The following is a 72,089-nucleotide window of genomic DNA, read 5'->3' as shown; positions in this document are numbered from 1 at the left end:
CATGAGGACAAAATGGAGGATTTGAAGAAGTCAGGTTAGGAGGACAAAATGGAGGATTGTCACAATATAAGGTTAAAATGGAGTTAGTACAATAATTCAGTACAAGTACAATGATAATTTTTAATAATTCCACATCACTATACCATTGGGTTTATTTTCTTCTTTTTATATATGATGACCTCTATCTATTTGAGAGCCAAGCACTGCTGATATCCACAAAGAAATCCATAGACGGGGATTATTCCGTCCAGGCTCAATAATTAGAGCTTATATAGCTCTACAAAGTGTGAGTGTTTCTTTGGCACTATAGAAATATCTGCACTATTGTTATTGTATGTTGCACTATTATTGTGTCCTTTATATTTTAGAATACACTTTTAATATACACGTATTGACGAAAGTATTTTTTTAAATTTTAATAAATGGTAATTGTCATAGATCTTTTGTTTATAAGATATATGCATTTTTATTGCTTTCTACACCCTCTTTTGACAGAAACTATTTTAAAAAAAAATGAGTGTGCCGATGTCGGTGTCCCTTGTCTGATGTGTGTATCAGGCTGATGTCAGCTTTGCAAACGTTAGACAGACTAACTGCTGTCAGTAGAATTCTCAGTGAAAACAGACATCTATAAATATGCTACAACATATCCAAAATTAACATTTAAGATAGCTCCCTTTAATATAATTGCACATCGTGAATTCAAATTTTAGATTAAAATAGCAATGCTTTTTCAGCCTAAAATTTTTAATTAATTCTGAATTCACTTTGAATTACCAACAACTAGGGTGAAGGACTCTGGAAAACCATGGCACATTGACAACTGAATTGGAAATTCCAAGCCTAGTAGCCTAGTTAGAAAAAAGTGTCCTAAACTATGCTATTTTACTATTTACTGATAACTTAGGCCTTTAATATTTTTCGATACGCATTTCAAATGATTTAATGCAATTTTAAATGTGGTTTTTTTTTAATTCTTTATTTTCATTGTGCTTAGAGAAAACAACACCATCGATAAGCAAATAGTAATCTTACATGTGAATACAGTATCATGGCATATGAGTGAGGTGCACCTTTCATTTGTTTTTGTAAAGAGCAAAAAGCATGATAAACAGGCTGAACATTAGCTCTAAACTTAAGATTTACAGGTGGTGTCTAGTAAAGGTGTGTAAGGTTTATAACCGCTACGTTAGGCTTGTATGCTAATATTACTGTAACAATATCTGATTATTCACACTGCTAAATGTTGGCATCTATGTCAGTAGTATGACTACTGGCTAGAGAACATAAAGGTGAAAAGACAACGTGTCAAAATCAAAATAAAACAATAGCTCTGGAGCTTAGTGGTAGCCAATCCCCTGCAGATCACGGCTATTTCTAGAGCCGGAAACAGTGGTTGACTAGCCAATTATCTCGTTGGGGTGAGTTGGTGGCGATATACAAACCTTTGCTAGGTTTGGGGATTGGAAAGAGTCCATCAAGGGTGATAGCTTTAACCTGCCTAGATGGTAGCAAGGCCAACATCATACGTCTTATGAATTGTGGTCATTCTGCCTCTGGGACGTTATCCGAGACCCCTCTGACCTTGAGGTTGTTTCTCAACAAGTGGCGTTCGTGCAACAAGTTCTGCTGCTGCAGGTCACTTACAGCTTGTTGAAGTGTGGCAATATGCTGGGTGATTGTTGGGAAGCTCACTCCTGTCAGCCCCTGCAGGTCACCTCAGATCGCCATTACATCTGCCAAGATGTTCTTTTGAAGGTCAACTAACAGTGCTTTTAGGACCGATGTGGTCACTAGAGAGGAGTCTACACCTGGTTTGTTTTGTTTTGCCATCTGCACTGGAGCAGGCATGGGTAAATAGTCTTACTCAGCGTCGCCAGAGAACTCGTCCAAGAAATCTGAGCAGTCGCCTGAGAGAGCGGCCATCTTAGGCCCACTGGCGCCATGCTCTTGCTTCCACATGTCTCTGATAGTAAGCCCCAGTGTGGGCTTATCTGGCGTTGTTCTTTTGGATCTGCAGCCCTATGTTGTTTGGGTCGACCAGGTCTGCTCTCTCAGCCTAGTGTCACGTCCTGCTCTGTTCTGTGGAGATGTCTGGCCTTGGCTTCTATTTCCAGTACTCTTGTTACAATTCTTGTTTAGTTTTTCTTGGTTTTTGGTTTTCTAGTTTGTGTCTGGTTTTCTTTATGTTTGGATTTCTGGGTTATTCCTATAGTTCGTCCCTGGATTTCCCAGTCTCCAGGTTTCCTTTAAATGTTTGTTTTATTTGCCACACCCGTTTGTTTCCATCTTTCATTATGTTTCAGTGTTCCTGCAGGCAGCTGCTCACTGCTTCTGTCCTTTCTTGCAGGTAAGTGCTATATATGTCTTTTGGTTGTTTTAGCATCATTAGGCAGTGTAGGACCTGCCAGATATGGGGTACATTGGCGTTGTTGGCAGGCTTATGCAATGTATGATCTTATAGTGTGACTAAATCCCCATGATTTTCATATGTAGTACTTAGTTATTTCTCCTCTTGTTTTGCCTATGTTATCTTGTCTTGTTTTAGTTTGTATACCCAGTCCATGTACAGTCCTGTCCAGTCTTGCCCAAGTTATGTTCATGTTTTCCTCATGTCTTGTGTATATGTTCTGGGTTTAGCTTACTATCTTTCTCTGGTTCTGGGTTCTCCTAGTTTTGTCTTGTTTCCTTGTTTGGTGCCTATCTCTAGTCTTGCCTTGTTTCTAGAACTGGATACAATCTTGCTGCAGAGCCTCCCTATTAAGCTCCTGGGAAGTCTGCTAATTTCCTTGCTCCTAGTTCCTGTTATCCGCATAAGCTGAATCAGGGTCTTGGTATGTGGCTGCACAAACGCTGGTGCTCAACACCAGGGGACGTGCGGTTACCCTGCACCAGACCCTGCTAATCCACCTCCACGCTGTGACTCCTACTCTGAACATCAGGCATACTGGGTCCCGGTCCTGCACCGCCGCCCAGACAGTGTCTGGGTCCCGGGCATCGGACCGCCACCCTGACACCTAGTTGGGAAATTAAGGGCTCTAAATATATGTCGTTTTTGCCATTGTGAGCTCGGAGTTCGAAGCTTGTGCAGCCGCTCGCCTCTGTGGTCAGGCTCCGCCCCCTTAAAATTATTTTTTAAACTTTTAAAATATAAAAAAAAGAAATATATCACATATAGAAAAAATATATCAATATCTAAAAAAAATATGAATATTAAAATATAATTTTCAATGATTAAATAATTGTAAAATTAATTAAGCTTACTTAAATGTAAGTCTGTGAAAAATAAATGTTATTTGTCAACTTAAAAAATGTAGCAAATTGAAACTTGAAACTCAAAATTTAGGCAAAAACAGGTGACTTTAGCATACATTTTGCCATATCAATTTGCTCGAATCTGGATTTAGTGGATAATTATGTAAGCATCCAAGATTAGGTTTGTGGTTTTACATCTATGCAACAGATTTGGGACAGTAACAGGGGAGGAAATACATGTACATTGAATTCAAGGACTGGTTTGACAAAACAAATGATGACTTAATTCTCTCACCTGCATTCATTTCTACCTGTATCCAGAGAGTCTCTCCATACTTTGTCCTACAGAACCCTTCCTTGGCGTCATACTTGCTGTAGCAGCCAGTAATGCTGAGACTTCCATTGTTTTCTTCTACTATGATGGTTTCTTGAGCCGTCACATGCCATTCACTGGTTGAACATTCCACAAACACAGCAAATTCTCCAGGAGATGTGAAACTATATGTTATCGTGCTGGATGCACTGCAAAGCATTGACATAATGAAGATATGGGAAAAAGGCTATGTGGTTTTGTTGGCCAGTTAAAGAAAAAATATTAAATAACTTAAAAGAGCAACTAAACATTTTTTTCTGAACTTTTTCATTACATAGTTATATAGTCACATAGGCTGAAAACAAGCATGCATCATCCAAGCCTTTCTTATATTTGCTTTTTGCTGTTGATCCAAAAGAAAGTAAAAAAAACCCAGTTTGAAGCGCTTCCAATTTTGCAACAAACTAGGAAAAAATTCCTTCTTGACCCCAGAATGTCAGTCAGATCTCTCCTTGTATCAAGAAACTATTACCCCACAATTTAAATATGATATCTCTGAATATTCTGTTTTTGCAAGTATTCATCCAGTTGCTGTTTAAGCATCTGTACAGACTCTGATAAGACCACTTCTTCAGGCAGAGAATTCCACATCCTCATTGTTCTTACTGTAAAAAAAATATTTCCCTTTGTCTCAGACTAAATCTCCTTTCTCCCAGTCTAAATGTGTGACCTTGTGGGCTATGTATAGTCCTGTTTATGAATAGATTTCTACACAATGGTTTGTATTGGATGAATATATTTCTATAATGCTATTATATTCTGTATCTTTACTGTTTTACTGCATATATACCGTAAGCAAAATTATTCAGAAAAATGTGAGATGTCAGAAAAGTTTACGCCAATAAAGCCAAATTGAAATTATAGTTTATTATTTCCAATTTGGCTCTCGAGGCCTAAAATTTTATATTATTTTTAAATTCCCAACAATTAAGGTTTTGAAAACTAAACCCTGAACTGTAGCAAATGAAAATGCAAGTGGCAAAATTAAAAACAAAAGAGTTTTAAATTTGCTGCAATTTAGATGTGAATACTTTTAATGAATAAGGCAATTACTATTTTACTTAATAATTTTAACTTACTTCTCAGGCTGATAGGGATCAATAGACTGGCCATCTCCCAAGCTTATAATACAGGAAAGATTTCCGGTGTAAGGGGTTAAAAGCCATTTCACAGTGATTGTGACATTTTCAAACACCACACACCTGTCCATCAAATCAAGTTGCAAACCTGGATAAGGAATAATCAGATATTAGTGTGATTAGAAGTTCTATTATGCAGATGAATTAAAGGGAAATTGGAGCTAGTGAAAGAGATGACCCTTCAGAAATGATTCACTACAAAACAAACTGCAGTGAATTGAACAAAGATTTCCAAACTTCGGGCAAAAATTCGGGCATTCTAATTCATTACAATTTGGTATTTATTGGATCAACTCTATAATGCAAATTTTAGAAATATATAGAGAAATTAGTTTCCATAAGCTGACTATAAATATTGTATTACTGTAATTACATGTCTAAAGGAACATTAAAGGGACCCTATAGGCACCAAAACAACTTTAGTTTAATGCCCCCGCAGTCAGACTGCTCAATTAGCTGCCATTTAGAAGTTAAATCACTTTGTTAATGCAGCCCTAGTCACACCTCCATGCATGTGACTTGCACAGCCATCCTAAACACTTCCTGTAAGGAGAACTTCCTTTATTGCACATCCTGTTTAATTTTGAATTGATTATCTCCTGCTCTGTTAATAGCCTTCTAGAGCCTGCTGGAGCCTCTTGTCTGTGATTAATTCACAGAGTAGGAGATAGAAACTTCTAAAGAAAGTTAACATCTGATTAAAAATGAAACAATTTTTGTCATGTTAGCTGTGTCAGTAACGGCCAGGGAAGGAATGCCTAGGGCTGCATAAACAGAAACAAAATGATTTCATTCCAACGTAGCAGAGAATTAAGCAGTGAGGCTGCAGGGGCATGATCTATACACTACAATGGCTTCATTAAGCTAACATTGTTTTGAATCCCTTCAATCTCCTCTCCAGTAGTTTTGCCAGATTGTCCAATAAAAATGGCTATTTATATATTCCACTCACTGGGAGTTGTGTGGAATGAGCATAGCCTAACAGGATGTAAAATTCCTACACAGACAGATTTGGAGAGGGATTTAGGCTGCGTTTAAACTATATGTACTCCACAGACTGTCTGCCTTATGATACTCTTCAAACTGTGGCGGTCACATGCCAATTTTTAAATAACCTATCTGGCCATTACCCCACCTCCTTACACCTGTATACACTTTTCTTCATTTAAAGGTCAAGTAGAGTTGCTATATCTGTGTTGTTTTCCAGGACACGTGATGCCTTCTTGGTTTTAAAGGGCAATGCAGGAAAAGTGTTGCCCTGCAATATGTAGCATTCACACTCACGATGAATAATACTTGTATTATCAAATAAATGTGTAAGAAATACAATTCAAACTAGAAATAAAAAAAATCTGAGAATAGGTTTGGCATGCACAGATAAGCGGATAAAGAGGGGCAGTTCAAAGGGTAAACAGATGAGACAGATAAGAGGGGACTCAAAGAGAGTCCAGATGGAAAGTCTAGATTTTCAAGATATTATGGAAAGAAAATATAGTAGTGGTAATTTGATCGGTGAAAAGAACATACAAAATATTTCCCCTAACCAGGTCAAGTGTAGGAGGATTTTTTCCCCACATTTTTTATGCACATTTTTTTCTGTGGATTTTTTGAACGTGTGGTTTTCCCTGGAAGCTATGTACAATTGTGCAATGACTTCCCTATTTTATATGTAGGGTTGTTAACTTTATATTTTTATTAGCAGTAAGCTGTAGGGGTTAATCTACTTAGAGTGTCCCTTTTATGATCCTATTCACACAGTTAATGCCCTACTCATTTAGCAGTCACAGGGTTCTATACAGCTGCTGATTATAACAGAATGGGACATTTCTTGCTGTCATTAATTCTTTAAGGACCAGACTGGGATGACTGCCAGTGATAGGCAACCTTCGGCACTCCAGATTTTATGGACGACATCCCCCATAATGCTCTTACACCCATAATGCTGGCAATGCATCATGGGAGGCGTAGTGCAAAACATCTGAAGTACCAAAGGTTGCCTATGCCTGGATAAATGTTGTTGGCCCTTAAGAGCTAAGTGTCAGCTACACTATTCTGAATAAATATGAAACATTAGTTTATCTGCAGTGTACTTACCTTCCATACAGTAGTAATTTATGGACAAGTAACTGCCCAGATTTGGACAGGGCGCTCCAAAAACCGTAGCATCCATGGCAACCTGACAAGCCTGGAGTCCATGGCATTGCCCTCGAAAAGATAAAGGATGTTATTAGTTATTATTGACTTCTGACAAAAAACAAGAAGTCTCATTTTGGATACAGTGGCACGCCAGACCCTATTTAAAGATCTTAGCCAAGTTAGCCCAACCACAATTAAAGTATTAATAAAGAAAATATTGACTCGGTTAGATCTTAGATCGAGGAGGGGGGGGAAGTTACCTATCATCAGCCACACCAACAACATTTTGAAAAAAAATAAATACATTCCAGAGTTATTACCTTTGTTATCCTGTCCTAAAATAAACAGATTTATGTTACGACAGGATAGACCAAATTTGTATCTTAATACCCAGCATGCAAGGGGCATTAATTAAATCAAACTAAATAAATAAATATTTGTTTGGGTAGGAGGATGACTGAAGATGGGTCTAGCGACTTTTAAGAAACATTTTCCTATAATCTCATTCATGTTAGGTAGGTATCCATTAGATCAGGTTTGATTGGCCAGATATTTTGTGAGATCTAGCCTAATTTCAAAGATCAATGTACATTTAATTCTGTTTGGTAGGTACTTGTCAAAGGATCAGAGGATATTGCTTAGTTACATATAACCTATTTAGCAAAAATATAATTTTCCATAGGGAAGGCTAACAATGGATCGGTCAATTGAATTCAATGCTTTCTTATGAGAAGCACTGGAGCGGCCCATGGCACTTCCCACACATGTGCATCAGGTCCCCAATGCTCCTTTATGAAGAGCATTGATTTAGAGCAGTGATGAGGAGGCCATGCCTTCTTGATGAAATCGTAGTAGGCGGAGAGGTAAGCATTGCCGAAGGAGTCTCGGCTCTGTAAAATAGAGAGTAAAAAAACTTTTCTAACAGGTTTTGACACCCAAAACCGGGGGCCCTGAATCTAACTAGGGACAGGAGCAATATAGTATTTGTGTTCCTAATGCTATAGTGCTCCTTTAACACATCCACACCGGTTCTGACATAAAAGCAGCTACCCACCAGGAGAATGTAAAAGTGGAGAGTCCCAAGTTACCCCAGTCAAATAAAGACTCAATTTAGAATTAATACTATGCTGTCATGTCTTGTGTCATTTGACCCTGCCTATAGATAATTATTTTATTATTTACAGAGGTTCCGGACAAAAAGCTCATCTTTAACCCAACAAATTACTTTGACAATAACTTAAAAAGGCAGCAGAAAAGATACAACAACATAAAAACACACAACAAGCAAATCCAATCCAGTAATCCAAACAGCTGAATATAGATTTTTAAATGCAGTTTATATATTTCAATTATTAAACGCTACTACCTACTATGGTTCATATAGTTTAATTATCAAACATTACTACCGGCTAATTCTGTGAATGCTTCATTCCATCACAGAACATAAAATATTATACTTTAGTTCCCTCCCTTGAAAAGTAAACTGTTATCATATTATTATTAAACAATCAAATTCCTCATGCTTGCACGTGTCGCCATTTTACCTGCCACTAGATCGCTTACATTCGTCCATGTGCAGCCATTTGCCATTTGTAAGGGGATCTCCGAGGTACAGAAGTGGGGGCTCTTTCGACCATAGAAACTATCGCTGATCTGTACCACTTCCCCCGACCCACACTGTACTGTGGCATTGTTGTTTTCGCAGGCTATGGTATGGCCAGTCTCTAAACGGTAAAAAAACAAGAAAGGTTTTCAGAACCTCTTATCTCTCTGTCTCTTAACCTGTTTTAATAGAAAAACTCGCCATTGGAAAAACCTTTGTAGATCTGCTTTGATTTGTCAGCATCATATGTTGTCTTAGAACACAGAAGTCTACAATGTAGCGTTATGGATGGACGGACACTGGGTCAAAATTTATCTGGGATCTTAAAAAATATCTGTTTTCAATTTTTTGGCTGAGGTGATAGATAATAGATCCTTTATTTGCCCATTATAGACATTAATTTACTATTTTTGGTTAAGCATTTCAAGTGATCACAATCTGTTATAAAAACACTTTGCAAATGACTTATCTACAGAAGTCATAATTAAAGTCTGTGGGAATTTTCGTAGGTAAATCATTTGGAAAGCTATTCTAACTGCTCCGTGGTCTATGAAAGATACCACATATAAAGATGTCTCTGGATTTTTAAAGTCTAGGTATGGCTACTTTGGCAGCCAGGAGCAAGTGGTACTGAAATTTGTACATAAATACAACCGAATAAGATCAAATCAATACCAGATAACAGGGCGCCACAGTCACTTAAGTTGCCAATGATTTTGGGGTATTCTCATAAAAAATAGAGAGAAATGAAACAATCAATAAAAAGATAACATGCAATTTATTGATAATTGAATAAACAGATTAGGCAATAGCACAAAACATGTGCAAATATCGCAACACATAAGCCAAAATTGGCAAAAAAAAAACTTAAGAATAGCAGCTTTAATAAAACATGACGCAAGATGTAATGGTATAAAGTGCTTGTGTTAAAGTGCAATCTATACTATAGTAAGGGAAAGTAATGACATTTGTATCTAGATTTCAGGGTTATTTTATTTGTAAAATTAAGTCTACTTTGGTGCATTTTTAGTCGGCAAGTGCTAATTGTAAATATGCAACAGATATATTGTAAGAAGATATCAGAAGAGAGAATTTCAGGCTCTTCTAATTATATCCTGTATGAACAAATTCCTCTAGACCAGTGGTCCCCAGCTCAGTCCTCATAGACCACCAACAGTCCAGGTTTTGTCAGCATCTCCATTGGAATAAAAAAGTGATATACATAAATCCTGGGCCGTTGGTGGTCCCTAAGGACTGGGTTGGGGACCACTGCTCTAGACTTCCTTAATTAACCTTCCCAATCCATCACATACATAAAGCTCCACCAAACTAAGCCAGTATTGGATATTCATCAGAATTTATATTTTAGGTTAGAACACAGTGTTTTGCCAAACAGAATTAGTATCACAGAGGAAGACGTCTCTATTTTTTTTAATCTGACACACAGAGAATATTTCATCTGCATTAACTATCCTATACATATTGATGACCAAAACCAGAAAAATACTCCACTTTACCATAATAGACAGATGTTCTCTATTATACAGATCTGGGTAAGAATACCTCTGAAAAGTTATGGAAAATGTTACTCACCAAACTGGCAAATAAAGTAGAGTTCCTGGGTGCAATTGTCAGTAGTCCTCCAGCGATAGTTGGTTTCTTTCGTTAAATATCCACACTTGCCATATGTGGCAGGCTGGCTACTATCCCAGTAACTGTAGCTTATATTGGTAGTGTCTAGCCAAACCATGGATTCTGCAGAGAAAAATAATATATATGTTTTTATATCAGTGTGAGTTGATTGAATCTCTGTAAAAAAAAGTCCTAACAAGGTGGTCACGTTAGTGAACAGCGCATTGTGAAAATACATTCATTCAAGTAATTTTGAAAAAAAGTACAATATTCATAAAAATCTATATCATATGTAGCTTTATTATCCTTGTTAGGACTCTTTAGGATTCTCTCCTTGATTTAACAAAATGGGCACCTGATCAATAGTTGTTACTATTTACCTTCATGCGTATCGTTGCCAGCTTGTAAGTCGCCAACAAGACCGATCCACCAATCTCTATTGTCCAATAAATGTTTAGCCAAAAAATCCTGAGTCTTCTGTTGATCTATAAAGACCAAGTGACCTCCACCTCTTTCACACCAGCTTTCAGCACTCTGGAAAGTGCGTTCGAACTTGACAAACTCATAACATGAGCTCTCAAATGAAACCTGGTACTTTGAGCAAGAAGGAGAATCTCCACAAATTACGGAAACCAGAGTACAAAGTGCTAGAACCAGGAGCCACATCTTCACGGTGGACACCACATCTGAGGTCTACAGGATGCTCCACACATATGATGCCTACATGCGCTGCTTACTACTCTTTCTGTAACAGCCGACTAATTGCATGCATAACTACTCACGGCCCCATTGTTTTTTATTTTTATCCCATATAAAATGAAACAGAAGGGGACTATAAATCACTGACCTTGTGCGCTTTTGGTTACAAAATACTAAGCATCAATATAAAAAGCTTACAACAAGCCAATCGCCTAATGTGCAGCTGTGATCAGCATAAGGTATTGTTCAGGACAGAAGAGATAAGGCTGAACGTCTTCGTTGCCCACAGGTGATAGATGGAGATAAAGCATTTTTTATTTGTTTTGATTCTTTTGTTTTTTAATGACTTGAATGAATTAGGGGAGAGGGCTGTATCTGCTTGTGACCTTTCAGATTTCATTACTTTAAACATAAAATTGGTTACATAAGCAAGTGAACCTGTGATGTTATCACAGTTAAACATTATGGAATTAGAATTCCTGCTTTTGACTTAAATTTTTTTTTTATAAGAAGTACGTGTTTATTTTTTTTGTATTTGGACATCAAATAACCCGATTATACAGGTTGTGTGTATTAATTGTTGTGGTTTATTTATTCAAACATATTATTCATGACCAGATAAAAAATTGAATTCACTTTGAATTCATGTAATACTAAATAGTGCACAGAAAAGAGGCCAATAAATAGAAATATCAGGGAAACTCCAAAGAGTAGTTTGTATATTTTTATGCAGCACTGACTATATGAAATACATTCTTTTTTTTTTTTTATTCTTTATTTTTGCACACGACAGGCAAGGCAAGCACATCGCAACTTGGAGGCTTGCGCAGAAGCCAACACAACCCAGATCAGTACTTGACAGGTAGATCAAGCGTACGTTAAACATTGAGGCCTACGCAGAGGCCGACTTGTTGCATAGAATCATGAGATAATCATACGTATGCGAAGTAATACATAACGGAATTCCCAATTCTGACCCGGTCCCGGGTCTCTTATGGTTTGCCCCCTGTCGATGGATTTTTAATTATATGAGCCTAACACTAGGTTTGGCAATATGAAATACATTCTTTTTGATTGTTTTGTTTGGTTACTGTTGTTTTTTTTTCTGTTTTATTCTATTTTTTTTATGTATTTTAACATGACTGACTATTTGTGTTCCTCGGTTATGTAACCCTGGCACCCATTATGCTCTATATTAAATATTTATTAATCCTGATTAAACCTTATACAATGTTTGAAAAAAAAACAAAAAACAAGTATAGAAGGTGTTAAAAATAATGTAGAGGAATCCTCCAGAAGCCTATAATTTTTCTGTGATTGAAACCATGCAGAGCACAAGGCCCTGTGTGGGCTCATTAATGAGTGAATTTAATTTGATCGGAACATGTATATCACTGTGTATTAAGATATACTACACCATCAGTTTTTCATTTTGCACATTGTAGGTCATAAATAAAGTAGTTTAATTTTGTCAGCGGTAAAGTAGAGCACAACTTATTTTATAATTTTTTTTATTCATTTTGTATTCATTTTGAATTCATGGTAAATTCACACTTTATTGAATAACCCTGTGAATTGAATTTCCATGCCAGCTGAAACTAATTTTAAGTGTACAGCTGAGTCTAAGAAAATGGTTATATAATAACACACTTTAAACGGACATTTGGTATGAATGCCATGATAAATTAAGCTGTAAATAATCTACGTACCGAGTTAGCTGAATGGCTGGCAAATGCCAAGATTTTTATATATAATAAAAATACCTACCCCACACTTACTGGCAACCAAGCCATGAGCAAATGCCCCATCAGAGACATTTCTGGAATGCCCATATACTCTGCAGGGTATTTTATTTTAATTATAAACTTTATGAACAAAAGTATTGGGACAGATCTCTAGATTATTGAATTCAGGTGTTTAAATGAGACCCATTGCAACAGGTGTATAAAATCAAGCACCTAGCCATGCAGTCTGCCTTTACAAACTCAGCCACGAAGCGGAAGACCTCATGAAGTGACAGAGTGGGGTCACCCAGTGCTGAGGCACATGGTGCATAAAAGTAGCCAACACGCTGCTGATTGCATAGCTGAAGAGTTCCAAACTTCCACTGGCTTTAATATCAGCACAAAAACTGTGCGGTGGGAGATTCATGGAATTGGTTTCCATGGCTGAGCAGCTGCATGCAAGCCTTACATCACCAAGTACAAAGTCAAGTGTCAGATTGAATGGTGTAAAGCAGGCCGCCACTCGACTCTGGAGCAGTGGAAACGTGTTCTGTGGAGTATGGAATCATGCTTCTCGGTTTGACAGTCTGATGGGCGAGTCAAGGTTTAGCGAATACCAGGAGAACTGTAACATTTGCGGAGGAGTTTAATCTTTTTTTTTTTTTTTTTTTTTTTAATTCTTTATTTTTAGCGTGCATGTGATTACAGAGCATAAACATACGCCACAACAGCGTGCTTGAGTTAAACATAGGGTTAACAGTGGCATGAGAGGCGTGCACATTTTTGTTTTGTTTTGACATGAAAGCAACAGGCTTTTTAACAATAGTAGGTAGAATTAAAACGCTAGGCCATACAAGCTTAAAAGTGGTTTAGGCTCGTTTAAGCTTAAGTTAAATATTATGTCGTGTCTATGGTATTGCATTTCTGGGGAGGTCAAACGTTTACGCTTATGCCATATTTACGACTGTGAAGAATAAATGAGAGTGTCGAACTATTAAACTTTGTTTGCATGTTGTAACAGGCTAAGCTAGGCATGCATGGAACAATGCTGGTTGCGCTTAAGATTTGGAGCAAGCTGGTCAGTTAAATGTACGTCGTCGTAGCGCATTAACAACAAAAAAAAAAAAAAAAACTAAAAATAAATCTTAGTGTGGTATACTGCTGGCCTTCAAGTCTATTTATAGGGCATTGCACTGGAACAATCAGCTTTAGGTCGATCAAAGTCTTGGGGCAACCCAAATACTCCCTAGGGAGGGCAGGTCAGCATTTATAGCAGGGTAACATAGAGGCCAAATTAAAATTAAAATTTAAGGCTTAATTAAAAGTGAGCCAGTGGGAACATTCAAACAGTAGGGGTTTAACTGCTATGATATGTGTGAGGCATAGCATCTCGTGGTTCCATCCACTGCGCAGTATGGAACTCACGGTTACTGCGGGTAAGTCCTGAATGTTCAACCAACGCCTGAAACGTGGAGGGCATTGCTGGCGTGATGGCCCTCATCAGATCCCCTGGGCATAGTCTCTCTGCAATAGGGGCCAGCTCCATGTCCAGTCCGAAGTGTCTGCTGCCGCTCCGGTCCTTGCTTTGTGGCTGTGTCGGCTGGGAGCTGGGTCTCGCTGTGCTGGGTGCTGGGAGGGAGGCTGGATGAAGCCTTATTAGGTGCCGCTTTCGTGGAGGACTCTCTCGTGCGTGGTCGCCAGCGGGTACCTGTGTTGCCGTCTGCTCCCTGTGTTGCCGTCTGCAGTCTTCGTAGCTGTCGGGATGCTGTATTGGGGTCACGTGTGGGGTATCCCCCCAGGCAGCGCCGAACCGCCGGGCGGATCCACTTCGCCGCCACTTTCACCGCTTGACGGAAGGGCTGACTCTTGGCTTTACACCTCGTCCAAAGGTACTTGCAGAGCTGTTCAAAAAACACTATAGTGTGTTTGGGAGGTTTGTGCATCTTGCACCTTGTTCTGCGTTGCTTCCGCTCCGCCATTTTAGCTTGGGCCTGGTGGTCCCTTGCGGGCAGGGCTTGTACCGCTCGGGTAGTTTGCTTCATGGGGCTAGTCGACCCCTGCGAGGACCGGGATATCCCCCGCCGGTCCAGAGGGGGGGGTAGCAGGGCTGCAGTGTGTTTACGCTTGGGTGCTCGTTCAGAGCCGGGAGGTCGGCCATCTCCCCCGGTCCCCAGACTCCGCTTAGGTGTAGGCCGCATGGCTGGATCGGCTTTATCTGTGGCGCACCGGTGTCGGGCCGGTATCGTTCAGTTGCTCTCGTCGTGCTGTGCTCGTTTTTGGTCACCGTTTGCCTTTGGGACTTGCGGGTCGCCCGATCGTGGCTTTCTAGTGCCGGACTTGGCTGGAGCTCCTAAAGCGTGCGACCGGCCATGTTTGCTGCCAGGCCCCGCCCCCGGAGGAGTTTAATCTTAATGCTTCAGCATACCAAGACATATTGGACAATACTACATTTCCAACATTGTGGGAACAGTTTACTATTCCAGCATGGTTGAGCCCTAGTGCACTCACCATGGTCCATAAACACATGATTGGATGAGCTTTGTGTGGAAGAACTTGACTGACTCAGATCCCTGACCTTTCCAACCGATCCAACACCTTTTGCATGAACCTGGAACAGAGATTGCGAGCCAGGCCTTCTTGTCCAAAATCAATGCCTGACCTCACAAATGCTCTACTGGATATATTGGCAATACTCTCCACTCTTGTGGGAAGCTTCCCAGAAGAGTGTGAGCTATTATAGCTGCAAAAGGGGGACCAACTACTTATTTAGAATGCATTGTCATAAAAATCCCTGTTGGTGTAATGGTCAGCTGTCCCAATACTTTTGTCCATCTAGTGTATCCGTAAATGAATGTGCACATTTTCTTGTGAGTCTGCTGGCACAATGTATAGATTACAAAAATAGATGTAATTGTCTGATGAGCACAAAATAATTCTTCTTCTTTATGCATGACAGAGACCGTTTTAACTTAAACCATAATGCAACCTTGTACCAAAGATGATTGGTTCAGTAATCCATGTCCCTTTTATTAGCAGATTATTGGCTTTCGACCACTAGAAAGCATAATCTGACTTTTCAGAGGATAGTGAATTTTAAAAAGTGGATTATCCTCATGATTAAATATCTGTTGGCTAGGTCCCCTCTTAATTAATGATGTACTTAGCTCTGTCACTTTGCAAGCACTGAATATTTTTACCTTTTCTTTCATATGGATCACATGACTGACTTAGTGAAAATCCAATTAATGATATGTCATCATTATTGTCCTATGTGAATATCTTTATAGCATTAAAAGGACTAATAAAGGCAGCCACACCGCTTCATCTCAATGGAATGGTCTTGGTGCAGTGCTCCTGTCATTCTAAACACAATTTAAAATATTGTCGTTTTATAGAAACAGCATTGCTTTCATTGTTGGGTTAAACACACCTCTAGTGGCCGTCGTACTGGCAGCCACTATAGGCGCTTCAGCTGCAATAACTGAATTAGACTTGGTTAATTGCTACGCATGCACACTAGCCTCCATAGGGAAGCAATCAGAAGCTAGTACAAATGCGAGGCTGAGATCAAGATTGATGATCTCCATCAAGTCGGTGGTGCGGCTGCAGTGAGACCAGAGCCAGGGATATAAGGTGACTAAATCTTACCTTTTAAACCTAATTAAACTTAAAGGGACACTATAGGCACCCAGACCACTTCATTTTATGAGTAGTTCTAGATGCAGTGTCCCTGTTCCCTCAACCCTGCAATGTAAAACATATCAGTTTTAGAGAAACAGCAATGTCTATATTGCAGGGTTAAGACTGCCTCTAGTGGACGTCCAGCATCCTCAAAATCCCCATGGGAAAGTATGGATTCAATGATTATTTAACCATTTCAGTGCAGGGAGGGGCAGAGAAACACTTTATTGATAGGAATACAGTTTTCTATTCCTAACACTGTTGTGTTCCTTTAAGGGGGGGGGGGGGGCACCTAGCATGTGAAGAGAAGACTAAAGTTTTAAGAATACATGTCTACATTCCTAAATACAACCTCCTATGATGTACAACACGTGACATCGTTTATTTAACAAAAATAGAGCCAAAATGGAGAAGCCATGTGTGAAAAACACCTTGCTTTGGGGTTTAGGCGGAAGATTGTATCATAAAAAAAGGAAAGGGAAGCACATCATTCAAAAAAAGCAGAGAGAAAGTTCTTGACTTTGCCAGGCAAAATGATTGCACTCATTGCCCCTGCGAGCTGTTTGGCTACATTAGCACTTTGCATCTTGGACGTAAAACCCAAGGGCAGAGTACAGAATATTATATAGTCCTAACCTCAACATCTGAGGAAAGGGATTTAGGGGTGATTATTTCTGATGACTTAAAGGTAGGCAGACAATGTAATAGAGCAGCAGGAAATGCTAGCAGAATGCTTGGTTGTATAGGGAGAGGTATTAGCAGTAGAAAGAGGAAAGTGCTCATGCCATTGTACAGAACACTGGTGAGACCTCACTTGGAGTATTGTACGCAGTACTGGAGACCGTATCTTCAGAAGGATATTGATACCTTAGAGAGAGTTCAGAGAAGGGCTACTAAACTGGTTCATGGATTGCAGGATAAAACTTACCAGGAAAGGTTAAAGGATCTTAACATGTATAGCTTGGAGGAAAGACGAGACGGGGGGATATGATAGAAACATTATAATACATAAAGGGAATCAACACAGTAAAGGAGGAGACTATATTTAAAAGAAGAAAAACTACCACAACAAGAGGACATAGTCTAAAATTAGAGGGACAAAGGTTTAAAAATAATATCAGGAAGAATTACTTTACTGAGAGTGTAGTGGATGCATGGAATTGCCTTCCAGCTGAAGTGGTAGAGGTTAACACAGTAAAGGAGTTTAAACATGCGTGGGATAGGCATAAGGCTATCCTAACTATAAGATAAGGCCAGGGACTAATGAAAGTATTTAGAAAACTGGGCAGACTAGATGGACCGAATGGTTCTTATCTGCCGTCACATTCTATGTTTCTATCTATGTTTCTATGCTTGGGATCAGTGCCCTCTGTGATATGCGGTATTTCAATTAGTTATCTAAGCAGCTAAGATGTTTCTTTACACTTCAGGATTCTGCTAGCTGCTGCAGTCTTCAGTCACATCCTCAATAAAGACAAATGACTTGAGCCAGTTCCAGTGGCAACCACACATGCCCACACTTTAAAGGAAAACTGTCACATCACAGGATCGATAATACTATGTTTACCTATTCCTTGTTTTCAACAAATATGTCTCTTTAAAATCTGAAAAAAAAATTCCGTGTAGAAATAAACACTACTCTGTCCTTGAACCGACTGCCTCTATCTTGGCTCTCTGTCAATCAACATCAAAAAAAGACCCTGTGTAAATAAAATTGAGCATCACAGGGAAAAAACATTACCATGTTATAGGTCAGGGGTAGGCAACCTTCCGCACTCCAGATGTTGTGGACCAGGGGTCCTTCAAACTCCGGCCCCCCAGATGTTGCTGAACTACAACTCCCATGAGTCTTTGAATTACATAGATAGCCAGGGAATCATGGACTAACCCCCCATAATGCTCTTACACGCATAATGCTGGCAAAGCATCGTGGGAGGTGTAGTCCAACACATCTGCAGTGCTGAAGGTTGCCTACGCCTGTTATAGGTGATTTTCAATGCTTTATCCAGTGATGTAATTTCCACAGAACTGACGGACATTAACTTAATTTTCTTTCACAGGTGAGGTGGTTTGCTATGCTTAGTTTATCTGTACACTTCTAGCCTTCTCAATTCTCTTCCTGTTGCAAGTGTGAAGCTAAGGGGTGGAGCTAAGAGGAAACTGTTTTTTAAATTTTGTTTGGAAAAAAAAGTCTATTAAGATAAAATGTGTTGTGTAAAGTGCCTGGCATGGACACTAGCTTCATATTTGATACTATAATAAATATTTGACACCATGTAATTTTTTTTTTATTTTTTTATTTCATTCATGAGTTATGGAGCAGGTATCACAATGAAAATATTGTCTGTCTTGGAAAACTGACTGGCAATGCATTCTATCAAAACTCGTAAGTGTAATTTTTACTATGTTTGGAAGTGCACACTATTTTATATGTTCATTTTACTTTTGCCTTTACAATAAGTGATGGACACTGTAACGTGGTGTTCTGTCAGATGCAGTGTAACAACTTAAGTTCCTGATGTATCCTTTTGTACATATATCACATTCTGTTTACCGTATTACTTTAAACGTTATTTGCATTGATTACACTGGCACCTGATTAAATATATATATGATCAGTTATAAATATAAGAAGGCTATTACACAGGAATATAACACCATTTGTATACTATGTGTGTAAATAAGACACTTTCTACATACCTTTGACTTGTATCATCTTTTGCTGACCAGACTTAGGTGTGAGATCTCAACCCATAACAAAGGTATCTTTTTGCTTTAAAGGGACACTATAGTCACCAGAGCAACTACAGCTTAATGTAGTTGTTCTGGTGAGTATAATGGCTCCCTTCAGGCATTTTCATGCAAACACTACCCTTTCAAAGAAAAGGTAGTGTTTACATTGCCCCTAGGGACACCTCCAAGTGGACACTCCTTAGATGGCCACTAGAGGGGTTTCCTGGCTCAGGGCTGCACAGTAGGCAGCCCTGCCGTTCAGTGTCCCCACGCTCTGCATGGAGACGCTGAATGTTCCTCATTAAAGGGGGGCAAGCCACCTTAATGGTGGGTTTAGCACTATAGGGTCAGGAATACATGTTTGTGTTCCTGACCCTATAGTGATCCTTTAACAAGATATCCTACTAATCATGCTTATTTTAATTGATATATTTACTAGGGATTTATCACATTTCAGGATTTTTAATATCATGTTTACTTATCCTCTGCTTTTAACAAATATATTTTTGTATAGAGTGAAAATTAATGTTAAATGTAGCAATCAACATCTCTTTATCGGGCAACTGGGTATCTCCATCTTTGTACGCACTAACTCTTTGATCCAAGCTCTGTCCAGACAGAAAAATGAAGAAATTAAAAAACCTTTCTACTGCCTTTTCTCATTTATAATGTGTGTCTTAGCTGTGCCTGATCTGTACTGTGATGTAATTGCAAATGTTTAATATATATTCAAAAGAAACTTAAGCATTGTATGAAAAAAAAAAAAAAAGGTTTACACTTGTTATAGTTGGATAGTAGTTTTCAATGCTAGATTCAATTATATACATTTCATAGAAGTCACAGTTCACCTTTAGGTAAATGAAGGTGAACTGTGACTTCAAATTGTATTAGCATCCTTACATGCCTTAACCAAGACTTCACAATAGAGTGCTATTCACCAGAGTACGGATACCAGATATTCATAATCACTTTCAAATATTAAACCAAAATATCCAAATTGAACATAAACAGCTATATTTTCAGTGATGCTATTTCGGACTGAAATTTGAAATTCACTTTGGTTTTCCACACAATTCACACTTTGGAGAAAGAAAGTGAATAGATTTCAGGTTCGTCAAATATTCTACAATATTGTTTTCAGTCCTACTCCATAAACTTTAGCAGCACGACTGCTGTGAAGCCCTGCTGTATGTGAGATCATTTGTGCTTTGAACGTTTATGGTTCTATAAACTTGCATTATCACGTTTTGCATTTTTCTGTAATTATTATTTTCCTTTATCTTTACAGCTAATTTCTAAATGGTGCCATTTAGATGGTAATCTTAATTGGAAACACGCGATAAGTTGCAAAGTTTTTTTTTCCCCCAAGACATTTGTACATACTTAGATAGTGTGTAGCTATTCACCTTGATTCTTTACGCTAGAGGTAAAATCTCTAATAAGACAGAGAGGGGTGTTTTTCTAGGCCCCTACATACTCATTAACCCTTAAAAGGGGACACATGGGTTGGGCTGCAGCAATGTAACATGGCTGTGTAATACAAAAGCAAATACAAACATACACAATTAAGCCCCTCTCTGTCTCATTAGCTGAAAGCAGCAAGGTGAATTGTTAGTGTTGGAGGTTTTGTCTTGACGTGGCAGGTTGTTTTTTTTTGTTTTTGTTTTGTTACACTTATGAGTCTGTTCACATTACTGGTTATTGCCCACTTGCACTCCCTCACCAATATGATTTTTATTCTTACAAAGGTCACTCTAAGCACCATCACAACCTTGTATCATTGCAATGGATGGTGCTTAGAGCAAACTGAGTCTATTCTCATTATGCACAACAGGGGCTGATGTCAATCCTCCTAGAGGAGAGAGCTGAGCCACAGGACACATGAACTGTGGTGGTGTTGATAGCTGAACACAGCCAGTTCACTAAGCAGTGAACCTGGCTATATGGGTAAACTGATAGCAGCTTTGGTTCTGCTCATCCTAAGTGAACGGTGAGGTTGTTCTATAGGCACTTAACCCCTTAAGGACCAAACTTCTGGAATAAAAGAGTATCATGACATGTCACACATGTCATGTGTCCTTAAGGGGTTAAACCACTTCAGCTCATTGAAGTGGTCTGGGTGAAGTGTCCCTATGGCACTTAGTGCTCCAATGTTAAACATTGTAGTTCCAGAGAAAGTGCAATGTTTATATTGCAGCACTAAGTCTGTCTCCAGTGGCTGTTTCGCAGACAGCTACTGGACGCGCTTCCTGCATCCAAACAGATAACTGACTCTGGATGTCCTCACCCTCTACATGAGAACATTCAAAGTCAGATTTTCCCCATAGGAAAGCATGGATTCACTGCTTTCCTATGGGGAGGTCTCTTCCTCAGGTGCACCTGAGGAAGACCTATATATAGGTCGAAACGCGTTGTCCTGCTGTTTCAGCTTATTTTTAATTATATATGGAATGAAGTGATTTTGTTTCTTCTGGATACCTCCTTGTTCCAGCAAATACCTTACTACAATCCCAATGATGGACGAAGTGCCTATACAGATCCGAGCCATTCTTTAAGGGCTCTGAAAATTGTGAGTATGCTTTTCTAACCATTTTCTGTTATTTATAAATATACAGATCACACTATGGTTTTTCTGTTTTATATTCATATTATTTATAGATTATATTATATAGTCCTTTATCTGATTGTAAAGACCCTCTTCATTGTTTAAAAGGTACAATTTTAATTACTATGTGTGCTTTAACACCCTTTGGCTTGGTTTCCTACTATTTTCTATTAAGTGTATAAGGTGACATTATACTTTAAGTTTTTTAAGCTGTACTGGATTATTATTATAAGAGCGCCACATATCCCTTTAATAAGTGTTTTCTTATTAAAGAGCACTACTCACCACCAGACCACCAGGGCTGACAGTGTCCATCCTTTCCTACATAAAGGTAAGAAGAAGGGGGTGGGGGGACACATAAAGCTTTTATGGTTTTCTTTTTTAAATAATAAACACATATGCTCCTTAACCCTAGGCACCCCTCACTCACACAGTACATCTCACACACTCTGCACCCCTCACACAAGCTGCACCGCTCACACACACAGCACCATTCACACTCACAACAACACCCCTCACATACTTTGCACCCCCCGCACATGCACTGCATGCCACACACACACACACACACACACACACAGAATCCATCACACACTCTGCACCCCTCACACACAGCACCCCTCACACAATCTTTGCACCCCTCACACACTCTCTGCAGCCCTCACACTCACACATTGCACCCTTCACACACAACATCCCTCCCACATACACACCACCCCTCACACACACAAACAGCACCCCTTCCACTCACACATACACTGCAGTCTGTGTGTGTATTTAGCAGTGCATGTGTATTCAGCAGTATGTGTGTATTCAGATGTCTGTGTGCATTCAGCAGATTGTGTGTATCTATTCAGCAGTCTGTGTGTATTCAGCACTCTGTGTGCACTTTACTCTGTGTGTGTATTTATGTGTATTCCGCATTCTGTGTGTGTATTTAGCAGTCTGTGTGTATTCAGTAGTCTCAGTGTGTGTGTGTATTCAGCAGTCTGTGTATATACTCAGCAGTCTGTATGTGTGTGTGTATTCAGCAGTCTGTGTGTGTACTCAACAGTCTGTGTGTGTGTGTGTGTGTGTGTGTGTATTCAGCCGTCTGTGTTTATTTACTCTGCAGTCTGTGTCTGTGTACTCGGCAGACTGTGTGTGTGTGTGTGTGTATTCAGCAGTCTGTGTGTATGCATTGTACGTATGTATTGCTTATTGGTACTGGAGGTACCAATAAGTGGAAGCTTAATTTTATCGATAATTTAAATTTTTATTCCTGTTATTGTGTAGGCAGGGCCCCAGCGCACTGCTTTGCCCGGGGGGCCTGTAATGCTATTAAGATGGCGCTGACCGGAACAACTATATTGGCATGGTGATAGATGTTCCAAGGGATACAATAATGTTATAATTGCATTATGGCAACGGATTGATCGTGAATGAGCTCTGCTGCATTTTTCTGCATGCATTACAGCTTTCTGCATGGAGAACGATATTGAATTTCAGTAAACATGCAAAGTTTGAGTGCAAGCTTAGTTAGAACATACTCACAATGTATTAATTATATTTAATAAAATCGACTTTTAGTGCTTCCCAATCATGCTATAGAAGCAATTTCCTGTTACTTCTAAGCATGAGTTACTTGTATCTCTTCTGCATTATCTGTTTAACAAAAACCTTTGCTCTAGTTGTATCCCATACACACCATTAAACAGATCTTAGGTGGCGTTTGAGGACTTCTGATGATAAATATGGTCACGTCCACATATAAATATTTAACTAAGAACCTAATTAGACTTTGCTTCATCTCTTCCAATCTGATAGCAATTCAGGCAGTTCACAGATAACAAATAATGCTGTGGCAAATCCACATCTTTCATATAAAAACACATCTCAATATGTCATTTATGAAATTCTTGGTTATAATCTGCTTATGTGTCTCAGTTTGAGGATGTATATAATGCTTTCTGGAAATGAGAATTAAAGGGACGCTGTAACTTGTTGGATGTTTTGCACGGCCAATAACTAATTAGAAGTTAAACAGAAATTCTAGGTGATTTTCAATATTTTTTTCAGTGGACATTTTCCCTTTAAATATGAGATGTTTCAAGGGATTATAGCAGAACAGAAACAAAGTACTTTAGGTCAATGGTTATAGTAACAGAATTACAATATTCTTATCCAAGAACAAATATAATCTGTCCTGGAAAAAATGACCTCACTAAAGCCAAGAACTCGCTCCAGAGCCAGATAAATGGAAGAGGACGGAACAGCATTAATGTGATGTTTTTATAAAATTGAAGAAGATTAGGAGTATTTGGGGACTTTTTACACATTTACAGCTTGGACTTTTAATGTAAACTTCCAATTAAATCAAGTCCCCTTTGCTGATTTCCATAAGGTAGTGCAGACCCAGGTATATTTTTCATGACATGCTTTTACCTAAAAATTTGCAATCAAACATGTTTATTCTATATACATTTAGGTCTGGAAATATTTGGACACTGACACAATTTTCATAGTTTTGGCTCTGTACATCACCACAATGGATTTGAAATGAAACAACCGAGATGCAATTGAAGTGGAGACTTTCAGCTTTAATTCAAGGAGTTGAACAAAAATATTGTTTGGAACATTTAGGAATTGCAACCATTTTTATACACAGTCCCCTTATTTCAGGGTCTCAAATGTAATTGGACAAATTAACACAATCATAAATCAAATGTTAATTTTTAATACTTTATCGAGACTCTATGCAGGCAATGACTGCTTGAAGTCTGGAACGTATGGACATCACCAAAGGCTGGGTTTCCTCCCTTGTGATGCTTTGCCAGGCCTTTACAGATGATGAGGTTTGCTTCGGATCATGAGCTGTTCCAAGCCCTCTCCATACTTTTTCTTCGCATCATTCTGGTACAGGTTCATCTAAGTTTCTTCTGTCCAAAGAATTTTGTTCAAGAACTGGGCTGGCGTTTTTTGGCAGAGCGTAATCTTGACTTTCTATCTTTGACACTTACGAATGGTTTGCCCTCTGTATTTTCTCTTGTTAGGTCTTCTCTTTCAGGTAGACTTGGATAATTATATGACAACCTCCTGGAGGGTGTTCCACTCTTGGCTGGAAGTTGTAAAGAGTTTTCTTTACCATGGAAAGGTTCCTACGATCATCCACCACCACTGTTGTTTTTCATGAACATTAAGGCCTCTTTGTGTCGCAGAGCTCACTAGTGTGTTCTTTTTTTCTCAGAATGTTGTCACAGTTTACCAGGAGTTGGAGCACAAGGAGAATGCAAAAACCAAGGTGCAGTACAGATGAAGGGGTAAAACAAAGGCAGGGTCAGATGAGAAGCAGAAGTCAGGGCTGGTAGCGGAGTATCGTAGTCAGTAAGGCAGGCAGAGATCAGAGTCTAGGGAAACAGTCAGCAGAGTAACAAAGAAACACCAAACAAACAAAATGACCAGATACCAGGCCTCAGGCAGAGCTGGCTTTTACAGCCTGCTGATTAGGAGCAGCTGACCCTAATTAGTAAGGGGCTGCAGGTGGATCAGCATTGCTCCATCAAGGAGTCAGGAAGCAGACAAATACAGGTAGATGCTGAAGCGGTGGACAGCAAGGTAGAGAACCTGAGATAAATGCAAGGTAGAGAACCTGTGACAAATACACCAAACTATAAACTTGATTTGGCAACTCCTCATGTTCCTGCTATCTCTCTGGTAGATTTTCTTTTCTGCAGCCTAAGGATGGCATGTTTCACTTGCATTAAAGGGACTCTCCAGTGCCAGGAAAACAATCCGTTTTCCTGGCACTGCAAGTCCCCTCTCCCTCCCACCACACAACCCCCGGTAGCTGAAGGGGTGAAAACCCCTTCAGGTCACTTACATGAGACCCCGCTGATGTCCCTCGTGGTGGTTTCTCCTCGCCGCCCTCCTCCCAGTGACTACGTCAGCCGGTGGGCGAGACTGATCCCGCCCGCCGGCCGAGGAAACCTAATGCGCATGCGCGTCATTGCTGCACACACGCATTAGAGCTCTCCATAGGAAAGCATTGAAAATGCTTTTCAATGCTTTCCTATGGGGAATTGAGCGACGCTGGAGGTCCTCAAACAGCGTGAGGACATCCAGCGACGCTCCTGTGCTATGGACACGGAAGTGCCCACTAGTGGCTGTCTAGTAGACAGCCACTAGGGGTGGAGTTAACCCTGCAACGTAATTATTGCAGTTTATAAAAAACTGACTGCAATAATTACACTTGTAGGGTTAATGGTAGTGGGAGTTGGCACCCAGACCACTCCAATGGGCAGAAGTGGTCGGGGTGCCCGGAGTGTCCCTTTAAGAGCTCCTTTGACCTCATGTTGTGGGTTCACAGCAACAGCTTCCAAATGCGAATGCCACACCTGGAATCAACTCCAGACCTTTTTTCCTGCTTAATTGATGAAGAAATAATGAAGGAATAGCCCACACCTGTCCATGATACAGCTCGAGGCCAATTGTCCTATTACTTTTTGTCCCTTAACCTAGTGGTGGCTACATATTAAAGAGCTTTATTATCTAAACCCTTCCTCAATTTTGGATGTGAATATCCTCTAATTAAAGCTGGGAGATTACACTTTAACCCTAAAAAACTGAAATTAAAAAAACTGTCAGTATTCAAATATTTTGTGAGTGTCACTTACTTAGAATTGGGTGTGTTGAAAACACATGTACAAAATGAAATCCCTGATTTGCAGAGATCATTTGAATTAATTGCCTTTATTATAATCGGTAAGTCAGTTTGAATCCCCAAATAAATTTAATATTCGGTGAAGGGTAAAACACATATTACATTTAAAATATAAACATTATTATTTAAAGAGGCAGATTATAATAAAAATGTTTCTGTGTGTGCATATTATTATGGTTTGTCCATTGGTGAAAATAGCATTTCAGGAAGACTTGCACCATGGATATCAAACAAACGTTCTAGTTTTCTTTAAACTCCAGCTCCCAACAAGGTCAGTAATCACTGTTAAGGCCAATGTTTGGCTGAAACAGGGCAGCTGCCCAGGGCTCAGTTACTCCTGGGGGGCCTAAGGAAGCTGCCCCATGGGCCCCCTGCTAATAGAACACTTGTTAGCCCACTGGGATACTAAGAAATCAGGATCCCCCAACCCTTTCATATTGCTCTGGACCGGGCCCTTACATACACACAGCTAGCCCTCTCACACAGTCCCCTACATACTGACCATGCAGCCTCCCACACACACTGGTCTATCATTCTGTTTGTTCCCCCACGGCATGCTACGAGGAAGTGAGGTCATATCACTTCCTCCCAAGTAACAGGGTGCCTGTCAGTGGGGTAGGAACGCGGATTCATCACCAAATGGATATCAATTTGGTTGAGGAAACCACGACACAATGTTGGATCAACGCTATAGCACTGTGGTGGCGTCATGTGAACTACGTGAGCAGGAACGGGTATCGGTTCGGGAATGGGTTCGGGCACAGCAGCAGGAACCCCCATGAATGGCAGGTTGCAAGTGGGCAGTACGAGCCAGTATGGTTTGTAAAGCTTGAGCAAACTGATCCATACGGTGGTCTAAACCATCCATTCTAGCCTCCTGATTCACTAACAGCTTTGGAATGTCAGCAGGTTCCATTATGGCCCTGTTGTAATGTCACGATTTGGGAACCTAACACGCTAACAGGTCACAGATGGTAAAGGGTGCAATACCGGTCCTTAGAATGGCCGGGTTAAGCACACGAAGAATAGTCAGGAGACAAGCCGAGTAAAGGGAGCCAGAAAACAGGAGAACGAGAAACAAGCCGAGGTCAAAGGAATGGAGAATACAGGAGAATCGGAGTAACAAGCCAAAGAATCGGTAACCAGAGAGAAACACAAACAAACTGCAAAACAGGTATCACAAGACCACAACAGGGCACTGAGAGACAGGAAAGGTAAGTATTTAAATCCTGTGCTTAATTCTGATTGGATAACTTCCAATCAGAATTAACAATCACACGTGGGAGATATCGTATATATCTAAACTTTACCATACCCGGTGACACGAACTATAGAGATGCCACTGGCACCATCTACTGAAATATGCTCCTTATCAAAAACGTGAACAAAAAAGAAAAATTATAGTAAACCATATAATACGTCTACATCATGTTTTTTTTTTTTCTGAAAACAGCAGATTATCGAAGTACTATATTTACAATAACTAAAAATGATATCATCTAGAAATTGACACATTTTATCTGCTGATTCCTGAAATGAAAACACATTGTGAAGTTCCAGTTCATAAGCCTTTTGGAGTCCCCTCGCTTCTTTTTAACGTAAGTCAAACTTGTCATGTTGAATTCAGTTGTTTGTTTCGTCCTCTCATTACACAACGCAGCAAAACATGTTGGTGTTTCACAAATCACTCTTTTTCCTTGGCAGGTGTTTGAGTTAAATTAGGAATCACCAACCTATGGCACAATTACAAAAAAGAAAGAAAGACAAAGATAAAAGAAGTCGAAAGACTCCACACTGGTCATCACATGGTTAAACCCTCATATGTATTTACTACTTCTCTATAATAAAGCAGTTCAGAGATAAGCTCCTTGGTTCTGACAGAGGAGGAGGGAGATGGAGTGGGTGTGAGTCTGTGAGTACAGGAGGGGGGTGGAAATTGCTATTGTGCAGTTATAAACAAACCATCAGCTACAGCCTGCACTTTGACCAAGACATCTCTATAAATAACCTTCGAAGAGAACAAGTGGGGAAACGGGGAGAGACAAGCCATATTCTACAAGCTGTACCGGCCATGGAGAGTAAAAATGCACTGGTGGATTCAGTGGTAGATGTTATCTTCTGCTCAAACCGCAGCGAATGCCCTGAGCCAGTAAAAGCAGAAGTGCAAGGTAAGCACCAATTTTCCTTGCTGTACCCCCACCTGGTTAGTTGACTCTGGTGGTAACAGAGGTCAGCGAGAGAAGAACTGTAGGTGCTTTGGACCAAGATGCCTGTGATGCTTAGAACTGGCTGTCAATCATGCCGGTTACAGTTCATAGCACCTGCAGTGCCCAGAGGGAACACAAGACGCAAAAATAAATCCATCTGTAAATGTAAGCTTGTTGCACTATATATTACTGCCATGCGATGTATGTTAAAAAAATAAATAATATATATATATATATATATATATATATACTAAAAATTTATATACTGAAAAAAAAACAATAAAATCATTTGTAGCTCACAGTGCACGTGATAAGGTATATTTGTCATTTGGATAGCACCAACACAAGACAGGTGTATAATACTTTGTAATATGGATGAATAGAGTTATTTGCTTAAGTGCGAACTGTCAAGAATTTATAGTGACTTACAAAATGTAGGCCTAAATAGCCAAACTTAAAACATAGCTGACTGGGAGACCTCAACCCGCGCAATTTCTGCTATTTTCCCTCCAGAGATTTCGGCTATTTTCGTCTAAAATGTAACATTTATTTAAAATTCTAGACAATTCACACTTTAGTAAAAAAAAAAAAAAACGTTAAGTCTTTTCAGCATCACTAAATAGGATTGCTCTCTTCATTTATTGTAGTTGTACCACATGTGATATTTGCAATAATATAAGGAGATACTTGTCTGCTGTGCTTTTTATGCAAAATGAAAGTCAGGTTATCAAAAAAAGGAACGTGTTGATTTAAAGTGTAGACTTTAAAATGGAAGTCATAAAAATAGGGGTTTACACCCTATTTGTTTATTTTTTGGGGGAGGTTTTATATTTGAAAACCTATAGGGTAGTGCTACATATTAAATAAAATTGCCTGCTTTTTCACGCTTTTTAACAAATTAAAATGAAAGTACGTTTTTCTTATAATTTTTCTAGTTCATATTTTACTATGTAGCGTAAGATTTAATTTTGTATTTGAATAAAAGTTTAAATTAGTTAAATTAAGTCAGTCACATTATTTAGTAAATTAGCCTATTTTGACTATATGTACGTAGCTATGTGTGTTTGCGGTACGTAGGTATATGTGTCCATGTAAAAATATGTGTGTTTATATGTTTATGTAATTTTTTTTCAAGTAGTCCTATTAGTGCAGTGATGCAAAATAATAGAGTACTACAGAATTCTTAAGTATTTATTTTTTGGCAGAGTAAGAGAAAGAACTGGAATCATACTGCATCATGGGAACTTTGAGTAAATTAACCCTTCCCTCAGAGTGTCAAGCTGTGTTAATTAGAGAGGAGTAGCTTGTTAAGGAAAACATTAAGCATGGTCCATAGGGTTCAAATGATGTGTCATCACTCCGTGACCCTGGCCAGTGGCCATGTTAGTTCTACATCACTGGCAGATCCATTCTATCCGGTTACTATTGTTATTATTAAGTCAGGAGGATTCGTGTCTGCTTTGTGATGAGCTTCACTGGCGAAGCGTGCACGTCAGGGGCTCTGGACACATACTGACACATTATTGGTGTCGGCACCTAACTCTCTGCTTACCAATTGCTAAATTACCGACATCAAGTTCTTTCACGTCCAGCATCTCAGGAGTGCATATTGGAGACTCTTAACACTAATTTTGTGTACTCTGTACATACTTTATTTCTCTTTCTTTTTCCTTTATTATGTTTATGGGGGAGATAAGGGAAGACCAGGCATTTTATTAAGGGGTGCCCTCGAAGGCACCAGACTCAGGAATCTTTATTCTATACGCCTTCCTCTGTCACTGTCAGTATATTTTCTACTACCTAGGCAACCTGTTCAAAACTGTTTGCAAACCCTCTCTTTATACTTTGACCTATTATTTAGATACAGCTAGCACTTAGGCTACTTGTGTGACTTTTAACCGGTTAACTGCTGCCTGTCAGCAGTCCTTCACAGGTGAGCTACTACTTTGTGCTCTGCTGTGGTCAAGCATAAGAGAACACCATTCAGTGCAGGCAGCCGTTGTTACACTAGAATATACTGCTAGGTATCTTGCAGAAAAAACGGAGCCAGGTCAGCAACCCCTTATTTTTCACTTCACTGCTTGACAGAAACCTTTATTTATTATCAATACGCTGCTATGATCTAGGCAGCTTTTGTGATATTTAACTGGCTAATCGCCGTCTATCAGAAATCTGTCTTAGCTGAACCATTATCTTTGATCTTTCAGAGGTTAAGCACCATAGAACATTATCAATTATTGTATGTGGAGCTAACCCATGCCGTTAGTTGTAATATCATGTAGGGATTTACTTATCCATAAATCTTTTAACTATTGACAGCACTGGTTTAGCAGTCGTCTTATCTCCCCCTTCTTGTTACAGCTATAAGTGATATATAATACAGTATCACCTCTATTACTTGGGAATACACTGATGTTATATTATAGCAAAACAGTATTGCTTCAGCATTAGTGTTATTATGTATACACTTTTACAGCTTGTATAAGTAGTCACAGCGTTTTACTCGCTGTATAGTCTCCACTCACTCCTGCTGTTCATATTATTATTTTTCTTTAATATATTTTCATTTTAGATTTATTTATTAAAAGTTACTTTTTAAGCTTATAATCTTCTCAGTAAATCATACACAGGTAGAATGGCATTTTTTTTCTTTTTTTTTGTTTATTCTCCATGATATTCACCATTTAGGGGTTACCCCCCTTTTTTTGTGCCTTCTACCTTGTGATATCTAAATTTTGGCCCTAGGTTAATTCTTTTCATTTTCTTCGTATAACTGCTTTGTGCAATATGTTGCAGGTCTCCTAATGAGCACTGGGGACCGCAAAATAATACACAGATATCAGAGACACTGCCGTGTTCAGTTAATTAGTAACATACGCAAAACAGAAATCCATTGAAATATTTACTAAGCGAAACATGCTGGTTAAGGACTCTTAAGCCATTAATAAATTGTGCGCCGATATTTATCCTTCTGCTGTTTTTAAAAGCAACGTTGGCTTGATCATGTCATGCTATGAAAACAGCTGTTTAAGTTACAGTCTAGAAGTACAGCTGAATTTTTGCTAAGTGCAGAGTTTTGCGCTTTTTTTGTTTCCCCTGCAGAGCTTTGTGCTGCCTTGACACAATACATGGCCTTTTGGTGCCTTCTATACAAGCTGTAGAACCTTGTGTTGCCTCCAGAGCCCTTCAGTGCCTTCTTGCTCACTGTAGAGTCTTATCCCTTGTTTCCACTTGCAGCACCATTTGCATCATTGCTCATCTAAAATGAGCCTCCTGAGCCTTGTGCCTCCTGATTTCTCACTGTAGAGCCTTGTGCTGCATTGCTCATCCATACTGAACCTTGCAATGATTCATCATCATCCACCCCCCCCAAATGTCTGCCTTTTGTACTTGCTCTGGCAAGTAGCCTGCAATTACTTTCTTCTGTCTCCTCCAACACAAGCAGAGCTCAAGGCAGCTTCTTTCCCCTCCAGAAGCTCAATCTCTTAGTGTTGCCTTCATTTGGACAGGTCTGTGTTGAAGGGAAAGCATCTCACATCACTATCATGCGTTTATAGACCTTCTACTCCTTAATTAGCTTGAGTAGAATTTCTTTCATTGATTTGCGTTAGAGGCCCTTTACGTTATCATTTAAAAACCTTCCATGCTTCTATCAGTGGCCATCCTTGGCTCTATAGCAGTTATAACCATCAATGGCCCCCCAGATGTTTGTGAACTCTATAATGATGCTTTGTTAGTTTGAAGGCCCCAGATGCTTAGCTGAGTAGCAACGTTCATTATCACAGCAAACTATAGCGATAAGTATACCGTGTCCATGAACATGTCACTGTTGTCACTACTGGTGAGTTTATAGAGCCCTACAAACTGTGTTTTGTCAACAACATCAAAACGTATTAGAGAAAATTAAACAGAGGTATTATAACTAAATGACAGGAAGGTGTGTGTAATATCTTAAGGTGAAAATACCAAAAGGTCAGACCCATATGGTTGAAGTACTGCTAAAGGAATGAACAGAATACAAACATGGCAATCCCACTACTGCAACATAAAATTTATGATAATCTGGCAGATATAGTGTAGCATTATTGGGACACAAATTATATGAATAAATAATAAACACCACATTGAAAGAAAGGGAAATTGGAGAACTGAACTTGTAATTTCAAAACAGAGGGATCAAAGTATTCTCTTCTACAAAGTGGTGCAAAAAGGTAAACGTGGAGGAATCATCAATGGAATGTGATTGTTGGTTCCTCTAATTTCCATAAAAATCGGCTTACTTTTTGTAGTTTAGTTTAAACCACTTTTTAGTATAGAACACTTATAAATGTCCTTCAATATAGGTGGAGTAAACACTGTCAAAATACAGCTTGTGTAGGAACTTCCTGTGGAACTTATTGTCAGGTTGTGTCAATAGTGAGACAATGTGACATTACATCATCTATTTTGATGCAGGATGCTGCCCTGTGCACCTTTTTTTTTTATTCTTTATTTATGCAGTGACACATGAGAAACAGTCATACAATTTCATGGCATGTGCAGAAGCCGATAAAAGTAATATGCTCAGATACGCTTTCCAAGCATGCCAAGTATGTTTACCATCCGTCATAAATTTTCATATTCATATAAAGAAAACAGAGAAAACTTAGAAACATAGGTACAATTGAGTGAAGCACTGGTAGTATGATTCCCTGGGGTCCAGTGTTGGCTCAGGCTGATGGGAGTCAGAGTTCCAACTCTGAGTCCCTCCTCTCCTTCCTCCCGTTCGGCTCCTGGGTTAAGCTGGGAAGAGTGACCGGGGCAGACACTTCCTCCAAGTTCTGACTGGGTCGCGCTGTTAAAGCATGGCAGCGCTGACCAGGCCCCCTGGAAATTAATTGTCATCGGTTGGACCTAACAGCATGGGCCACCTGATAGGTTCCTTCAATGTGGCCCCGGCAGTTTTTTCATGTGGGCCGGAGCCATGTTCCTTAGCTGGCAGGGACCATGATTGCAGTGGTCCACCGGGTGGCCGGTCCTGCTGTAATGATGGGCCCAGTGGCAGCTGCGACCCCTGTGACCTCGGTAGTTCAGCCACTGCACGTGGGGTATCATTGTACTAAAATAGTAGCATAAAACAAAAGTGGGGTCGTAACAGTAGTGGACACACTTAGTCTATGCAATTCCCCATGAGAATAAAACACGTGTGAAAGATACATAACATTAAATAACTAGAAGATATGACTGAGGTTACAATACAATTTTTGTAAAATACTGATCCTGACTGCGTTGGAGTTTCTCTGAAATGGGACTACTTTGTGAAATCAGAGGTTGCTTGTCCCCCCTTATCAGAGCTCCACTGTCAACTTTTTGAAGATTTGAAGCATTTGGGGAATGCTTGTTATAAGGATTCATTACATTTTGGAGGCCCTGGGTTTAGGCCTGCAACACGAAATTAGGTCCCTTTCAGTCCCAAGTAAGATGGCTGGTATAAATCTCCTTCACTTTCCAAACCGTTACTGATGTATTCGAGTAGGGTTGTGCCACTCTGAAGGTTGATTGTTTGTCTGTATGGAAATGGGTCTTCGTTTCTAACATAAGTTAGTGTTCTGCTAAACGGACACTAATACTTTGTATCACGGAAACAACAGAATGACTAAATATTAGGAGCGCCACTTATTACAGGCATGCAAAATTAAGCCCTGCGCTCAAACTCCCACTATTCCTAGGTGGCCGCAATGAACATAGTACACGTCAGCCCCAAACCATACAATAAATAAAATAAAAAATAAAAATTTACTTGAACACTATTCCAAATCTCTATGCACATTTACATAAATGGTGGTCCTCTAATTACAACTGAATGTACAAAGGCTTTTTTTTGTTATAGTAACTCACTTATAAAGACGGATTTGAAGAATAGCAGTCATACCTTTCTTTCAGAACGCCTGCACAAGATGTTTTACTTCAGCAAAATAGGTGATAGTACTATTCTAACCTGATATATTATTTACATCACAGGACATATACCAAAATGGCTGCAGGGAACATTACTACGCAATGGCCCTGGAAAACACACTGTAGGGGACATGTCCTATAATCACTGGTTTGATGGCCTGGCCTTGCTACACAGTTTCACTTTCAAAGATGGTAAGTCTTGGCTTTTCAAATTAAGTAGAAGTAAATCTTCATACATATCATACGCTATTATGCAAATATATAGTTCTTAAAGCTGTCATCATCTTTATTACTGAAAATAAAATAATGAATTATAACCCTTTTGTATATACATATGTATATGTATGCCCCTGTTCACGGAGTCCTTGGTAATTTCTCCACTGTAAAGTAATCAGCAGGAACATTGCATTCATTTATTTGGAGGTGTCCCAGTTCTGAACTATATACATGTATGTTGTTTTTTAAACTCATTGAGGGATATTTATCAAAGTGCATTGAAACGTCACACTTTGTTCCATTCCATTCATGTTGATCATACTCATTAAAGTCTTCTAAGATTCGTCTAAAAAGTGACAGGTTTCTTTGTAGCAAATTCTGCCAATTTTTACAGACAGTTCCATCTCGGAAGATCTCAAAACTTAAAATGGTGGAAAAACGAAAAATAAAACAGAACATATTTTTTTGTTGTAAAAGTGGCTGAAAGATTGCTAAATTTGTTCTGTCTCCGAATATACATATATTCAAAAAATGACAGGGAGCAAAAGAATGAACAAATGAAAAAACTGACAGATGTAATAAATTTCGCCAACAATTGGCCAAAACTGAGATGTAAAAATGTTAGCAAGACTTTGATAAATCTCCCCCAGCTTTCTCATGCATAACTCCAAAAGTGCGGAATAACCTGTCAGAGAATATTAACTCAGTCACCGGTCTAAACTCCCAAAAATTCCCAACGATTTCAACCAAAAACAACTGCACTCAATGCAAATTTATAATCGTGACTACACAATTACAATTTGAATTGTAAATATATCTGATTTATGTGAAGTCACAATCTGCTTTCCTAATTGGCAGGTGAAGTTTACTACAGAAGTAAATTCCTACGCAGCGATACCTATAACTCTAATATGGAGGCCAATAGGATAGTGGTTTCAGAATTTGGCACCATGGCTTACCCAGATCCCTGCAAAAATATATTCTCAAAGTAAGTAAACTGATACTTCCTCTGTGGCTAATACTATTTGCTTCATGCAGTATCTTAGCTCATAAACCTGGCTCAATTAATTATTACACACCCAACATGCACACTGACCTTATTAACTGGTATTTGAGATCAACCTTAGAAATACATTTTAAGTACATACATTTGGTGTGCCAAAATCATTTGTCATAGTGTATGTTTGGCAGATTGAACAGTAGGTGGAGCTGTAGCAAGCAGGACATACTCTTAAGGAAGTGTAGGGTTTCCATGTTCCATTCGTCTCTATGATGTCTTTTATTTATTTATTATTGCCATTTTATAGCACCAACAGATTCCGTAGCGTTTCTCAATATTATGAGAGGGGGGATTTAACTATAAATAGGATAATTACAAGAAAACTTACAGGAACGATAGGTTGAAGAGGGCCCTGCTCAAACGAGCTTACAGTCTATAGGAGGTGGGGTATAAGACATGTTAGGACAAGAAATATCAATCAAATAAGGTGGGAGTGAAGCAGAGCTGGAGGAGAGAGTAGAGTGTTGCCCATTAGGAGAGAGCAAGAGACAGATATATGAGGTAGAGGTTACTCTGGGAGGCCATAAACTTTCCTAAAGAAATGGGTTTTAAGGCACTTCTTAAAAGATGCAAGACTAGGGGAGAGTCTGATCATAGTAGGCAGGCTATTGCATAGGAAGGGAGCCGCCCGCGAGAAGTCCTGCAAGCGTGAGTTGGCCGTACGGGTGCGAGCAGCGGACAGGAGAAGGTCAAGGGCAGAGAGGAGAGACTGAGAAGGGGCATACCTATGGATCTGTGAAAAGTTATAAGAGGGGCTAGAATTGTTCAATGCTTTATATTTATGGGCTTGTACTTTGAATTGACTCATATAAGATACAGGAAGCCAAAATAAGGACTGACAGAGGGGTGAAGCGTGAGAGGACTGACTAGAGAGGAAAATCAGTATACAATAGTGATAGTGGAATTCACAGATTGTGGGTATGTGTGGTAACACTAAATGTTACAAACCACATGAGTGGAAACCCCTTACACCACTCAAAAAATCATAAATAATGCATACAATAGGTGGAACACGTCTTTGGCTCTATAAAAAGAAATAATATAACATAGTACAATATTTTCAGAAAAAAAGTTAAGTATGGTTATTGCAGGTAGTGGTACTCACAAACATGGAGCCAAATCTTAGCATATGGCTCTCATGGGTAGCGCAGTAGGACTCTTAGCAGGATGTCCCCATCCCTCTTCTAGTTGATCCTTATCAAATCTGCAAGGCTGCTGGTATAATGACAGATCCAGAGATATTTCTGTCAGATAAGGTTTTTATTGAGCAAAGAATAATGAAAATATTAAAATGGAATTTCTAATAAGTATAAAAAAGTCCAAATAAAGTACAAACTGGATAAAAGATTGTAAACTTGGTTCTTCTGTAGATCCGATCTGCTCAATAAAAGCCTTATACAACAGAAATATCTCTGGATCTGTCATTATACCAGCAGCCTTGCAGATTTGATAAGGATCAACTAGAAGAGGTATGGGGACGTCCTGCTAAGAGTCCCACTATGCTACCCATGAGAGCAATATAGAAACATAGAATGCTAAGATTTGGCTCCGTGTTTTTGAGTACCACTACCTGCAATAACCATACTTAACTTTGTTCTGACAATATTGTATTATGTTATATTATTTCTTTTTATAGAGCCAAAGACGTTCCACCTATTGTATCTATTATTTAGAGGGGAAAATCAGTCTGGGAAGTCCAATTAGGAGAGGGTTACAATAATCCATGGGGGAAATTACTAGAGCATGGACAAGCTCTTTAGTAGCATCTTGCGTAAGAAAGGGGCGGATGCGGGCTATGTTTTTAAGATGGAATCTACAGGATTTGGCAACATACTGGATGTGAGGCTCAACGGTGAGGCCAAAATCAAGTATGACACCAAGACAGCGTGCTTGCAAGGGTGGACTGATGTGGATACCACTAACTTGAAGGGAGAGCGAAAGAGGAGGATCAGTATTGGGAGGAGGAAAGACGAGGAGCTCAGTTTTAGAGAGATTGAGTTTCAGAAAGCAGGAGGACATCCAGTCAGAGATGGAAGAAAGGCAAGCCGTGACACGTTGCAGCACGGCAGGGAAGAGTTCCGGGGAGGAGAGATATAACTGGGTGTCATCAGCGTAGAGGTGATAGGGGAATCCAAATGAGGTAATACGTTTGCCAAGAGAGGCAGTGTAAAGAGAAAATAGAAGGGGACCAAGGACAGATCCTTGGGGGACTCCAACCGAGACAGGACGAGGGGAGGAGGTATTATATGAAAAGGAGACACTGAATGAGCGTTGGGAGAGATAAGAGGAAAACCATGAGAGGACAGAGTCACAGAGACCGAGTGACTGAAGAGTTTGAAGAAGGAGAGCATGATCAACAGTGTCAAAGGCAGCAGAGAGGTCAAGAAGAATTAGTATGGATTTGGATTTAGCTGCAATTAGGTTGTTAGCAACTTTGATAAGAGCAGTCTCAGTAGTGGAGAGGACGGAAGTCATATTGAAGAGGGTCAAGGAGAGAGTTGGAATTGAGGAAGTGAGACATACAGATAAAGACAAGTCTTTCCAGAAGCTTTGAGGGAAAAGGGAGCAGGGATATGGGACGGTAGTTAGAGGGGGTGGATGGGTCAAGAGATGTTTGTTTCAGGATAGGTACTACAGTGGCATGTTTAAGGTCGGCTGGGGCAACGCCAGAAGAGAGAAAGCAGTGTAAGATGTGTGTTAAGGAAGTCACAAGACAAGGGGAGAGAGATCTGATAAGGTGAGTTGTCACAGGTTCAAGCGGGCAAGTGGTGGGGCAAGAGGAAAGGAGAAGCGCAGCCACCTCTTGTTCAGTAGCCTGGGAGAAAGTCTGAAGGGTAGGAAAGGCATGATCTATGTGTGGTTGAGAAAGAAAACGGCAAGGTGGGGCGAATTCTTTCCTTCAATCTTGTCGGTAAAGTAACATGCAAAGCTATCGGCTGTAAGGTTAGTTTGGGGGGGTGGCCACAGCAGGGCAAAGAAGAAAGTTAAAGGTCTCAAATGGATGCCTGGGATTGCGGGAGCATGAACTCATAAGAAAGGAAAAATATGACTGACTGGGTGTGAGACTTTCTCCAGGAACGTTCAGCACAACAGGAGCATCTTTGCAGGTAGCAGGTTGATTTAGTATGCCACGGTTGGGGGCGTGTCCTCCGCGAGGTGCATGTTTGGAGCGGGGCTGCAGTGTTCAAGGCAGAGGTAAGGGTAGTGTTATATGTGGAGATGGCCAGTGAGGGACAGCAGAGGGAAGGGCTGGATAGCAGTTGTGAATCAATATCAGCTGACAGCTGCTGGAGGTCAGTAGAATTAAGGTTCCTTCAGAGTTGAGGGGGGTTAGATTAAGGTTGTTGTGTTTGGGGGGTACTCGCAGGAAAATGAAAAGAGGTGGTGATCAGAGAGAGAAAATGGAGTGTTGAAGATAATAGACACTGTACATGCATAAGAGAAAATGAGGTCGAGGGTATTGCCAGCTACATGGGTGGGAGAATTAGCCCACGGCGATAGCCCAAGGGAGGAAGTAATTGAAAGTAGTTTAGAGGCTGCTGAGGTCAAGAGGTGGGTTAATGAGAATATTGAAGTCCTCGAGAATTAGGGATGGAATATTAGAAGAGAGGTAGCCAGGCAGCAAAGTGGTCAAGGAAGAGGAGAGGTGGACCAGGGAGGCGATAAATAACGTCAATGTTAGCATAGAAGGGTTTAAAAAGGTGAATTGAATGAATTTCAAATGATGGGAAACAGAGGGATGAGGGGGTGGGTAGAAGTTTGAAGGAGCAGTGAAGTGAGAGTAGAAACCCTACACCACCACCTTTACATTCAGAGTGTCTTGAGTTGTGGGTAAGTTGAAGACCACCAAAGGATAAAGATGCAGGGGAAGCAGTGTCAGAGGGGAAGAGCCATGTTTCTGTTAAGGCTAGTAAATCTAGGGAACGAGAGAGGAAACCATTAAATAGTTAGTCTTCATGTTTTAATGCATTAAATACGCATTGTACAGAGCTACGGAATTCTTTGGTGCTATGTAAGTTATAAAATAATAATAATTAAATAGGATGATATGAATATAATATCATTATGACCAAAAACGTAAAATTAAAAAAAATATATATATAAGGTTCGTTGGTGCACTGTTGAAAGTGTTCGTTGGTGCACTGTTTGGTGAATCCCACCCAAGATGAGACTGGGATGATGATTGGAACTGCGCAATAAGCTAATAACATACCATACCATAGTGTATGTGATAATTTTATATGTTCTGATAAACACAATTTTTGCTCCCTTGCCCTGCTTATGACATATATGTTTGACCGCAACTGAGCAAACGTGATCATTGAAAAGGAGTAATTCCAAATTAATTCAGGAGATTTGAAAGCGGCACTGTCACCTCCGCCCCTCCTCTGAAAAGTTGTATGGAGGATTACAACTTGTAGACCTAAATGCTGTACTCTAGGAGCTTAGGAGGATCCACCAGAGGAAGATGGCGGCGCCCACGAGGGACACGTGCAGGTAAGTAAGTCTCACCTTTACCTTTCCCCCTCGGCCACCATGACCCTCAAGTATGATGTCACCGTCAGGGGTCATTGCAAATTCTGCAAATTCCCCGGACTGTGCATGTGGCACTTTAAGTTTACCTTTGACTTTAGCTACTGAGTGTGAAAATGAGTTATTTCCGACTTGGTTTCCAGTCTGTTTCCTGTTTGTATGCATTATCCAATCACAAGAAAGCGGCTTCAACTTCAGATGCTTCTTGAATTTAAAAAAAAAGCAAACTTTTTATTTTTATTTTTTTAGTTTAGAGGTTATGGGTGCTAGGGAGAACTTCACCGAAATATATACTTCTGGTGTGTGGGATGCCCCCACATACGTGACTTATAGCACCATAACCATTACAATGAATTGTATTGGTATGGTGCATAGACCGCCTCTTTAAGTTAAAACAATATACTCCTAATCCCAAAGCAACAGCTATGTAATAATGCTCAGCGCAGACATTTACTGAAATAATAGAGGCGGACAAATTTTGCCCGCAGTGTTTATTCTCTGTGTGATGTGGTGAATTGACAGCTGGTTTGTAACATGTAATTGATATTACGTGAGCTAAAAAAAATATTAAATCAATAATAATTATGTTATTTTTTCTAATGCTATTTTTGCATGGTATGTTATTAACTTTCTTCAATGTAATGCTTTGTGAATAAATGTCTAGCTTGTATAACCCCATGACTCACCTAAAACATTAACCATTATTATGATGGGGAGGTTCTGTGTCCAGATCTACTGATTAAGTTGTACTTTGCAGAGCTTTCACTTACCTGTCACACGTGGTGCCTGAGTTCACAGATAATTGCCTTATCAACATTATAAACTATGGGAATGATTATTATGCCTCATCTGAAACCAATTTTATCAGGAAGATTGATCCTTCGACCTTGGAAACACTAGAAAAGGTATGATCCCTGCCATTTAGAGATACAAAAACACACAAACACCCATATATATATATATATATACAGGGCCGGTGCAAGGATTTTTGACTTCACATGCAACAATGCATTTTGCGCTAGACAAGAGGCTGGTGTTGAGTTTTGATTGTTAGTGTCAGTTGCTAATGAATTGCAACATGACCAGTTGAAAGCCAATCGCTATGTAGAGATTAGTGGCTGCAATTGGCTTTCATTAGTGGCAGCTTGTAACTCCCCATCGCTACTAAAAGTAGCAAAAGGCATTTTAGCGAGTAGCGGTTAACGAGTAAAATATAACGACAAGATTGTAAACGGGCCCTTAGAGATGTTGCATTCCCCTGCTGGTGAACCCTAAAGCTAAACTTTATTGTGTTGAGCAGGTCCTGCATGTACTCATATAAATTGCTCATCATACCTCCAGCAAGCTGAAGCACCATAGGTACGATATGCCTCCCAAATTGCATTGATGTAACAGAATAACTGTGTACACTTCTCAGGTTTTTTTCCCCCTATGATGCCAGGAAGTATGCCAAAAGTTTTTAGCCAATTACCGAAAGACTTCGGTATCCTCTGATACCTCTGTCTCCTCAATTCCTCCTCCTTTTTTGAATCCTTTCTATCTTCATCACTTACATCCATATACTCATCTAGTGAATATGTCGACATATTCCCCACGCCAAATATTTTCTCTTCTGTCAGGCTTAATATGAGCGCCCACTGGCCCGTGAACCCGTGAACGGGTTCTGTTTAAAAATGGTTGTTTGGTATATAAGGCAATCCATGGTATGGGACCAGACTATCTGAAGGATAAATTCACACGCTATGCTCCCAGTCGATCCTTGAGATCGGCTGATTTAGCCTTATTGAAGATTCCAAATTTTAAAAAGAAAAAGTGCGGAGGGAGAACGAGTGATGTTCAGGGAGCGCAATTTTGGAACTCCCTGCCCCTGACATTAAGACTTGAGAATGATCTACTGAAATTCCGCCGGAGCTTAAAAACAGTTTTATTTGCTCAGGCGTATGGGATTACATGAAATTTTTAACTTGGTTCAAATGCATGTGATTATAATGCTGTGGTTTTGCTGGATATTGTTTTGTCTGTTTTTATTGCTGGTATGCGCATCGAGACCCTATGGGTAATAAGACTGCGTTTTCTTAAGAATTTTTAATAAATAAATAAATAATAATAATAAATAAAAGGAACATGCACATTCTGCCTATCCGTATCTGAATACAACCTGTTAGTTCCATCCTCTCATTTTCCTCGGATACCAATGATGCTGTTCTTGATGTGAAGACAACGTCTGCCCCTTCTAACCTTTCCCCCAGCCCCACACTAGCACCCAAACTGAGTCCCAACCCCTTGGATACCACACCTGTCCAAAACCCTTACTCTGGCACTCAACTGCACTCCAAGTATTAACTAGAGATTTTAGACTTTCAAGTAGGCCTCCCGATTGTGGTGTATATTGGGACTCACCATCCGAACCCCCAGGCGATGTCATCCTTGGGGCTGCCGATTGCCACCTGTCTCAGCCACTCCTGTCATCTCCCTGTCCACTGATAGCGATCCAGTAGCCTGGCACCAAGTCTGTGCTGTAGGAACTTGTCTTGAAGATCTACAAGGCGGTGAAAACTGGGGAAGGCCGTACCCTAGATTCCTGACCTCACCTTTCCCCTCCTGTACCCTGTGATTTGCTCTGTCCAGATCGTGTCCTTTGTCTTGGCCCCTATTGCGGTTATGAATTTCTGAAGTGCCAGTGACCTCCCTATTCCTTATGCTCGGGTTACTTGACCTAGAAGCAGGATGTTGGTGGGCGGGTAAAAGGGTGGACCATTGATGTGAATCATGTAACCAGAACCGCACAAAAGGCTGAACATGCCCAAAAAGTCTGCACAAAGAATTAGATGCTTAGCGAGGCGTGAATGCACGTCAGACTGCCTGCCAATCATGCAGAATGACCAACCAAGGGCAAACAGCACCCTGAGATTGGCATAAATGCGTCTAATGATTTGCTTGCTCAACGCTTTCTAAGGGCTGTCCACTAGCACTCGCTGGCCCACTCCTCTCCTAACCTTCTTACCAGCAGGCAAAGGCTCCTGTTATACAGTCTGGGCAGAGAAAAGGTGTATGTAGTAAGTGTAGAAGAAAGGGAACATGCCACATTGTTTTCATAGTGTGCAAAGCCATGTGAAGAGTAGTTAAAAATAAATAAAGATGTCTTTTTTTTTTAAATCCACAGGCCTATTCCATAGGCATGGGCCTGGAGCTGCAGCTCCATCATATTAATCCAGCCCTGGCGGTAGGGCTTTGGCTCTCGTTTCGCCTCCAGAACTCCTGACATAGCTGTTCAAAGCGTGTGTCAAAATGTTCTCTCCAAGTCCGAAGTGATGAACTCTCCAATAGGGGAGTATGTTGAGGTGCAGCGGCCATCTTGGGCATGCCATGCAGTGTTCGAGCCACCTGGAGATTCTGTTGCAGGGGAGCTGTAAGTGCCTCCAGTGGGGAACGGGATATCCCCCACTGGTTCATAGGGGGAGTTGCGGGGCTGCAGGATGGTTGTCATGCTGAGCTGAAACAGCTCCCTGGCTGTCACTCAAAAGGAGGTTTCTTCCACTCCTCAAAGCTAACGGATGTGGCAGGCGTGCCGGGCTAGAAAACATCTACTGGCACTGGTGCCAAGGAAAAAGAATAGGGCTTGCAATGGCTGCAGATACAAGGTCTTCATCTTTTGCCAGCTGTTTTTTCATGTCCCCCACTTCCTCAAAGAAAAAAAAAGAAGAAAAAAAAGGCGAAGAAATGCATGCGGTTTTCTTTGGTATATCTACTAAAGAGTTAAAACAAATACATTTAAAAAAAATCAGTGGAGTGTTCCTTCAAACCTGTTGCAGCAACAAATCAGACTTAGGTCATGTAAGAAGCTGATGTTCTATATAAACACACCATTCATACTGAATACTACAGAAAGACGAGAAACGTTTCTACAATTATTTATACACTTCATGGGAAACTCGGCATCCCTCTGTGTGCCAGGAATGTGTGCGCTCAGTTCACCTCACTTAAGGTCACTGGCATTTATTAGCTGATGTTGAAACCCACAATTCCGTCACACTACTCGGATCCGTTTGTGCCAAATAAGATACATCAAAAAGTACAGCTAATATTAGGTTACTGAGTGCCAGACTATCATTTATCTGGAAAGGAATTACAAGGAAAGGCCAATAAGATTATTTAAAGATATACCCTGTACATCAGCAAAAACATACAGTCTTTCTTGTCCTTTTGAAATGCTGCATCCTCTATCACCGGCGTAGGCAACCTTTGGCATTCCAGATGTCATGGACTACATTTCCCATGATGCCAGCATTGTGACCATAAGTGCATTATAGGAGATGTAGACCACAAGATCTGGATTGCCAAAGGTTGCCTAGGCGAGCTCTATATATTTATATATATATTTATTCATCCTCCTTTCTTGATCCTCCTGCTTCCTCATCTTCTGTCCTTCTTTATCCTCCTTTCCCTCACCTCTCCTACTTCTGCTTCTCTTCCAGGTCAAACTCCCTTTTTAATTCTATCTGTTCCCATCCTACACCATCTGCTCTTGTCATACTTCCCCACTATCCTGCCCCCTTCTCCTACCTCTGCTCCTGTCCAACTTCATCATACTCTAATCCTGCCCCTTTCTCCTATCCCTGACAATATACAAATTAGTGCTATGCAAATGTCTTACTTCTAAAAGCCTTACATTGCTTTACTCTGGTATAAATGTATTTTTGCAGGTAGATTATCTGAAATATGTAACAGTGAATTTAGCGACCTCTCACCCCCACTATGACAGCGCTGGGAACACATTAAACATGGGAACATCAATCGGTGACAAAGGGAAGACAAAATATACTGTGTTTAAGATTCCTCCTGCTTCTGCAGGTAAGATACATCACTAAGGACTCTACATTTATATGAATAGAGATTTCATTTTTAAAGCCAATATCTGGGTTACAAATGGCATAATACTGCAGCTGATTGACCAAGTCTATGAAATATGACTTTGAAATAGTACTTAGGAAAAGAAGTTTGAATTTTTTTTTTAATCAAACCAATTTTCGAGAACCACCAATATCTGAGTTTTAGCAAGTATTTTCTTGCTTCTTTATTATTGGTGGTTCATGAAGACTGGTTCGAGTTAATACGTTTTAGCTATTTTCCTTCCTAAATGTTGATTGTTTTTGAGAAACTTTGACAATTACTAAAATCTTCATAACGTAAGGAAACATTCCATAGTTATGGGAAATCTCTGTATTTCAAACGTTTAACCTTTGGTGACAAAGATGTCAGAAATATAGTCTACAGCAGGGGTAGGCAACCTTCGTCACTCCAGATGTGGTAGACTACATCTCCCATAATGTTCTTATAGCCGTAATGCTGGTAGAGCATCAGAGAAGATGTGGTCCACAACATCTGGAGTGTCAAAGGTTGCCTTCCCCTGGTCTACAGCATTTGAAGTCTTCAAGTAGATAAGGAGCTGCTTTTTGGTATTGACAATATTTTGAAAAGAATGTGTAGCCTTTGAATACAAAGATAAGTACTATCTGGTCATTCTGTTGGTTTGGATTATTGACCTCGATCCTTAGCTAGCTGTGTTATTTGACATCATCAAGTTAGTAGTCCATTGCTTCTTTTGTGTTGAAGACTGCGTACATCTCTTATGTGTCATACATGTATTAACATTCTGAAATACTTCATCAGATACTTTAAAATGCTCTGGTTCTCTTAGATAACGAAAAGAAGTCCCCCTTGAAAAATGCTGAAGTTCTCTGCTCCATCCAAGCCCATCATCTTCTAAGCCCCAGCTACTACCACAGCTTTGGAATGACTGAAAACTATATCATCTTTATAGAGCAACCATTAAAATTAGACATCTTGAAAATGGCAACTGCCTTTTTCCGGGGAGTCAACTGGGCTTCATGCATTGACTTCAACAATGACGAAAAGGTATTATTATTGTAAATTAAGGCATTTTCATTTAAATCTTGGGACACATGGCTCCATTCCCTTTAAATAAAAATATGCTCTTCTTTTAATGTCAAATAACATATGATGTTCGTATTGGTCGGGGGGGTTGATGATTTACCATAAACCTTAGAAGCCATGGCCATATGTTTGGAAGCCACAACTTTGTCTTCACACACACACTTAACCAAACTCTCCCACACAAACTTTCTGACAAATATCTCATTATCCACACTAACACTACACCAGCCATTCTCAACTAGCTGCAGACTCTCACCGAATGAGCTGCAAACTGTCACACACAAAACAAGCACATGCATCATACATATACGATACACACACAATTAGTAAATAATTCACATACATAAACATACACAAACAAAGATAACTTACACATATACATACATTCATGCACACAAACATGATCATACACAGACACTCACACGTGTAGATACTAGGCTTATACATTTATGCAGACACATTTACCCACGTAAACACATCAATGTATGCACATACACACAGTCCCCTATACATATATGTTGATTAATAGGCACAGACACACAAAAACGTCATAAAATAAAGGGATCTGACCGACCCTTAGTCTTTAAGAAGTTAAGGGAAAGTAGGAATTCCCTGTGATATTAGTAATTAATTTACTGAAACCATCCTGCAGCTGCACACATGCTCCTGTATATTTTGTTTTTACATATGATGTATGCAGGGGTGTATTTGCCGCGAGGCAAACAAGGCATTTGCCTTGGGCGGCATTTTTCAGGGGGCGGCAAAAAAAGCCGCCCCCAAATGCCCAGGGCAAATGCCTTGCGGCTAACAAGGCATGCTGGGCGGCCGGCGGGCTGCTGGGAAGTGCGGGTAGGTGGGCGGCCGGCGAGGGAGCACTTCCTCTGAGCGGTCTGCTCAGCTCCCTCGCGCGCCGCAGAGTGAGGCTGGGAGCCGGAATATGACGTCATATTCCGGCTCCGCCTCCCAGCATCACTCTGCGGCGCGCGAGGGAGCTGAGCAGACCGCTCAGAGGAAGTGCTCCCTCGCCGGCCGCCCACCTACCCGCACTTCCCAGCAGCCACTGGACCACCAGGGAGACAGATATCCCCCCCCCCCAGCTTTCCCAAAGGTAAGGAGGCTGGGGGGGTTAAATTAAAAAAAAAAAAAATGTATTAAATATGTGAGTGATTGAGTGTGTTTGTATGTCTGTGTATGTCTGTTAGTGTGTGTGTGTATGTCTGTTAGTGTGTGTGTGTGTGTGTGTATGTCTGTAAGTGTATGTCTGTAAGTGTGTGTATGTCTGTTAGTGGGTCTGTGTGTGTGTCTGTTAGTTTGTGTGTGTGTTTGTGTGTGTGTATGTCTGTTAGTGTGTGTATGTCTGTTAGTGTGTGTGTGTCTGTTAGTGTGTGTGTGTGTGTATGTCTGTGTCTGTATGTGTGTGGGTCTGTGTGTGTGTGTGTTAGTGTGTGTGTATGTCAGTGTGTGTGTCTGTAAGTGTGTGTCTGTTAGACTGTGTGTGTGTCTGTTAGACTGTGTGTGTGTCTGTTAGACTGTGTGTGTGTCTGCTAGTGAGTGTGTTTCTGTTACCTAGTGTATGCGTATTTGTCAGTGAATGTGTGTGTGTGTGTATTTAGAAGGCGGGACGGGGGAAGGGTTCGGTGGGGGTGGCGCGGGTGGGGGGGGGAGGGTTGGGTGAGGGTGGCGTGGGTGGGAGGGGGGCGCCGGAGTTTTGTCCTGCCTAGGGCAGCACAAAACCAGGATACACCACTGGATGTATGTTACATATACAACAATTCACCTTCCTCGGGATTTATCCAGAGCACCTGCACAGAATCTTGTTTACAAGCAATATAAGATCAGTGTGTCCGGCTCCAGACTAATTTAATCATTATCTTTTAGTGGGATTTAGTTTTGGCAACACAATAACAATTCATTCATCAGAAGCCATGTGTTACACAATTTCAATATACTCCACACTACAATGGTCACGTGTCTCTGATAAGATTAACCCGGTCCAGCAATCCATTACAACTCCTTATGCAGCTGTTTAAATGAACACTCCTTTAACCCCTTAAGGACACATGACGTGTGACATCATGTCATGATTCCCTTTTATTCCAGAAGTTTGGTCCTTAAGGGGTTAAAAGAAGTGCTGAAGTCTTTTATGTGTCAGGATCATCTCATTTTAATTGCACTCAAAAAAATGCAGATACTGTTTGAAATTAGCTCTTTTATAAATCACTACAAAACATCTCCCAGGCTGTCAAGCCAGAATGCTGGGGAGTTATTTTCCACTTACATTGACTCCACACAGCTAACATGCCTTCTACTCCAAGTCACCACGTGTCCACAGAGCTCATTGTAGCCCTGCGTGCTGCATGTCCGAGGGCGAGGACCTCACTTGCCCGGCTATGACTTTTCATTAATCTGTACTACAACTCATGGACAAGTCTATGAATTGGAAAGCTACAAGCTCACAGTTTAAAACCAGAAATGTCTCAAGGAGAAGAAGACAAGAGGTCTTCAGATTTTGCAATACGAATCTGTTTTAGATATATAACCAAAGATAAAATGCAGACATTAGTGCATATCTACTAAATAGTGTTTCTTTAATGTAAAAAAGTTTTAAAGACAAGTATCTGAGTGGCATGCTCTCTAATTTAAAATGTTCTTTCTCTTCTAGCCCTTTCCCCTTTGCCTCTTCTTCTTTTCACCTTTCTCGAGCCTTCTTTCTCTCCTCCCCTCTACATCGATATCCCAAATTTGTCCTGCGACTCTTCCTGTCTCTGTTCTAGTTATTTTGTTTCTTTCCCCTCCAGGTGGCACCTGTCAATTTTATTAATATGAAAAAGAGGTGCAGAAACTGCAGTCCAGTCTATGGGCTTTTTAAATCAGCGACTACCCTGCAGTGAGATTCAACCCTAGGTTCAATGTTCATTCCTCTCCCATGTTTCATTCCTCTGTTGACTCTGTTCATGTTCACAATGCTCGGTTTTCTTCAACTTATTGATTTTTATAAACTTGGTATGCAACTAAAAATCAATCATTGCACATATTGATTGTATTGTATCTCATCATTTGTAGACTTGGATCCACATTATTGATAAAAGGACCAAAAAGCCAGTTCCAGTGAAGTTTTATACAGATGCCTTGGTGACTTACCATCACATTAATGCATATGAAGAAGAGGGACATATAGTTTTTGATATTATCGCATATAAAGACAATAGCTTGTACGAGATGTTTTATGCAGCAAATTTAAAGAAGGATCTATCTGAAGAAGCTGTGTTGACTTCCATTCCTACCTGCAAGCGTTTTGTCATCCCATTACAAGAAGAGAAGGTTAGTTCAACTTAAATTGGTTTGAAGTAATGGTAGGCCATACCTTGACCAGCTTTCCATCGGGAGCAATAGATGTTAGCATTGTTAGAGCGACAGTAAAGATCATATTAAACTAGCCAATAAATGTTTTCTTTTAGTGATATTATGTTTTTAAAATTGGAAAAAAATTATTCCAGGCTGGAGTTGACCCAATTTTTAAGGCATTAATGAGACACAAACAAAATAAAAAGATGTCCAGTGTTAAAATTCCTGCATTTACAGCATATAGTTGGCAGCTTTCGGCATTAAGCTTTTCCCAAAGCAGAAAGTACACCTGTCAGCGAATCGTAGCTTGTTTCCTGTATTCAATAAACCTATCCCATAAACTCCACCTGGGACTGATAGAAACTGATGTCCAATAGCCAGCATTTCCATTCATTAATAAGTATGAAACACGTCTATTTTAATAGCAGACACAGCATGACTGCTATATGCCTACTGGAAGCACCATTTATTGTTTAATATTGGTAGTTATAGGACCCGATGGAGCTCCTTTACAGTAATCTATGAAGGAACCTGATACAGTAGGTGGGAACCTCTGTAGCCTTAACTGGATTGTCTTCCCTAGGCTTACAGGAAGTGAATATAGTAGACTGTATGTGCCCATTACTTGCATCCACTTAATCAATATTATCCATATCAACAATGTATCAGCATTTACGAGATTGTTAACTTTTACATTGTAGTTTTCTAAGAATGCAGATGTGGGAGTCAACCTAGTGAAACTTCCAACGACCACGGCAAGAGCTACAAAAGACAAGAATGGAGAGATAGCGTGCCACCCAGAAGACTTATGTGAAGGTATCTAAATATATACATGGATCTCTATCTATCTATCTCTCTGTACACTCACTCACTAAACACCAGCTTCAAAGCTCACAGATATATACAGGGCTCAAAATGTAAGGCCCTTAGCTAAAATTTACTTGCCACCTACAAAGTGCAGATAATTGCAGAATTTTGGTTTTAATGCATATCATGATCAGGGCAAGGGCAGGGTTGGGAACCAATGAACATATACATCCCATATAAAACTCAGGCCTCAATTTAATATAATTTGGAAGAGTCTAATTAAGATGCTTTAAGACATGTGTCTTGATGCTAATTTTATTACATTTGAAGATTCGGTCATTGAGCTCATTTTTATGTTGACTAATGGATCTTTCAAGCTAATGCCATGTTTATACGTTGGGGCTGTGAAAAAAAAAAGGTTAAGAGCTGCTGTTTAAAGGACCACTCTAGGCACCCAGACCACTTCAGCTTAATGAAGTGGTCTGGGTGCCAGGTCCAGCTAGGGTTAACCCATTTTTTTTATAAACATAGCAGTTTCAGAGAAACTGCTATGTTTATTAATGGGTTAAGCCTTCTCCCTAATCCTCTAGTGGCTGTCTCATTGACAGCCGCTAGAGGCGCTTGCGTGATTCTCACTGTGAAAATCACAGTGAGAGCACGCAAGCGTCCATAGGAAAGCATTGTAAATGCTTTCCTATGCGACTGGCTGAATGCGCGCGCAGCTCTTGCCACGCGTGCGCATTCAGCCGACGGGGCGGAACGGAGGAGGATCGGAGGCAGAGAGCTCCCCGCCCAGCGCTGGAAAAAGGTACGTTTTACCCCTTTTCCCCTTTCCAGAGCCGGGCGGGAGGGGGACCCGGAGGGTGGGGGCACCCTCAGGGCACTCTAGTGCCAGGAAAACGAGTATGTTTTCCTGGCACTAGAGTGGTCCTTTAAGATGTGCAGTGGATGTTGGGCAAAAAAAGGTATGCAGCAAGTTTTTTTTTTTATAGTGTCTCCATTAAAAAAAAATGGGGTCACAATCTGTGACTCAGCACATACCAAATGTTTAAATATTTTTTTATATTTTTTTAGGAATCGAGTTGCCACGTATCAACTATGACTACAATGGCAAAAAATACAGATATGTGTATGCATCGCATGTGGAATGGCGACCGATTCCTACCAAGGTAAAACATTTTGATCTGAATCTATAATTTTTCTTGTATGGCCATAAAAAATACATAAGTCCATTATGATGTATACAATTAGACATACAAGAGAATGTTAATGAGTGCAGTGCTTTAATTATTATTAATAAAGTTCCAACAAATTCTGCCGCTCTGTACAATGGGTGGACTAACAGACCAGTATTTACAACATGACAAGTTAAACTTACAGTGTTGACGGCCCTGCTCAAACGAGCTTACCTTCTAGAGGGAGTGAGTTTACAGTTGAAAAGAATTGTGTTTAATTCATTAAACAGTAATAATATGGATTTCTAAAAGTGTGCTCTATTTACAAGAGGTTTTAGTACACATGTGTTACAAAGTATTATGATACTTTAATTTACTATGCCAGAGAAGACACCTATGGAGTTTGCATAGTTACATAGGCTGAAAAGAGACATGTGTCCATCAATTTCAGCCTTTCTGATATCCGTTTTTGCTGTTAATCCAGAAGAAAGCAGAAAAACAGTTTAGGGGCTAAGGGGATAGGGGTCTAGGCTTGACCGCCATACTGAGCAGTTGCACGGAGAGCGAGCACCAGGTGAAAGTCTAAGAATCTGATACATTACTGACTCCTCATCGAGTAAATTTGTACTGCCCGGGCCGGCTACAACCTACAAGTCTCGGAGAGACTAACTGAACAGAACTCTACAGAGTTACATTTCTTACCAGTTTTGTCAAGCTTACAAATTTACCATTATTGACAACTCTCCATACTCTATCTTTTAGCCAATGTTCTACCCAAGAACAAGAATTTTCATCTAGACCAATTTCTTTAATCTTGAACACTAACCTATTTTGTGGACCTCTGTCAAATTTAGTAACCCTTCAAATACTTTCCCAATCACAGAAGTTAAAGTGGCAATATCGCTGCTGTAGATTCGTTGGCTGGTGTGGAGGGGTTGGGGGGGGTTGGCGGGTAAGGTTGAGATTTACTTACCTGAATCTGTCCCTCGTGGATGCAGCCATTTTTCCTGGTGAGTCCTTTTCAGCCAAGCGCAGACCTCACTGCTGTTTTCTTGCCCATATGCGATTGTACATCATTGAGGTCTATGGAGGATCTCACAGAAACGTAGAATGTGACAGCAGATAGGAACCATTTGGCCGATCAAGCCTGCCCAATTTTTTAAATACTTTTATTAGTCCCTGTCCTTATCTTATAGTTTATGTCTCACAAGACAGCGGGATCCTCCATAGACAGAGCCACTTGCCTGCAGCCGTCACTGGTGATGACTGTCTGGATTGACACTGTATCTCTAGGAAAGTCAGACAGAGAAAATATACAAAGACAAAGTAGTCCTTACTGTGTTAAATGCCCTTTGAAATAAATCAATAATAAATACAGGACTCAGTGGAAATGGAAATACAGATTGCATATTGATAAATGAATAAAGATGTACTTCATTCCTCTTGAATAAGGATGTGTCAGCTAGTCAGATCCTAACCTCCTATAGTATAAGGTAGGTAGAGTCAATGGCTTCTGAAGGGTTAATCTAGTATAGGTTCTGTAATAAATGAAATACAGAATCAATACACAATATGTAATTAAAATAAAATTCCTTGAATCCCACAGGGGATTGTTAAGTCCTTATAACTAAGTCTATTATATAGTGCAGCAGACAGAGTACTATTTGGAAAATTTATTCGTACATATAAACTGTCGACAAAACACAAAAATATATAAAAGACTAGTAGAAAAACAGTCCCAAATAAGAGTAGCAATAATACCAGGTATTGCAGACTGGGGGTCCAAAGATGTTAATATCACTCTCTTGCCGGCCGGATAGAAGTGAATTGGGACCTCCTCGTGCTGGAATGACAATGGATTCTAGCCTTGTGCGTTCCACTGTGGCTCTGGATGCGTTCCAGTATGCTTGCTCTCAGGAACCGATGTGAAGATGCCGCCTAACGCGTTTCGTGATCTTCACATCGGTTCCTGAGAGCAAGCATACTGGAACGCATCCAGAGCTGCAGTGGAACGCACGCGGCTAGAATCCAGTGTCATTCGAGCACGAGGAGGTCCCAATTCACTTCTATACATTTGAAATGTGAGTGATCCATTCTGCTATTTAATTGAATTACCACAGTGTATTACAATCTACACTATATTGTATCTTCTATATTATTTATATATATGTATATATATATACATACATACATATACACACACACTTGACGTGCACGGTCCGATCAAGACCTTGAGGGGCAACCCCAAAATTCTCACAGCGCTCTACTTAAAAAGGTATAGGTTTTTCATATACCAATTTCTGTCTTTCTGTAAAATTTTGTGTGGAGTAAAGGGAAATCCACACAGTGTACAGCAGTGCTATACACCTTTTTCACTATAAACACTTTTTTGTAACACACATTCTCCCAAAAGGAGATTTTGTTTAAAGATGTCAAACCCTTTTTGAATATAGGCACTAAACTTCCTTCCTCCAATCCTCCGGTACAATTCTTGAAATAAAAGAATCCTGAAACATTAAAAACAGAGGTTCACTTATTTCCAAACTAAGCTCCTTAAGTACTTGTGGGTGAATACTGTCGGACCCATAATTTTTGGAGGAGTGGGAGGGGGGTTGGTTTTTCTCTTTGGCTATTACATTTTCATTTTCTAATTTAACCAATTTAATCGCCTTTTTGCATATACTATTGACTTCCTTATATCTTATATAAAATGCCTCTGATTTGTCTGATTTATATGTTTTAAATCATCTTTTCCTTTTTTTAATGTATTGGTTTACCTTCCTACTAAGCCACATTAGTTTCAGTTTGTTTCTTTTATATGTAGTACCCAATGGTCCATACTGAGAAGTGTTTTTTAATGTTTGTTAGAAGATAGTCCATTTATCCCCAGATTTTTTTTCACGAAAGAGTTTATGCCAGTCAATATGTTGTAAAACTGCTCTTATCTTAGTGAAATTGGCCTTTTTACAATTATATATTTTAGTATACCACGTGTGTTCTTTTGCTTTTTTTTGTGTTTATTCCAAAAAAGTGTTTGGATGTTTGTCAAAAGATCTATATGGTTTGTTATAACCAGATCCAGTTGGGGCTTGTACCATTTGTGACATGGTGTCATTTAACACATTTAAAAACCTTTTATTCCCTGGCTGAACTACTAGTCCCTCTATCCCAATTTATATCCGGGTAGTTAAAATCTCCAATAATTAACGTGTTACCCAGATGTGCAGCTTTCCCAATCAGCTGTTTTTCCTCTTCAATATTAACATTAGGTGATTTATGACATATCCCAACCAATAAGGGATGTCCTTTCTTTTGTCCCAAGTAGAGAAAGCTACCCATAAAGCTTCCACATTTTGTTTGTCACATTCCACTTGCTTAATATTTGACTTAACTCATGGCTGACTTACAAACATATTCCACCACATTTCATTTCTTTTTCGATCCTTCCTAAATGATGTGTAACCATTCAAGTTACCTGCCCAGTCATGTGTCTCATCCCACCATGTTTCCGTTACGCCTATTATGTCATATTGCTTAGTGCATGCTAATGCTTCTAGTTCTCCCCTTTTGTTATTTAGACTCCTTGCATTATTAAGTATACACTTACTATAATCATGAGTCTATTACGGTGGGAATTATTTATGGATATATTGTTTATTACTGGGGGTGCAACTAGCTCTGGGCACACAATTGCAAATAACTCTGAATGTGCAGTCTTTAGAGCTAAAACTCTGCAAATCTAGACTCCTACCACCATGACCACTTCTGAAATCAGAAGTGGTGATGGTGGCTTGAGTAGCCCTTTAAACCCAAAATTTAAATAAACTGCTAAATGTCTGCACGGATTTGGAAAAACTCTTCAGTTCAGCGATAGTCAAAACATAGCTGTATTGGGCCAAATTGTAGCTGAACTTTATTCCATATTTGTTTTCATTAATACATCTACAATCTTGTATTGCAACTTCCTCTAAAACCCTGATAGTCACATTCCCCAATATTCTCTGGCAGAATAAAATTGTGAAATAGTGTCAGGGTGAGAAAGATATCCTCTGGACTGCAAGGAAGGGGAGGCATGACTGCTGCCCTGCAGTAAGGGGGTGGGAGTATGAGGGATACATTGTTGCCTATATGGTGGGATATAAGAAGGAGAGCAGAAGGGAGGGTACTCACCAGTGCAGAAGGAGCAGTCTGGAACAGTTTTCACAGTTTCAGAGCCCTTTAGCTTCTAGCCTTCTTCTGTCCAAAAAAAACAAAAAGGATGATTTAGTTACATTCACTCCAGTGCATTAAGTTAGTTGCAAGCAAGGCCTTCCCTGCAAGATGGCTGAGTTGTCAAGGGAGGCTTTGGTGGGGGTGCTGCAGGCCAATCTGGCTTCCAATGGATCCGGTTCTCTGGCAGAGCTGATGTCAGACCTTCCCCAGGCCCGGATGGAAGTGGAGCAGCCGGTAGCGGAAACCCCTTCTCTGGCCCGCGGGAAGAGGCTGAGGCGTTCTAGGCCTCCTTCCTGCCTTTTTCCCAGTCCGGTGCGTAGAGGAGGTGGATCGGAGGCCGGGACCAGCGGGCAGCAGCCGGCGCCGGAGCATGGAGACGGTGATGGCGGATCCCGGGCTTCGAGGAGGCAGCCGCGGGTGGTGAGAGCTGCGGTAAGGCGGGCCCAAGATGGCGGAGCGCGGGAAGAGCGCTCTCGCAATCCTCCTTCTTTTCCGGTCCGGCAGGAAGTGACGCATCGACATCTGACGTCCAGGCGGTGCGTGGAGACGCCGGACGTCACAAGGGGCGCGTACGTGACGGACGCACGGCGCACAGTGCGGACATCACAGGCCCCACCGGAGAACCCGGAAGTGTGCGCAAATTCAGTGCCGGAGCCCCAGGGGAGCCGTGGGGGAGCCCAAGACCGGGATCGGAGGGCTGTACAGCCCAGGAGAAGGCTGGGGGCGGATGCCCTGCAGCAAATAGAGCCCAGGACTCGGGGACTGCCGGACAGGAGTCCAACATGGCGGAGAGACAGCAGCCAGAGGAGGCTGCAGGAGGACTCGGAATCCGGATCACAGGAGGAAGATGAGGAAGAGTTGGACCGGAGGATGGTTCCCAGACCTCACCAACCTGAGCAGGCTACCGTGGCAGCTCCAGTAAGCGGTGAGTTGGCTTGCGCTAGCACTTGGGGTAGCCTAGCTGGGGGGCAGGGCGCGCAGGGCAGGAGCAGGCTGCGGATAGGGAATTGTTGTGCTTGCTCAGGTCAGTGGTAGATAGGTTGCCAGGGTATGCACATAGCCAATCAGGGGACGTGCGCAGGGTGCTGGAGGAGGCTCCAGCCGATAGGGCCCAGGCATGGGGGGGGATTCGTCGCGCTCTACCTGGTTGTGAACTATCCCCCTTAGGCATGCATGTCCCAGGGGAGACGCGAGATAAGATTATTAAAGGGGAATTTGTGGACTTTCTGTCCCTGGTTTCCCCGGACAGGGATTCTGTGGATCAGCCACGCCGTGGTGAGCCACAGGACCCTGAGAAGGGTAAGCAAATCCCACGAACGTTTGGGAATTGGTTACAGGGTTTCGCGGTTTTCGCAAGTATTCTGACCCGTCCGGATAGGGCGCCGGCGTTCGGGTACTTGGATCTGATTTGGGGTGCGTATAAGGTGTATGGCGGGCAGAGCTGGTTCTGTTACGACCAGCAGTTCCGTTAGAAGATGGCGGCGTGTCCTGGATTGGACTTCAGCACGCAGGATGGCAGCCTGTGGCTCATGACGCCTAGTCGTCCGGCGTCCTTTCCAGGGGCAGCCGGCGCCGGAGCTTCCTCTGGTGCCCCAGCTGGGCAGAAAAGAGGAGTGTGCTGGCTCTTCAATGAGAGCCACTGCAGGTGGTACTCCTCCTGTAGGTTCAAGCACAAGTGCTCGCATTGCGGGGGGGCTCACCCCGCCATGCAATGCTTTAAGAAGGCGAAGCAGTCCATCCCCAAGGCAGGGTCCCGAGAAGATGGTTCCAAAGGGGAGGACCCCAGTGAGCGTGGCAAGGATGTTGCCATGGCTCGAGGCCTACCCTAAACGCTGCAACGCCGCGGTGTTGGAGGAAGGGTTTTCAGTCGGATTCTGGATCCCCTTTGTCTTCTCGTCGGAGCCACTGTTGGCGGATAATCTTCGGTAGGTCCGGGGTAAGGAGGAAGTTTTGGGTGCCAAATTGAGAAAAGAGAGTTGTCGTTGGGGTGCATGGCGGGGTCGTTTTCTTACCCCCCATTTACCAACTTGCGGGTATCGCCCTTGTGGCTGGTACCTAAAAAGGAGCCTGGCTCCTTTCGGTTGATTCATCACCTGTCCTACCTGGCTGGGAGGTCGGTGAACGATGATATCGATAAGGAGTTCAGCAGGGTGCGTTATTCCTCGTTTGACAGGGCCCTGTCATTGGTTAGGGAAGCGGGGTTGGGGGCACTCCTGGCTAAATCAGACATCGAATCGGCCTTTCGGTTATTGCCGGTTCACCCAGAATGTTATCACCTGCTGGGTTGTCGATTCCACAGGTCGTTTTTCTACGACATGTGCCTGCCCATGGGTTGTTCGATATCGTGTTCTTATTTTGAAATGTTTTCCTTGCTTTTGGAATGGTGCGTGGTTCAGTATTCGGGTTTGGATTTGGTTGTGCACGCGCAAGGAAGGGGAGGCATGACTGCTGCCCTGCAGTAAGGGGGTGGGAGTATGAAGGATACATTGTGCCTATATGGTGGGATATAAGAAGGAGAGCAGAAGGGAGGGTACTCACCAGTGCAGAAGGAGCAGTCTGGAACAGTTTCCCGCCCGCCCTCCCTGTTTTTTCCTATGCTATGTGATGGTTTCTGGCTTGTGGTGTTGTTTGTTTCTGTTCTTGTTTTGTCACAGCTATGGCGGAGTTCCTGGCCAGCTCACATAATGCACGGAAAGGATTTGGGGAGTCGCAGCCTGCTAGGGCTGATGGCCGAAGGCAGGCTGTACGAACTCTGGAAACTTGGAGTAACTTGGAGTATCTGTCTGTTGGGTAGTCATCCCAACAGCTGACAGGTGGAAATGCTGGCTGTGTTAAAGTTTAATAAAGCTGTGGCAGTTGCCCTTACCCAACAATCAGGTGTCATGTCGTTATTGGGGGTAACGGGTTTGGCATTTGGGTCAGCAGTCAAGTTTGCTCATTCCTGACTTCCCTAACTTCTGTGAATTGTTTGAGGATGAATTCTGAAGTAAAACCACTCTGGCGATCTTGCAAAATCTAGCAGATATGAAAACTTAGGGCCATTTAGAAAAGTGTGAATTGTCAGGTATTTAAAATGTATTTCACATTTAGGCTACATGAAAATAAAATCTCCAGGCAGTTATGTTAAAAGTCGGTTATTTTTGTCTAAAGTTTGAAATTCAGATTGAATTCCCTACAATGGACGCTGTACTTAATAAACCTGTGAGGTACAGTTTCATTATACCTGAGGATTGTAGGAAAATACATTATAAAGATGCTGCTGAGAATCATGGGAAGTTGAGCTGTCAGCCTGAATTATGGTCTGATTGTGAAGGAACCTCCGAAGGATTCTGCAGCACTGCTAATAATTACCAGTTGGCTTAACATCAGCATTTTCTGGGTTCACAGGTTCAAGTTCACTTCCTATAAAAAACAGGAATATCTATAATTATCTCTCTTTATCATACAGCAACCATTTAGCAACTCTCTGTTTTGCATTGTCCTGGAGAACTTTGTATTTCATGTTTCAGCATAAAATATTAAGAGCGCTGGTGCAAATATTTTGCCTTTATATTATTGTTGATAGAAGGTATGACGATTCTTAGAACTGAGAAAGGAACATTTACTTAAAGGAACACTCTGGGCACCATAACAACTTAATTGCCAAGTTCTGCGGGCGCTTTCTTACTTGAAGGGGTTAAGTCATTCTTAAATTGTTTAACCCCAAAGGCTGCCTTTAGTGCCTGATCTCCATTTCCCCCAGCGGCATGCACTTCTGAAAGTTCCTTTTTTCTTTATAAATGGGGAGCGAACTACGGTTTGGCTTAGCGCATTAGCTGACTACGCTAGGCAATCCGCGGCGCCCCTGCCAGATTCAGAAGTCAGATGGCACTGGGGCAATTTAAGATCTGGTGCTGGAGACAATCTCTGGTGTTCTGGAACGGTTTAAAACCTTAAAGGGACACTATAGTCTCCTGAACAACTTTAGCTTAATGAAGCAGTTTTGGTGTATAGAACATGCCCCTGCAGCCTCACTGCTCAATCCTCTGCCATTTAGGAGTTAAATCCCTTTGTTTATGAACCCTAGTCACACCTCACTGCATGTGACTTGCACAGCCTTCCATAAACACTTCCTGTAAAGAGAGCCCTATTTAGGCTTTCTATATTGCAAGTTCTGTTTAATTAAGATTTTCTTATCCCCTGCTATGTTAACCTCCCTGGCGGTATTCCCGAGCGTGACTCGGGGTTAATTTTCGCTGCCAGAAGCGGTAACCCCGAGTCACGCTCGGGGTAGATAAGATGTACTTACCTCCGCTGCGATCCGCTTCGGGAGGACTGCCTCACAGCCCAGGCAGCCCTCCCACGGCAAATCAGGCCCCCGGGGGCCATGTGATCGCTCTCAAAGAGCGATCACATGGCCCTCTATAGCTGGCTGTGGATCTGCCAGCAGGGGGACTGTTTTAAAATATCAGACAGTCCCCCTGCTGGTGGGAAGTATAAAAAATAAATAAAAGACAAGTGTAAAAATAAATGAAATATATTTTTATATATATATAATATGTATATATATTATATAATAATATATATATACATATTATATATATGTAACGTCATACAAAGTGTATTTTAATATTAATATAAGTATATATATTAATATTAAAATACACTTAGAATGACGTTACATATATATAATATGTATATATATATTATATATATAATAGATGTACATATATATATAATATATAAATACGTATAATTAAAATAATAAATAAATAAAATAATAAAATAAATAAATAAAATATTGAAACAAAATTTAAAATAAATTATATATGCATATGTAATTTCATTCTAACTGTATTTTGTTATTAATATATATATATCGGTAACAAAATACACTTAGAATGACATTCTATATATATCTATATATATATATAAAATACAAATAACCGCAAATATATATATATAGATAAATACATATAATTACATAAAAGATTACATTAGTATACACGTAGAATTTAAATACCTATAAATGCATATATATTAAAATTTTACATGTATATTTAAATAATCTTTTAACGTAATTATGTGATTTGATTAATTAAAATTTGATTGACATGCCTGACATGGGGGCAGAACTGGGCGGGTAATTCAAATGCAAAAAAATGGTACCGCTTTTGGTACAAAATTCCTGACATAATCATACCGCCAGGGAGGTTAATAGCTTGCTAGACCCTGCAAGAGCCTCCTGTATGTGATTAAAGTTCAATTTAGAGATTGAGATACAATTATTTAAGGTAAATTACATCTGTTTGAAAGTGAAACCAGTTTTTTTTTCATGCAGGCTCTGTCAATCATAGCCAGGGGAGGTGTGGCTAGGGCTGCATAAACAGAAACAAAGTGATTTAACTCCTAAATGACAGTGAATTGAGCAGTGAAATTGCAGGGGAATGATCTATACACTAAAACGGCTTTATTTAGCTAAACTAATTTAGGTGACTATAGTGTTCCTTTAAGGTAGGAGTGCGCACCATAACAACTAACTTTATATGATGTGTTTCTTTAATTAGTTGGGTATTCTGTGTATAGTGGATAATCGTGACAATTTTGCCTTTTATTCAGATTGTGAAGTTCGACATTGTGACAAAAGAAATGATTATTTGGTCTGAAGACATGTGCTGGCCTGCTGAACCACTGTTTGTACCACACCCTGATGCTAAAGACGAAGATGATGGTAATTTGTTTGTTGTTTATTAAAAAATACTATATTTTGCAGTCTACACTGAGACACACTAAAGAAGATTAAGAGAAAATCAGCTCAGATGGCGTGAAGAAATCATGCAGGAATAATCCGCTTTGGGAGACTTAAAAAGGGGTTATTTATGAAAAAAAAAATCAATCTACAATGAAAGAATTAGCGAGAATATTCAATTCATACCTATGGTGACAGTTACACTTTACAATTTGATCTACAGTTTCTCTTTAAAATAACCCTTAATATCTATTTTGGTGATTGTTAGAAAGAGTGTATTTGTCGTATATGGTCAAGAAGGGCACTGAACTTGCTAGTGTCTACAAAGTTGCAAAATATTAAATAAGTCTCTAGTGTTAGGAAAAGTGCCTGTTTTCTAAAGATGTTGCTATGTTATTTAAAGGATCACTATAGTTCCTGACACTATATCATCCTTGGGAGCCCCCCACCCTCAGGGTCCCCCTCCCGCTGGGCTGAAGGGGTTAAAACCCCTTCAGCCACTTACCTTAATCCAGTGCCTGGCTCCCATGGCGCTGGTGACCTCTCCTCCCCCGCCGCCGTCCGCTCCCCGAGTGGAGTGGAATGCGCATGCGCGGCAAGAGCCACGCGCGCATTCTAACAGTCCATAGGAAAGCATTTCTCAATGCTTTCCTATGGACGTTCTGCACACTGAATGCAATTTTCGCATCAGAAGGACAGCCACTAGAGGTTGGATTATCCCTGCTATGTAAACATGTGAAGGGTTAAAACCTGAGGGACCTGGCACCCAGACCACTTCATTGAGCTAAAGTGGTCTGAGTGACTATAGTGTCCCTTTAATCCTGTGTTTTTACATGCTGTTTTTTTTTTTTTTTACCTTGGATGGGCCAAATTATTCTAAATACTGTGGGATTGAACATATTTTACATTTCTTGGTACACCTTGAGTCTTTTGGGTATTATCCTCCAACACCCTGTCCATATCTACCTACGCTTCCCCCAGGTTCCATTGATCCCTCATTCCTGACCCAACCACTCCACTTCCCCCATGTGATTATTTAATCAGCATGCCGAATCATAAAGTGGAATAAAACCAAAAGTACTCATCTTAACATATTCCTCATTCATACATACATCAAGTTACCTGCTTTTTTATATTCTTTATTTAAGTACAGGCATTTAGATGATACAATGTAATCTGATAAATACATATCCAAACAGTGCTTGATTAGACCTGCACAATTTCTTGCTATCTTAAGGTTTGGTTCGGCTATCATTTTGGTCTTGTAGGGTATGAGCAAAAAGATGCAGCATTACAGAACCTAAATATATTTAGAACTATCTATAGATGTTCTAATGTCTGATTGTGTCTTCTGACCCAATAATGTCATAATTTCCTTTGTGTGAAACAAATATTTGATTTGATTTTTTATATTTTGGTTTTTTTTTTTTTTGTAGGTGTGATATTGTCCTCCATTGTATCTTCTAACCCAAAGAAGTCCCCGTACCTGCTGGTGTTAGATGCAAAAACATTCAAGGAGTTGGGGCGTGCATATGTCAAAGCAAACCTTCATCTTGACCTCCACGGAATCTTTATCCCAGAGAAGAATTACCTCTAGCCACCAAAAGTCTGAAGTCACAAAACATGGAGTATCTTGCATGATGATATTGATCGGATATTTCCCTAGTATTTTTTAAAAATGAAGAATATTCTGCTCAGTACAGTCCTCGGAAATGGAAAAGTGTTTTTTAAATGTGTTCTTTTTGCATAGCACACATTGATATGGAATCAAATCTTAAGGATCTCCAAAGAGTCCAATGAAAAAACTCAAACTTAGGCTCATCTTGGGAAGACAAGCATATTCTATTTCAGAAAATAAATCATATTATAAAGGGAAGCATCACGTGCTTTCAAACTGGACTTTGCAACTGACAGAAGGGCAACTAAGTTCTATCAACGTAGATATTCTGCTTGATAATAACATAGACAAAGAATATCTGTAGTCATGGTAAATACTGCATATCAGTAGGTGAATTATCTATTTTCTGCATATGCAATGCACAGAGAATTTCAAGGCCTCATTATGTCATGCAACAGATAGAATAGCTTCTGTTGTGGTTTAAATTCAGCAGACAGCAAGATGTTCATTAATCCATATTAGCTTCCTATTACAATACTGTCAGGTCTGCGAAGGCGGGAGTAGTATTTTTATTCTTGGTCTCAAAATTCTGTAATATGTCCTTTATTGTATATTGTTTGTACATAGAAATTTAAGTTTAAATCTAGTAACATTTTACGTGTAAGTGCATCCTTTTACAGAGGCACATTCATTTTTTGATTTTGAGAAGGTAGCTTACACGAATCTAGATGCTTGCCATTTTCTCGCTGAATGGGGACACAGTCCATTTACAGCTGAACTACCTCTGATGCGGATTTCATTTGAAAATTAGTTATGCACTGCATACGCTAAGAGAAAACAGCCTGATATACAATTTCAGAAGCTGTGCATTGATGCTGCTAACAATAACTATATCTGATAATCATTAGGGGCTGTCCATGGGGAGGAAACGCCATGCACTTTAACCCCTTAAGGACACAGGACATGTGTGACATGTCATGATTCCCTTTTATTCCAGAAGTTTGGTCCTTAAGGGGTTAAAATTTACATGGTATTTTCTTAAATTTACCAGGGCATCCCTTCTCCAATGTTTATATCTCTTCATTTGGGTTTCTCATTTCATGTATAATTCGGAGTATATATAATGGTGTTAGTATACCCATTTTTGATTTGTTAAGCTTATTATAACTTTTTTCCCCAGACAAAGGATTGACACTGTAGTCAGTGTTAGACCATTGTTGTTAGATCCTTAACAATATTTTGTTAGCCGGTCTAACTTTATCATTTACATTATTTGTCGAGCAATAAAAACTACTTATTTAGCATCAATAATTTGTGCTAATACCAGCACCACTAAATCTATTGAGTGCCAGTGCCGTATTTTGTATTTTCAGTAAAAAGAAAGGTATACTACTATACCATCACACTGCTCACATTTGATCAGTACTATTGCAAAAAACTTTGGGCAAAATATGCCCCGTATTACAGATGAGCAGTTCACTCACACGTGACATGTTCAATTGTCAGAGCCTACTACACAGTATGCCTAGCAGCTGCTATAAAAATGTGAAAGTCTTGTCAATTCCCACACAATATGAATATTATTGAATAATTGTTAGAAAGCGTACATCTTTAGAATACAGTAATACATGTGTTGAGGGTGATGTTATTGAGCTAGATGCAAATAAAAAAGCCTTATAACGTGTTTATAATTACTATATAAATGATGGCACTGATACATTTTTCTATTCTGTATTGTACCTTTTGTAATGTATGTGTAATATATAAATTAACACATTTTGATCAGTAATTTAATCATTTGAGTGTCTAAAAAACGGTTTATTGTCTCTGTCAATAAATTTTACTATGGATTATAAAGACGTTTGATATTTATTTGCATGTTGGAAAAAGATATGTATTGTGCACGGTGGTCTGTTGAAATAACAACTATAGCTTAACAAAACTGTATTCCTAATGCTACAGTGTCTCTTTCCCTCTAGTGTTACTTACCCGCACCCCCACCTTGCGAGTAAAGGGGTAAAACCCCCCCCCCCCCCCATTTATTTATTTTTATTTCTTATTTGTGAGTGAGCAATCAGGTGGAAAGACAATAATCATACATGTCACAATAAACAGCAGGCGTTAGCGAAGTACAACATGTATCAGTACAGCAAGTTGCACAGTGGTACATCCACTACGTAAAAATAGTAGACAAAAACAACAGTAATGCAAGGGGCAATATATATATATATATATTTATGTCTCATTTATATGTTTTATAATATCTGTAGTCCACATTGATATATTTTGGCGCAGCCCTGCATTACTGTTGTTTTTGTCTTCCATTTCCATTATAGAGGGTTAGAGGGTTACCCTCTGCTAGGCCGCTGCCCATCTACGTTTTATTGTTAGCGCTAACCTCCTTTATCTTTTTATATCTTGTAAAAATAGTATAGAAGGGTTGCACGCAGGCAACCTGCTCTTTATATCATCATGCCTTTCTGTCATCTGCCCCCTCCCCCCCCACTAATCCCTAGTTCACATTTGCTAGAATTTTTAATTTTCAAAACCGTACTCATTATCTAATTATGCCTTAGGTTGTGGGTGGTCCATGAAAAGCCCGTTGTTGTCTCCACATCAAATTTTACCTGACGGTGTACCGCTCTGCCACTGATCTGGTAGCCCCAAGATTTGGACCTAGCTTTTGGTATTTTAGGGTGATGCTGCTGTCATCAAATTAGAATGGTTATACGAAGAAAATGAAAAAATTTAAACAAGGGACAAAATTTAGATATCAGAAGGTAGAGGGCACAAAAAAAAGGGGGGGGGGGGGGAGGGGGTAACCCTTAAATGGCGAAGCGTGCACGTCAGGGGCTCTGGACACATACTGACACATTATTGGTGTTGGCACCTAACGCTCTGCTTATCAATTGCTAAATTACCGGCATCAAGTTCTTTCATGTCCAGCATCTCAGGAGTGCATATTGGAGACTCTTAACACTAATTTTGTGTACTCTGTACATACTTTATTTCTCTTTCTTTTTCCTTTATTATGTTTATGGGGGAGATAAGGGAAGATCAGGCATTTTATTAAGGGGTGCCCTTGAAGGCACCAGACTCAGGAATCTTTATTCTACACGCCTTCCTCTGTCACTGTCTGTATATTTTCTACTACCTAGGCAACCTGTTCAAAAACTATTTGTAAACCCTCTCTTTATACTTTGACCTATTATTTAGATGCAGCTAGCACTTAGGCAACTTGTGTGACTTATCAGGTTAACTGCTGCCTGTCAGCAGTCCTTCACAGGTGAGCTACTACTTTGTGCTCCGCTGTGGTCAAGCATAAGATAACATCATTCAGTGCAGGCAGCCGTTGTTACACTAGAATATACTGCTAGGTATCTTGCAGAAAAAACGGAGTCAGCTCAGCAACCCCTTATTTTACACTTTACTGCTTGCAGGGGAGGGCTGGCAGCCTTAGGCCTGGGGGGCAAAACCAGTCAAGTGGCCCATTGCGCCACCAAATCAGTTCACCATCCATGCCCACCTTTTTCTGGTTTTATAACGGATATTGATGTTATGCTAATCAGTAGCTCTTTGCCATACCCACTCCTTCACGGCTCTGACTTTCAATGTTGTCAGAGCACAGGCTGAGAATCTCTGAGCCTGTGCTCTGACTCACTAACTGAGCGCCGGAACCACGAGGGAGAGGATATGATCTGATTGCACCTACTGCTGGTGCGCACCAGTGGACCACCAGCGAATCGTTTAAATTAAATATGCTGGTGTACCCAACTTGTGAGCTGTGTTGGCCGCCGGGCGCCTCTGTTGTCATGGCACCCTGCGTGACCGCACAGCTTGCCCACCCTAACGGCTGGCCCTGCTGACACACACTGATGTTACTACTTAGACATCCCTCAATATTAATACAGAGATGAGAGTAAACACCAATAAACTGTGGAAACAGAGCTGATCCCCCCAAATTTATAAAGGTTTGCTTAGAGGATTTATTCAAGATTAAATCATGCCTCCTCCTCTCTCCCCCATGCGCTGCTCTGTAGGCTGGGAGGAAGTGAAGAGTAATCACAGTCTCCCAGCACAACGCCATCTGTGGCTGCATGGGGAACAGCTGTTTAATGTAATGCTTGCAGGACGGCCAGCTGCCGCAGAACCTCTTTGTTTCCGTCTCTGCAAAGGGCTCTAGGCACTGCTTGTTGTGAGTGTGAGCCACTGTAAATTAGGGGCAGAGGGCACTTGCACTGCGGTCAAGACGGGTCTGGGCAGGAGGAGAGTGCAGTGCAATCAGTGCACTCCCCTCCTGTGGGTCACCGGTCGCCGGTGCAAGGATTTTTGCCACCCTAGACAAAATATAAATTTGCCAACCCCCCATGTGACATCACAATGCCCCACCCATATGATCTGCCATATGAACTAACGCCAGTGCTGCACACAGTGTGTATTTACATTAAAAAGCCTGCAGGGACCAGCTATAGACACCAGAACCACGTCATTAAGCTATAGTGTCCCTTTAATGTGAGGTAAATTATAGATTAGTGTCACTAATAATATACTAGATTGCCTACTTACAATTAGATGAGGATGATGATGGGCTGTAGTTTGGCTCCACTGGTTTGGTGTAGAACAGGACCTCTGGAGGCTGTTTGCAACTGTGGTCACAAAATTCAACGTTCTGGGAGAATTGGAAGCAGCTCCATTTTTGGGGGGCCTCTTACACAGCTCAAGGTCTGGGCCCCAGTGCCTGACGGTGAGTATGCCCATAAGGCCCACTCATAAGTCCACTTATATGTTCCACCCACCCATGAGCTCGCTCACAGGGAGTGGAGTGTGTAGGGGATGTGTTATGTGTTATCTCATATGTGTGCTTATGGTATGTAGTGTATAGGGATACCAGTTTGTGCATGTGATGCAGTGTGTTTGTGTGTAGTGGAAGCAGTGTGTATTTGTGTATAAGGGATGTATTATGTGTTTCTGGTTGTGTGTGAGGGATGCATTGTGTGAATCTGTGTTTGTATGCATAAGGGATGCAAGGTGTGTGTCTGTATGTGTGTGCATTGAGTGTAAGAGATGCATTGTGTTTCTGTGTGTATGTAAGAAAAACAGTGTGTGTGTTTGCATGTGTGTGTAAGGGTTTGCATTGTATGTTTCTGTGTATGTGTGCAAATGATGCATTGTCTTTATGTGTAAGGGTTGCATTGTGTGTGTGTGTGTAATGGATGCATTGTGTGTTTCTCTGTGTGTAAGGGAAGCATGTTCCGTTTCTGTGTATGTATAGGGATGCATTGTGTGTTTCTGTGTATGTATAGGGGTGCATTGTGTGTTTCTGTGTATGTATAGGGATGCATTGTGTGTGTGTGTGTGTGTGTGTGTGCGCGTAGTGTTAAAGAGCTCCCTGTCCTATAGAGCTGTCCCTTCTGTCCCTTAGAGCTCTCCCCTGACCCTTAGTGGTCTCTCCTCTCCCCCACCCTCCCCTAGCGGTCTCTTCTCACACTCACCCACCCTCCCTGTGCTCTTCTCAACCCCCTCCACCCTCCCTGTGTTCTTCTTACTCCCCCCCTTGTTCTTCTTACCCCCTTCTTCTTATTACTCCCCCCTTCTTCTTACCCCCTCTTCTTCTTACTCCCCCCTCTTCTTCTTACTCCCCCCTCTTCTTCTTACCCCCTCTTCTAATTACTCCCCACTCTTGTTCTTACTCCCCCCTCTTCTTACTCCCTCTCTTCCCTCTTCTTACTCCCCTCCCCTCTTTTTACTCTCCCCCTCTCCCCTCTTTTTACTCTCCCCCCTCCCCTCTTTTTACTCTCCCCCTCCCCCCTCTTTTTACTCTCCTCCCCTCCCCTCTTTTTACTCCCCCCCTCCCCTCTTTTTACTCTCTCCCCCCCTCCCCTCTTTTTACTCTCTCCCCCCCTCCCCTCTTTTTACTCTCTCCCCCCTCCCCTCTTTTTACTCTCTCCCCCCCTCCCCTCTTTTTACTCTCTCCCCCCCTCCCCTCTTTTTACTCTCTCCCCCCTCCCCTCTTTTTACTCTCTCCCCCCCTCCCCTCTTTTTACTCTCTCCCCCCCCCCCTTCTTCTTACCCCCTCCCCTGTAGGTGGCCGAGCTGCACTCCGGTCCGCGGTCCCGGCCGGAGTGATAGGAAGGTGCTTAGTGTGCACCTTCCTGTCAGTCCGGCCGGGTACAGGAAACAGAAACTCCTGTTCCGCGCGGAACAGGAGTTTCTGTTTCCTATACCCGGCCGGACTGACAGGAAGGTGCACACTCAGTGTGCACCTTCCCATCACTCCGGCCGGGACCGCGGACCGGAGTGCAGCTCGGCCACCTACAGGGGAGGGGAGGGAAAAGCAGCTGCAGCCGTCTGAGCCCTCTTTACAGAGCGCTCGGCGGCTGCAGCATTTAAAGGGCCGGCCTGCCGCGGCCGGTCCTAAAATAATTTTGGGCGGCCTGGGGGGCAATTGCCTCCCTGCCCCCCGGCCCAGCCCGCCCCTGACTGCTTGACAGCAACCTTTAATTTATCATCCATACGCTGCTATGATCTAGGCAGCTTTTGTGATATTTAACTGGCTAATCGCCGTCTATCAGAAATCTGTCTCAGCTGAACCATTATCTTTGATCTTTCTGAGGTTAAGCACCATAGAACATTATCAATTGTTGTATGTGGAGTTAACCCATGTCGTTAGTTGTACTATCATATAGGGCGTTACTTCTCCATAAATCTTTCAACTATTGACAGCACTGGTTTAGCAGTCGTCTTATCTCCCCCTTCTTGTTACAGCTATTAGTGATATTTAATATAGTATCACTTATATTACTTGGGAATACACTGATGTTATATTGTAGCAAAACAGTATTGCTTCAGCATTAATGTTATTATGTATACACTTTTACAGCTTGTATAAGTAGTCACAGAGTTTTACTCGCTGTATAGTCTCCACTCACTCCTGCTGTTCATATTATTTTTATTTTCTATATTTTTATTCTAGATTTATTTATCAAAAGTAACTTTTTAAGCCTATAATCTTCTCAGCAAATCATACACAGGTAGAATGGCATTTTTTTCTTTTTTTGTTTGTTAATTCTCTATCAAATTAGAATGGGTAAGCAATCCTAAGGTAATGTGTCTGTGCTCGCGCACACAATGTTTTGTCGTGAACCTCAGCGCTCAAGGCCAGACAGCTTCCCAGAAATGCGTATGAGTTCACTTCCCAAGGGTGTGTTGTGCGTATAAGGTTTCGCTAGAGGGGGAGAGAGAATACAAGAAGGCAAAGACAAGAGAGAAAAGAGAGTAGGGTAGGCGAGGAACAACGGACGGTGGATGAGGTGCGGGGAAGGGGTATTTGCTAAGAGGCAGGCAGCCGGCGAGCCATCTTCTGCTCAGTGCGTCTTAGAGTCTGGACCCCTCTCATGTGTGACCGCCATGTTATCTTTACTCAATGTACTCCTCCCATGGTTCCCACGTCTTCTTAAAGGCCTTTGTGGCCCCCCTTACTTGTGCTGTCAATTTGACCACGAGATACATGTGCTTTAGTTTGTGGAGTACAGTGTCTATGGGGGGAAATGTGAGCCAAAGCCAATTTTGGGTCAATGCTCACCTGCCTGCCAGTATATTTTGTTTAGAAGTGCTTGTTCTGCCTTAGTCCAGTTGTCTTTTGGTCTAGAGAGCAAGAATACCCAGGGATCCGGGTCTAATTGTTTGTGTAATATTTGGGAGACTAAAGTGCATACGTTTTTCCAGAACTCTTGCACCTGTGGGCAACTCCACCACATGTGGTGGTATGCGCCTCTGGACCCACACAGTCTCCAGCAAAGGTCTACTCGGGTCTTGTGCATATGATACAGTTTTACAGGAGTGGTGTACCAATGGAACATGATCTTGTAAGACTGTTCTTGGAAGGTCATGCAGATAGATTTTTTCCTGTTAGCCTCTTATATGTCCTGCCATTTTATTCCCTTAAGGACCTCTTCCAATTCCGCCTCCCATTTGTCCGTGTAGTCTAGTCTGCCCCAGTTTGTAGTGTTAGAGCCCAGGTGAACATATAACATGGTGATAAGCCCTTTATGAGAGGTGTCAGAGTTGCAGAGACGCTCTTAAAAAGTCAGTGGGGTGCGAGCTGCCTATTTAATGCATGATTGGATGGCAAAACACCTGCATATATCTAAAGAAGTCAGCCAGTGTTAGTGTGGTTCTAGTTTGTAGAACGTTAAAGGGAATGACCGCCTCTCCCATGTATAGTTGGTGAATGCGCTGAAGCCCTGCATATTCAAGTCCCTTAAATTCCCTGGCTCGCATGCCTGGCAAAAAGGCCCGATTTCAATGTATATACAGAGAAAGGATTACATTTTAGTGTAGGACCCACCAATAATGGGGTACTTTGAAAGTAGTGGTGGGCTTAACAACATATGGCCATATGGTGGAACCAAATCCCCATATTTATACTTAGTAAGGCATTTTAGTAGCCTTCTTTGTTTCTTATATTTTTTTGTAGTCTGAGTGCGCCGCAACTATTTATTCTCTCATTCATGAAGTTTTGGTCACAGCGGCAGCACCTTTCATACAAAATTCAGGTCTCGGGAGTGCCCCCTATCCTTTCTCTGTTTATATTATATTTGGAATCCAGACCAGATTCCTTAGGGGTTAAGCACCCCGCCCAGGCCCCCCCAGCTTCAGAGTCTCCTTTAGAGGTGGCCACAGGTGTGTATATATAGGAGGAGTTTATCAATAGTCAGTTCACTTTTATTATTTTTTCCAGCTAGCACAGTCATCTGCATTAGTGAGTATACTCATCTTTAGCACCAACACATTAACTATTTAGTTTTAACACTGTTTTTAATTGCTTTCATCACTTATGTTTGTATACTCACTATGCTCTTACTAGTATTTAATTTAACACTTTTATTTTTAACACTATTACTATGTATTTGCCCCCCACATTTTAGTGTAGGACCCACCAATAATGGGGTACTTTGAAAGTAGTGGTGGGCTTAACAACATATGGCCATATGGTGGAACCAAATCCCCATATTTAT

General features: G+C 40.9%; 2 protein-coding genes across 2 annotated transcripts in view; one reads left to right on the top strand and one right to left on the bottom strand.

Annotated features, from left to right (window-relative positions):
* The window catches only part of LOC134578593 (polycystin-1-like protein 2), a 124,528-nt gene extending 113,705 nt beyond the window's left edge, over positions 1-10,823 (bottom strand). The window contains exons 1-6 of the mRNA XM_063437561.1: positions 10,519-10,823; positions 10,100-10,261; positions 8,448-8,627; positions 6,862-6,972; positions 4,708-4,855; positions 3,551-3,777 (exon numbers count right to left, since the gene is read on the bottom strand). Coding sequence (XP_063293631.1) covers positions 3,551-3,777; positions 4,708-4,855; positions 6,862-6,972; positions 8,448-8,627; positions 10,100-10,261; positions 10,519-10,804 — 1,114 coding nt within the window. The 5' untranslated portion in view covers positions 10,805-10,823. The remainder of the gene's footprint in view (positions 1-3,550; positions 3,778-4,707; positions 4,856-6,861; positions 6,973-8,447; positions 8,628-10,099; positions 10,262-10,518) is intronic.
* A 17,427-nt stretch (positions 10,824-28,250) lies between these two features.
* On the top strand, positions 28,251-63,537 carry BCO1 (beta-carotene oxygenase 1). The gene is made up of 11 exons (XM_063437227.1): positions 28,251-28,447; positions 34,487-34,615; positions 35,498-35,627; positions 40,990-41,137; positions 44,936-45,083; positions 45,931-46,148; positions 49,251-49,508; positions 50,234-50,348; positions 51,414-51,508; positions 61,325-61,436; positions 62,891-63,537. The coding sequence occupies exons 1-11, from the start codon at positions 28,351-28,353 to the stop codon at positions 63,049-63,051; spliced, it is 1,611 nt and encodes a 536-aa protein (XP_063293297.1). The 5' UTR covers positions 28,251-28,350; the 3' UTR covers positions 63,052-63,537.
* Positions 63,538-72,089: the final 8,552 nt, after the last annotated feature.

The sequence above is a fragment of the Pelobates fuscus genome, chromosome 12, assembly GCF_036172605.1.
Source record: "Pelobates fuscus isolate aPelFus1 chromosome 12, aPelFus1.pri, whole genome shotgun sequence".
In the NCBI taxonomy this organism is placed as follows: domain Eukaryota; kingdom Metazoa; phylum Chordata; class Amphibia; order Anura; family Pelobatidae; genus Pelobates; species Pelobates fuscus.
The sequence above is the reverse complement of the archived record's forward strand: the minus strand, read 5'-3'. Positions and strand labels throughout refer to the sequence as shown.

Bases quoted from the DNA above. Each gene is read 5' to 3' on its own strand.
- BCO1 (XM_063437227.1), top strand. From the start codon at position 28,351: ATGGAGAGTAAAAATGCACTGGTGGATTCAGTGGTAGATGTTATCTTC. The intron at 28,448-34,486 runs GTAAGCACCAAT...TTTACATCACAG, and splicing joins AGTAAAAGCAGAAGTGCAAG to GACATATACCAAAATGGCTG. The intron at 50,349-51,413 runs GTATCTAAATAT...ATATTTTTTTAG, and splicing joins CCCAGAAGACTTATGTGAAG to GAATCGAGTTGCCACGTATC.